Source organism: Leucoraja erinacea, chromosome 8 (assembly GCF_028641065.1).
Source record: "Leucoraja erinacea ecotype New England chromosome 8, Leri_hhj_1, whole genome shotgun sequence".
Classification (NCBI taxonomy): domain Eukaryota; kingdom Metazoa; phylum Chordata; class Chondrichthyes; order Rajiformes; family Rajidae; genus Leucoraja; species Leucoraja erinaceus.
In genome coordinates this window covers 49,071,670-49,143,758 of record NC_073384.1, presented here as the reverse complement: position 1 = coordinate 49,143,758, position 72,089 = coordinate 49,071,670, and the positions used below count along the sequence as shown (strand labels likewise).

The 72,089-nt window shown below is 43.7% G+C and overlaps 1 non-coding gene and 1 pseudogene across 1 annotated transcript; one reads left to right on the top strand and one right to left on the bottom strand.

The window, feature by feature from the left end:
• Nucleotides 1–34,195: 34,195 nt before the first annotated feature.
• LOC129699897 (U2 spliceosomal RNA) lies at nt 34,196–34,302 on the bottom strand (annotated as a pseudogene).
• A 4,584-nt stretch (nt 34,303–38,886) lies between these two features.
• On the top strand, nt 38,887–38,979 carry trnai-uau (transfer RNA isoleucine (anticodon UAU)). The gene is given in 2 exon segments: nt 38,887–38,924; nt 38,944–38,979. It is a non-coding gene; the product is annotated as a tRNA-Ile (tRNA).
• Nucleotides 38,980–72,089: the final 33,110 nt, after the last annotated feature.

Genomic DNA, 72,089 nt, shown 5'->3' with positions numbered 1-72,089 from the left:
TCTACTGCAGTTGTACAGGGTCTTGGTGAGACCACACTTGGAGTATTGTGTACAGTTTTCGTCTCCTAATCTGAGGAAAGTCATTCTTGCCATAGAGGGAGTACAGAGCAGGTTCACCAGGCTGATTCCTGGGATGTCAGGACTTTCATATGAAGAAAGACTGGGTAGACTCGGTTTGTACTCGTTAGAATTTAGAAGATTGAGGGCGGATCTTATAGAAACTTACAAAATTCTTAAGGGGTTGGACAGGCTAGATGCAGGAAGATTGTTCCCGATGTTGGGGAAGTCTAGAACAAGGTGTCACAGTTTAAGGATAAGGGGGAAATCTTTTAGGACCGAGATGAGGAAAAAAATTTTCAATCAGAGAGTGGTGAATCTCTGGAATTTTCTCCCGCAGAAGGTAGTTGAGGTCAGTTCATTGACTATATTTAAGGGAAGTTAGATGTGGCCCTTGTGGCTAAAGGGATCAGGGGGTATGGAGAGAAGGCAGGTACAGGATACTGAGTTGGATGATCAGCCATGATCATATTGAATGGCGGTGCAGGCTCGAAGGGCCGAATGGCCTACTCCTGCACCTATTTTCTATGTTTCTATGTTTCTATGTCTATTGCCTCACAGCGCCAGATATCCTGGTTTGATCCTAACCTTGGGTCTTGTTTGTCCATGTGGAGTTTGGCTGTTCTACAGTGACCGTGTGGGTTTCCTCGAGTTTCCTCCCACGTTCCAAAAACATGTGGGTTTACAGGTTAATTGGCCTCTGTAAATCCTCCTTGGCATGTCGGGGCTGGAAGAGAAAAAGAAAGAGACTGGAAGAGAAAGAAACATAGAACACGCTTGAACGGGTGATCGATGGCTGGCAAGGACACAGAATGGCAAAGGGTCTGTTTCTATGCTGCATCTTTCAATTTCCATCAATCACATAGTTGAATAGCAACAGCAGCAAACCCTGATAAAAAAAATAGCTGAACGGGTGAATTTCTCTGAGAATTGTACCAACCAAGAACTTAACCTGGAAGGGCATCAAAGCAGTCAGAGGGGGCTCGGTGTGGAGACAAAAATGAGAAAAAAAGTAAAATGTTCAGAATGTTGTAACAACTACTTTAAACATGCCAAGAAACTGATCTTCTCCCCACTGTGTTTTGTAAATTCATTCTGCCTCTTGCATACCTACCTTTCACCTTTAATTCATGAGGACTGAGCAAGGGGAATTTTGGATTGTTAGACTCGGATTCCCAATTCCATTGAACCATAAATTTCACCCCCACCCTGGGCTATTCTAAAGTGATTTACACTCAGCAAGATAGGTTGCCTCTTTTTGTTTTAATCTCTTAAATAGCATCTGGGAAATAGCTATAATGGGTTACAAAAATACACAATACTCAGAGGGAAATGAAACTTGACACTGGCTAGACAAGCAGACATCATGTGCAGTTGAGTCAGACCATGAGACCTGAACAAATAACCCATGTGGATGTCTGGCATTAGATATGATGTTTGTGAATATATACCTCATCGACTCGGCAATGAGTCATTGGTCACATGGGGCATTGCTATAAGGAGCATTTGTGGCCAACTCCAGCTAAGGATCACATGTACGGACAAGCACGCAGGAGGAAGCAGTTAAAAGTACAGGCGTTAGCCAGCCATCTGTGTTCATTTACATTTTTTCCTTTTCTATTCAAAATGGGCAGTGTTAAATAGACAGGTAGACTGTCCAAAAATGGGTTCCATCCTGAAATGTCACCTTTTCCTTTTCTCCAGAGATGCTGCATGACCCGTTGAGTTACTCCAGCACTTTGTGTCTATCTTCTGTATAAACTAGCATCCTCACTTCCTTCCTACATGTGCTAGGCAGTGTTAAGTGTTCCTCACTATTTATCCAGCCATATATATTGGTTGAAGTTGGAGCTTAATAAGTAATATATATGTTATGAATATATACAATGGCACCTTTATTGTCTGACTGTCTCTATAGCTGAGATATGAATGCCATTAAGGGAAAGTTTCCAAACTACAGAAGACACCTGGCTGAAAATGTGGAAGCAAATAGGTTGGGATTTATTCCAACAAACAGAAATCTATGTATCTAAAATTTCAGAGCTGGATCTGGATCCAAGCGTGTAAAAGGCAGCCGCAGGGGATGTGAATGTAACAAGGTATATTCAAAATCAATCAATTAAAGAAGATTTCTCCTCCTCATCTCCATCGCAGTCTTGGACTGTTTGTCTACCCCTTCTAGGGAGGTCCCTCGGGAGCGAGGATGACTTGCTTCCACTCAGTTTCTGTGGGTGAGGGTAGAGTGGGCACTGCAGAATCTTCCACATATGGGGCAGGAGGTTCCCAACAGGATGGGCCGTTGGTAGCATGGGAAGCAGTGTAGCGTTCCGCCACAAATGCTGATCATCAGTGTGTTCCAGACACATGGTCTTAAGCTTCTTAGTATCATCATCACCCCAAACACTCTTTCTCCACTTTGAAGGATCATGCTCCAGGGATTCTCCCGCAGTCATTGGGGATGATGTATCTTCTCAAGGATGCTTTGAACACATCGTAAATATTTTTCTTCAGTCTATTGTTAATCTCTTCCCATGACAAAGCTCAGAGCAGAGTACCTGGTAGTGACTTTCAGTTTGAAGAAGGGTTCCGACCTGAAACATCACCTGTTCCTTTTCTCCAGGGATGTTGCCTGACCCGCAGAGTTACTCAAGCACTTTGTGTCTATCTAATGTAGTCTACCTAATGTAACTGAGTGCATTTAAGGCCTAACTGCGGGGGATGTTGGAAGAAGATAGTCATGTTAATGAGGTTTTTAGATAGGCATATGAAACAATCCTAGTCTGTCCAACCTCCCCTCTAGCCCAGGCAGTATTTTGATAAAATCCAGGCAGCATTCTGGTAAACCTTGAATGGTAACAGAGATGACAAGTGATCCTCATTTTTGCAATCAGCTTCTAATTCTATCAAAGATAGACACAAAATGCAGTGTCTATCAGCTCAGTAACTCAGTGGGTCAGGCAGCATCTTTGGAGAAATGGAATGGTTTTAGGTTGGAACCGACCTGACCTGACCCGACTTGAAACGTCACCAATTCCTTTTCCCCAGGGATGCTGACAGACCAGCTGTGTTGCTCCAACATTTTGTGTCTATGTTCGGTATAAACCAGCATCTGCAGTTCCTTCCTATAGATTCTAATTTTATCATCACGAAGGGAAGGGTAGTGGGGAAGAACGCAGCAAATCAGCAGTCAGTGAGCAGTGAAGTCATGGTGACACCAAGAGCCTGCTCAAAAGCTGCCCATTGGTCACCCACGCGTGTTCAGACTCCTATTTCTTATAATTTGTCTTTTATTTAGCATAACCTGATTGATTTCCATGGACCTGCATATTCCATTGTCAAATGATTTAAGACAGTCAAATATCACTCAGATTACACTATGTGTCCATTGTGGTTTCAGGATTTTGTTTACTTGATAAGGTTGGAAGAAGCAGAGTCTCATTGTCCATAACTTGATTTCACCTAGTCCACAGATAACAATGGCCTGGTTCCTTTATCATCATTACTTTTTTGCATATCTTTCATTCATTTGTTCTATATCTCGCTACATCACTGTCTATATCTCTCATTTCTCTTTCCCCCTGACTCCCAGTCTGAGGAAGGTTCAAAGGTTCAAAGGTTATTTTATTGGTCACATATACCTAGGTGTAGTGAAATTCTTGTTGCCAATGCAGCACATAAAAAAAAAGAATACAAACATGACAATAATAAAGAACTTTAACGTAAAAAACATCCCCCCACAATGGTTTCCATTTGAGGGAAGGCACTAAGTCCAGTCCCATCCCCATGTTCACCCATAGTCCGGCCTATTGAGGCCTCCGCAGTCGCCTCTACGGAGGCCCGATGTTCCAGGCTGTTCTCGCCGCGTGATGGTGCTCCGGCGTCGGGAGAACCCTCTCAGCGGCCTGGGACACCTGGAACAGCCACCTCCTTACTCGAGACCGCGGCTTCCGAAGCCAACAAGACCGCGCCGGATGGAGCTCCACCACTAGCAATCTCGGCGAGAGATCCCAGACTCCCGGAGAAAAGTTCAGCACCGCCGCCCGCAGCTGGCCGCTCCGCAGTCCCGCAGCTCCGCGATGTTTTTCTCGGCGGTCTCAGCTCACCGGAGCTCCAGCGCGGCGACCCGGGCAAGGTATCGCCCGCTCTGTGATAGCGCTCCAGCGCTGTGACGCCACCGAAGCCATGGTTCTGGGCGGTCCCCTCAGGAAACGCCGCACCAGGCCCGCTGGTAGGCCGCGAGGACAGGTCGACGGTGCAGCCCAGAGAAAAGCTGCCTCTCCGACCAGGTAGGGACCCTGAAAGGTAGTTTCCCCCTTCCCCCCCCCCCCCCCCCACCCCCCACATAAAAAAGACTAGAACCCCAGGACAAAAACACTTTAACTAACTAAAAATAAAAAAAAGAGTGAAAAACGAACAGCCCGAAATGTCACCTATCCCTTTCCTCCAGAGAGTCTGGCAGACGTGCTGAGTTACACCAGCTTTTTGTGTCTATCTTCTCATGTGATATATGAGCATTGGACTTGATGAATATAGTACTTCTAATCTGTGAAACATCTTTTCCAATGGTCTTACCTTTTAATACATGTTCTGTTTAATTATTCAGGGAGATGAGGCAGCTCTTCTCTGTAAGAAAATAATGCACGTGATGAAAATAAGGAAAATATTTGGCCCATAGGGTGAACCAGCAGGTTTGGCGTCAGCCTTGTTTTGTAAAGCTGTATGAGCTCACAATACTTTTTAAAGGTTACAGCTGCCATTCTATATTGTTGATTAGGGTCTCCGCTGGGCAGAGGGACACAAATATCTCTCCGACTGCTGCAAATAACGGCCGCACGTAAGAGATGTACCAAAATAGCCAGGTGTTCACGATGGCATTTCCAGTTTCCAGTTTCAAACCACCAGGGTTTGTCTTTCAGCCAAGTGGCTTAACTCCGGATACATAATTGTTGCAAGTACAGGCTGGGAATAGGATGCTAATCCATTTTGCTGCTGCCCCGTATTTGTCTCACACAACATGTCATTTTCCGCATTTGCACTTGTGCAACTCGTACCTAATGAAAGCCTAATTAACCTAATGAAACCTCTCTTTTGGAAAGGAGGTGAGGAGGAACTTCTTTAGTCAGAGGATAGTTAATCTGTGGAACTCATTGCCACAGAGGGCTGTGGAGGCCAAGTCAGTGGATACTTTTAGGCCGAGATAGACAAATTCTTGATTAGAATGGGTGTCAAGGGTATGGGGAGAAGGCAGGAGATGGGATTAGGAGTCAGAGATCAGCCATGATTGAATGGCAGAGTAGACTTGATGGGCCGAATGGCCTAATTCTACCCCGACAACTTGTGAACTTGTGAACAATGTAAATCTGCTCTGGTGCAAGGTCTCCAGTTTGTAAATATTCAGCCAGATCACAGGAAAAAATATTTTTTCAATAAATAAAATTATATATATATATATATATAGCTGATTTTATATATATATACAAGCAGAAAATGTGAAATAGAAGATGCTAGGAACCTGAAATTAAACAAATCCTCAAATAGAAAGCAACACCTGTGGTGAGAGAAAATTTGATTTCATGTTTAATCATATCTGGAATAAGTTAGAAATATAGCAAACTTAAGCCAGCACAGTGGTTCAGCTGGTAGAGCTGTACCATCACAGTGTGAGAGACCTGGGTTCGATCCTGATCTCGGGAGCTTTTTGTGTCAAGTTTGCATGTTCTTCCCGTGGCCATGTGGGTTTTCCTTGAGCGCTACATCCCATGTCCCAAAGTGTGATGTTTGTTGGTTATAATTGCAGTGCGATGTTTGTTGGTTATAATTGCTCCTAGTGTGTGGGGTGTGGGTGCGAAGGTGGGGTAACAGAACTCGAGTGCACGGAAGGTCAATAGTCGGTGTGACTTGCTTGGCTGAAGGGTCTGTTTCCATGCTGTATCTCAAAAACGTTAGGTTGGTTGAGGGGAAAGAAACAGACATAGCAAACAAGAGTTCAGGAGGGATTGAGTGACACGGTGGCAGTGGGACTGAAGGTGAGAAGCAAAAACTATCAGGTAACAAGTCTGACCCTAGAGAGGGTGTAAACAGTGTAAATAGGAGGAGACAAATGGAGTCTGAAATCAGCCAGAAGAGAGATATAATAATGACTACTAGAAATGTGAGAGACAAGGCTGTAATGGCTGCCTATCTGAGATGGTTGCATTAATTGTTGAGTTGGAGGATGAGCTGTAGTTCCTCTAACTCATATCTAACTTTGTTAGAACAGCTTAGAAGGCCAAAGACACGACTCAGCATTGAGCTCATCACATAATCCACCATTCCAGCCCTGTACCTCAGATTTCCCTGGTTCAGGTTTCTTATCCTCTCCTCCACCTGGTCCCATCTACCTACTGTATCATCCCTTCTTTACCTAGTTCCATCTATCACCTCCCAGCCTCTCGCTTACCTCTTCCTGTCACTTCCAAGTACCAGCTAACTTATCTCTGAGTTCCTTACCTCTACAGATGCTGCTTTATTCAGCAGTTTAGTGTTTACTCCCTATTCCAGCATCTGATATATCTTGCTCTCTCAAGCATTCCTGCCTTGATCTCAGCACAGGTTAACATTTGTCAGAAACCAGTTTTGGGTTATGGTCTTTGAGAGTAACACAGAATGGTCTGAAGAAAGGTCTCGACCCGAAATGTAACATATTCCTTTTCACCAGAGATGCTGTCTGAACCATTGAGATGCTCCAGCTTTTTGTGTCTATCTTCGGTTTAAACCGGCATCTGCAGTTCATTCCTACACACGTGAACAATAGTCTTCATCTTCAGTTAGATCAATGAACTGTTCTGTAATGCTTCACGGTGAATCAGTCTCAGAATAGTCCCCTTATTTTCCACACCTGCATCTTAGTTGAGACATTCTAAGCCATTAGACTGGCAATTTGGATTAGCTTCAGATCAGTCTTGTGGTGTGAAATCTACTCTAAAGGGCCTGTCCCACTTACGTGTCTTTGTCATGCAAATTACGCGGCCTCGTGGTCACGTTGAGCCGCGATGGTCCTGCGAAGGTCGGGCTCGATTACATGCGTACGCACAACCGTCCAGAGCACGTGACGTCATTTGAAGATGGACACAAAGCTGGAGTAACTCAGCGGGACCAGCAGCATCTCTGCAGAGAAGCAATGGGTGACGTTTCGGGTCAAGACCCTTCTTCAGTCTGAAAAGAAGAGTCTTGACCCGAAACGTTACCCATTGCTTCTCTCCAGAGATGCTGCCGGTCCCACTGAGTTACTCCTGCATTTTGTGTCCATCTTCAATTTTCTTGGCCCTGCCCTGGGAGTAGTAGTGGGGGCAGATCCGGACCGCAATGGCCGTGAGCCGCAGACTGAGTTCGGCGATCGTTTGCCTGCTTCTGCTGCTGTTGAAGGTGAGACGTTGCGTCACGCCAGGGTCTTGGGCCTGTCCCACTTTGGCCATCAGTTCCACTACAGGCCGTTGGCGCGCAAAGATTTTGTTCACTACAAAAATTTTGGAGCCCCGCGCGATGTCACGCACAACTCCATACCCCTCAGTGCTTCTAAGTAGACCAGCCCCGCACGGCCATACGATGCCCGTGCGCCTCAACGCGACCACAAGGTCACATAATTTGCGTGCCAAGGACATGTAAGTGGGACAGGCCTTTAACTCTGATGCATGCCCAGCTGTCAGTCTTCCTTTCAGTGACATCTTTCTCACATATTCCAATAAAGATTTGATAAAATAATATGTTTCCTGTAAATTCTGTGTGTTCTTTGCACATATTCTCAGAATGTAGTCCAAATGTTGGAGGTTTGTAGCTTGTTATTCCCTTGATGGAAGTTATTAGATGCAATCATCTAGGATGCAATTATAAGGGGTATTAGGTTGTATTAAATCGCTGCAGCTAATTCTTTTAGGAATTGAAACATGTTTGGACCTTACAAGAGAAAAAGTAGGAAATTTCAAGTTTCAAATTTAATTGCCTCTTGTGATCTGTTCTCCCAAGTGGTGCATGTGTTATAATTGTTTCACAGTGTCTGTATGTTCCAGTAATGCAGGTGTGGTGAAGTGGCTGATGAAAAGTTTCCATTGTGAATTACATCAGGATGGGGAGGGAATAGAAAGGAAGATTTAGCCTCTGGCTGTTGTGACTCAAGTGGACTGCTGTTGCACAATCGTCATTGAAATACTGCAACAGAAGTCTGGGTTTCCATCGCTAAACCTATTAAACTATGCTGGTGACAGAGTAGAGCATTTCCTGTGGTTCAATAGTTATTATGTGGAGGAGGTTCTTTGGCTGAGAATAATTGAGAAACCGCAAGAGGACTATAACTATCCAAACAGCAAGCAGACTCAATATATTATTTCGGAAGACAACATCAGCTATATTAATGCCCCGTCAGCAGCTCCACATGTTGAGAATTGTGTAGTAGACTCCCATATTTTTATGAATATAATTTTTTGAATATAAAACCATAACATATATAACATCGTAATATATAATAATAATATCATTATATTTAATATATAATATAATATAATGTAATAATGCAATAATATACATCATAATATATACCATCATTTTATCAATATATTCGACTTGAAGGAATGTATATTTTTACCTTTAATGTAAAATACTAGACCACCACCCTGAATATCTTCTTGCTCAATATTGTCTCACTGTTCTCAGTTTTTTTTTACCCTGAGTAGGGGAATCAAGGTATCAGGGGGATTACAAGTACGTATTTTAATGAAAGTGGCATCGCATGTAGATAGGGTGGTCAAAAAAGCTTTCGGCACATTGGTCTTCATAAGACAGAGAATGCCCTGTCTTATGAAGGCCAATGTGCCAAAAGCTTTTTTGACCACCCTATCTACAGTACAGTAGTTGGGAGGTCATGTTGCAGTTGTATAATACATTGGTGAGACCACATTTAAAAGTATTGGGTTCAATTTTGAGCACCGTGTTATAGGAAAGATGTTGTCAAGCTGGGAAGGGTGCAGAGAAGATTTATGAGGATGTTGCTATGACTCAAGGGCCTGAACTATAGGGAGAGGTTGAGCAGGCTCGGACTCTATTCATTGGAGCACAGGAGGATAAGGGGTGATCTTATAGAGGTGTACAAAATCATGAGAAGAATAGATTGGATAGATGCTCAGAGTCTCTTGCCCAGAGAAGGGGAATCAAGAACCATACGACATAGGCTTAAGGTGAGGGAGGAAAGACTTGATAGGAACCTGAGGGGCAGATTTTTTACATATAAGGTGGTAGGTATATGGAGCAAGCTGCCAAAGGAAGCAGTTGTGGCAGGTTCTATCTTAGCATTTAAAACACATTTGAACTGGTACATGGATAGGATAGGTTTAGTGGGATATGGGCAGGCTGGTGGGATTAGTGTATATGCAGCATCTTGGTTGACGTGGGCATGTTGGGCCAAAGGGCCTGTTTACATGCTGTATGACTCGACTAAATCAAAGACAATAATAACTATTATAAAGAAGATTACTCCTTCCCAATTGAAAATGTAAGTAGATTATAAAGATTATGAGTGCTGTAGCAATGCACAAAGTCAACACTTGTACAATGTCCAAGCTTAGACTTTAACATCATTTATGTTAAAGTGGAACAAATGGCAATGTTATTAAACCATCACCTTGGTAATATATATTTCATTTTACTGTTGCCTGCACAGCACCTTGCTTGGCAGAACATATTTTAAATTAATGTTCACTCCCACGTCTCAGCACACAAGACATTTGAGAACTTCTTTTGCTTTCATCAATTTTTAATGTGAACAAAAATGCTTATACCTGGAGGACTGCATTTCTACTAACCTTGCATAGATTTCCTCTCTCTCCGTCCCTCCCCCACTCTAGTCATCCTGCTAGTTTCACAATTGGTATCATCTCCTCCACAGCCAACAATGAACCATTGTAGACTCCTTGTCCATTGGTGCCAGCTTTGATTTATACTGTACCTTTTCTTACCTCTAGTTTCCTTCTCCCCCGACTCTCTCAGTATGGAAGAGGTTCTCGACCCGAACTGTTACCTATTCCTTTTCTCCAGAGAAGCTGCCTGATCCACTGATATCTTTCTGCTTAGATCATGACCTGTATAATGTTTTATACATTATGTCTCAGACACAGCATATGCTGGTACCCTAAATCTGACGAAGGATCTCCACCAAAAATGTTATCTGTTCATTCCTCCACTGATGTTGCCTGACCCATTGAGTTCCTCCAGCAGTTTGCTTCTAGCATCTGTATAATTAATGTGTTAGGTCAATGACTAATATATTTGGTCACTGGGTGGTGAATCTGTGGAATTCTTTGGAGGCAAAGTCAGTGGATATATTTAAGGCAGAGATTGATAGATTCTTGATTAGTACGGGTGTCAGATGTTGTGAGGAGAATGCAGGAGAATGGGGTTAGGAGGGAGAGATTGATCAGCCATGATTAAATGGTGGATTAGACATCATGGGCCGAATGGCCTAGTTCTACTTCTATCACTTATGATCTTCTGACCCTTAACATGGGGAAGTGAGGAAACAAATAAGTTGCAGTGAAAAGAAAAGTTGGAGAGAACAAAGACAATGTCTGAGGTGGAGACTCTCTCAAACTATAGAGTCATAGAGTGATAGTGTAGAAACAGGCCCTTCGGCCCAACTTGCCCACACTGGCCAACAATGTCCCAGCTACACTACTCCCACTTGCCTGCCCTTTGTCCATATCCCTCCAAACCTGTCCTATCCATGTACCCGTCTAACTGTTTGTTAGACAATGAGATAGTCCCATCCTCAACTACCTCCTCTGGTAGCTTGTTCCATGTACCCACCACCCTTTGTGTGAAAAAGTTACCCCTCGGATTTCTATTAAATCTTTTCCCTTTCACCTTGAACCTATGTCCTCAGGTCCCCGATTCCCCTAATCTGTGCATCTACCCGAACTATTCCTCTCATGATTTTGTACACCTCTATAAGATCCCCCTCATCCTCCTGCACTCCATGGAATATAGACACAGCCTCAACCTCTCCCCATGATATTGTCTCATTAGTGGTGCAGTAATGCAGTTGACGCAATGTTTTTGGAATCGTCTCACTGACAGGTGAATTAAGGCAATTAGAGGTAGAAAACAAAAATACTTGCCGAGGTTGAGAGGCAGAGAACAGCAGTCCTCAGAAACCAGAAAAGAAAATTGAGATTGGTGGAAATGCCCAGCGGGTTAGGCAGCATCTGTGAAGAGAGAGAAAAACTAAGTTGTGTGATTTAGGATCAGAACTGGTGAGTTCTCACAAAACAGGAAAGTCCGGTTCTCTGATAATGTTGAATTTATTATTGAGTCACAAGTGCTGCAATGTGCATTGACGAAAGATGAGGAACTATTTTCCAAGCTTACATTGAGCTTTAGTGGAATTGTGTAAATGTTCCAAAAGTAAAAAGGTCACAGTGGAAATTGGATCTAGGATGTAAGTGCCGGACAATCGGAAGCTAAGGAGGACTGAGGCCACAATGGAGGTGTAGGCTCATTAGGAGACAGAGGGTGATGGGAGAGGGGTTGTTTTAGTCATTGAATCCCTGTGCCTCCTGGTGTTCCACAAGAATCCGTGCTGGAACCTTTGCTATTTCTAATATATGCACCTGACTTGGATGTAGATGTGCAAGATAGGTTCGCAGATGAAAATGTTTCTGGGAAACTGAAGGGAGCGACAATCAACTGCCACGGATACAAATAATGTCATACACAAGAAAGGGAAGGTGCTGGTTGACAAAAAGTGAACACACGGTGCTGGAGTAACACAAAGACGCAGCAGAATTTTGGAAAAGTTATCCCGTCACCCATTCCTTCTCTCCAGAGATGCTACCTGTCCCGCTGAGTTAAACAGTGCCCACGGTAGACTCACGAATCACTACGGTAAACTCACGGGCTAATACGTTCTTACAACGAGTTTAAAAGTTTAACATTTTTAATTCAAGAGTAAATTTGACTCGTGGAAATCTTTCATCATGTTGAAAGATTTTCACGAGTTAACAAGTTTCCCAAGTACCTGCTGTTAACGTTCCAAGTCGCTATGTTATGTCCACAAGTTCCCATGTTCCCGCTACGTTAATTCTACGTGATTACCACAAGTTTGATTTGTGTTCAACTCGTGGGTGGACTCGCACCGTGAGACAGGGGTTTAAGGCTGAAAACAAGAATTGAGCACGTGTACCGTTTTGCTGTTGACAGCTTTTCCCACAACTTACATTGAGGTGGCTTCAACACAATAGATGTCAGTACTTTCCCCAAAGGAAGTAATTTCAGACATCACTGAGCAGTGAACCATTGGTGCAAAATCACTGCAGGTTCATGTGACCAGACAGCCATGAAAAATCTCATCGTTGAGTGTCCAATGGCATATGTTGCATATCTACCACAGCTGTCAGTAGAAGTTCCAGTGACAATGATGGCTTGGACAGACATGACTTCCTATGTAACACCCTGATCTACCTCAGGCACGGTACATGAATAATAAAGGTTTAGAGGGGGAGGGGGGGGGGAGCAAATAACAACAACTGGGACTAGCTCAGGGTGGACATCTTGGTTAGCATGGATGAGTTAGGTTAGTAGGCCTGTTTACATCTGCATCTCAATACCTCTGCAACATTAGAGTTGGGGAATACACATTCAGACCTGTCCCAGTGGCACTGGCTATCTCCAGTTCATTGTTCTTCCAACAGGCCTCTGGCTACTCACTACACTTGACACTTTTGTACTGCAGATCTTTTGAGACTGACTCCAACCTTAGGTAACGACTCAAGCCAGGAATATCAACTAAATGTATCATCCTGATAGAAGTATGTAAAATTATGAGAGGCACAGATAATGTAATCCGTCAGAACCTATTTTCCGGAATGGAAATGTCAAGTACAAGAGGCATAGCTTTAAGATGGGAGGAGCAAAGTGTAAAGAAGATGTGCATGGCATGTGTTTTACACAGAGGTGGTGGGTGCAGAGGTGGTGGGTTAGTTAGATACAGCTCTATGGGCTAGCAGAATCAAGGGATTTGGGGAGAAGGCAGGCACATGTTACTGATTGTGGATGATCAGCCATGATCACAATGAATGGCAGTGCAGGCTCGAAAGGAGACATGGCCTCCTCCTGCACCTATCTTCTATGTTTCTATGTTTCTATGTACCTGGAATACATTGTTTAGTGTTTTTATCGAGTCCGCACCGACCAGCGATCCCCAAACATCAACACTATCCCACACACACTGGGGGCAATTTACATTTATGCCAATGAACCTACAAACCTGTACGTCTTTGGAGTCTGGGAGGAAACCGAAGACCTCAGAGAAAACCCATGCAAGTCTATGTTCCTCTAACCTTTCTGTGTTCTCTGTTACCAGCATCTGCAGTTCTTTCCAACACTTTCTGTGTTCTATCGTCTGTCAGGCTGAGATTTAGACATTCATATGCCTGCAGGTTAATTCCAATATACCAGGATTTGCGATGTATTGAAAACTTTTTAACAAAAGTAGATCCACGTATAGGAGTTCAGTGATTAAAATCTTTTCAACTACTTGGCGAAATTGTGGTAGATTCTGGAAAGGAATGGGCTTCTATAAACATTTTAAGTGATTCATTATTTCACGATTTCAACACTAATGCTGTATTGCAAAGAAACGAACATTTGTTGCCGCAACACAAAATTCAGTTCCATCATGTCAGGAAGCAGCTTGAGCAATCTTCAAGCATCGCTTCCAGCCTTTGCTGCAGTCTATCAGGAAGGATATTAACTTTGATGCCTGTGTGCCTGTTCATTTGAACCTTGCAGACCCCAATATACCACTCCCATTCGTCTGCTCATGTTTTGGCAATGCAGTATCATTGCCGGCCCTGGACATTTTTCTTATTGTTTCTGGAATTTAGTTACGAGCAAAATGACTAAATTAATTATGACTAAAATATTACTTTAGTTTAGTTTAGAGATACGGCATGGAAACACGCCTTTAGGCCAATCGAGTCCACGCCGACCATTGATCACCTGTTCATACTGATTCTATTTTCTACCATTTTCCCATCCACTCCTTACATGCTGGGGGCAATTTAACAGAGGCCGCTGAACCTACAACGGCATAGGAAGGATGCTAATTTATACCAAAGATAGACTCAATGTGCTGGAGTTACCCCGCGGGTCTGACAGCATCTCTGGAGAAAAAGAATGGGTGACATTTTGGGCGGAACGAAGAATTGAAGAAGGTTTCCAACCTGAAACGTCACCTGTCCTTTTTCTCCAGTGATGCTGCATGACCCGTTGAGTTACTTCAGCACTGTGTCTATCTTAACCTACAAATACACACGTCTTTGGGATGTGGGAGGAAACTGGAGCACCTGGTGAAAGTGCCAACTCCACACAGAGAGCATCGAACCAGGGTCTCTGACGCCCTACCAGCTGCGCCACTGCAATGTATTTTATTGGCTGTGTTCTTCTTCTTATGTTCTAGAAGCAGAACTAGGCCATTCGGCCCATCACGTCTACTCCGCTATTCAATTGTGGCTGATCTATCTTTCCCTCTCGACCCCATTGACCTCTTCAGCCAAGGATCAAAGAGGACCTGCTTTCACTTCATCTTGTCATGATTGGCGTCACCCATATTAGAAACATGGAACCTTCCAGAAATGGTGCAGGAGATGCTTATTGGGGCAAGTGATGGGTAGCTGGTGAGGCAACATGCTCTCTCTGCTGTTCCATGCATGGACTCCATACTATTCTGTATGTTCCTTCTCTATTTTGGGCCAGGAATTCCAAAGGGTCTGGGGATATTGCCCATTTTTCAAGAATTGAAGCACATCATTTCCTCCATCCATCTAGTCATATCTTCATGTGACAGAGCTTTCTGGAACCTCTGGAACATGCCGGACACGTGATGGATGATACTGTAAAATGGAGTCAACTGAATGTGATTGGAACCTCTGTGCTGTGGATGTTGAACCAGGAGACATTGGTCCACGCATTGTCTCAGTGAATTCAGAGGATTTATCATAAAACTATTTACCGCAGTTCGGAATCTTACATACGTGAAACATTGAGCTATTGTCTCAGCTATAGTTTATTGGCATTCCCCAACGTATGTGAGAGGCGACTTACAATAACTCGCACTTACGTAAACATTCTTCAAGGTCACTGACGCCCATGAGGTCTCCACATTGGAGCTCACACTTGATCTCTGAGTAGGAGCTCCCACACGATCTCTTGGTCAGAGCTCCCATGTGGTCACTGCATTGGAGCTGCCATGTGCTCTCTGCATCAGAGCTCCCACATGAATAGTAAATGTATGCATGCGCAGTAGCACCTCCATTTCTGACGTATGTAACATCCAACATATGCAAGGATTCATGGGACGTAACCCTTACATAAGTGGCGGGCATCTGTATAGGGCTGCATAATTGCCACCGAATTGCTTCACCTTTTGCAATGGTTTTGCTGTGCCTATTTCATTAGTATTGCTAATACTGACCACTCATAACATTATGGAAGTAACCAAATCATTTTTTTAAAACATTTTTATCTTCCTCTTCTCACACATTGATTCTTAATAAAACTAAACTGGCAATCATGGGTGCAATGTTGGATATCACCTGATTATTTCATCAGGCCAGAACTAGTTTGATCCTTGGTTTAGTTTAGTTTGGTCACTAGATACAGCATGGAAACAGGCCCCTCTGCCCCCACACTCCCCCCCATGTCCACGCCGACCAGCGATCACCTCGTACACTAGCACTATCTTACACACTATGGACAAGTCACAATTTTTACTGAAGCCAATTAACCCACAAACCTGCACATCTTTGGGGTGTGTGAGGACCGGAACACTTGGAGAAAACCCACGTTGGTCACAGGGAGAAGGTACAAACTCTGTACAGGCAGCACTCATAGTCAGGATCGAACCTGGTGACCGCATGGGTTTTCTCCAGGCACCCTGGTTTCCTCCCACACTCCAAAGATGTACAGATTTGTAAGTTAATTAGCTTTTGTAAATTGTACATTGTCCCCAGTATATAGGATAGTGCTAGTGTGCGGGTTGTTTGCAGGTCGGCGCAGACACAGTCGGCTGAAGGGCCTGTTTTCCCGCTGTATCTCTAATGTGTAAAGTCTAAAGACATTGAAGAATCTCATACCTGCATGTCAGTACTTTCAAGAAATCATATATGTGGCACTTAAGCTAAAATTACTCAACAAGAAAGCTAAGTCTGTTCTATGCAGGTAATAAATATACAGTTGGAAGGCTTTTGTTTTTGCTGCCTCGTATTACAATGTAATATGCTAGTTACCTCCTTATCGCAACTATGATACTATACCTTCAGATATGTAAGAAGCCTTGGAACAAAACCCCCTCTGTACCAGCATTGAATATTGTATTACACTATGTTGTGACCTGCACAATGCCAAGTGATCAAAGATGCTAAATTGCACTGCTGTAATAATGGCATGTTTTATATTCCCTGCTTCTTGAAAAAATGTGAATTTTAAAAACAGCAGGTAATATGCTGGTAAAGGAAAAAAAAATGTAAATGCAGCAACAATGCTTCAAGCTCTCTGGATACAGATTTGGCATGAGAACTGTGGGTTTAGAGTGCTCCATTTTCCAAAGCACCAACATAATGTCAGAAGTGGGAAACACGCAGGAAGTACTGGAACAATTACTGCTTATGCGAACATGCAAAGAGGTTTTGTTTTTAATTATGAAGCATTTTGACTATGGGAAAAGTGAAATATTATGGGAATGGAATCTCAGTAATAAAAAATTCTTAATTAAACATTGCTGCTATTGGTACAAGGAGAGACATTGGGTGACATTGGTTTACACAAAGGCCTGAACATAGAGATAAAGATATTTATATAATTTAAGAAGAAATCGACAGTGATGGAAATGGGGGGGGGGGGGGGGGGGGGGTACAAAGTGGATGGCAGTTTCCTACTTTTTTGCAGTTTCCACTTTCCATCCAAGGGCGAGCGAACGAATTCGCAGCTTTATCCTGCGGTGGGGGGAGCCAGTTAACCGCTGTCTCTAAGGGGGTTGCATCCAATCACCGACCAACTTTCCATAAAATTCCCATCCAATCAACTCCTCCCGTCCAATCAGTCGCTGTCTCCAAAGGCATTGTGTCAAATCACATAATGTGGTGGTCACTGGGCAGCCAATCAGACACAGTCTCCTAGGGGCCTTTTGACCAATCACCGACCTGCTTCCCTCACCGAAGCAGATGATGGCTGCAGCCAACACACATTGAGAGAGAGAGAGAGAGAGAGAGAGAGAGAGAGAGAGAGAGAGAGATGCAAGAAAGCGGCTATAACATGTAATACACAATATATTATATTACACAAACTATATTATAAATATCCAATAAACAGGTTATGCATTCTTGTACTCTTACATGGGTATGACCACACATAAAAAATTCCGCCACCCCCCTTCCTTCCCAACCTCCGCCTCACGGACCTTAGAGTACCCTAGTTCCTAAAATCTATTTCCTCACTGGAAATCGATTAAATGTTTAGAACAGAAAGGGGCAAAGTGATTAGATTTTAATTATTTTAGCAAAGAGCTGATGCATTTATAAAGGGTTGAATGGAATGCACTGTGATCTTCTTTGGTTCCACTTGTAAATGTTGGCTTTGAATGGTGATAGTTATTGTTGCAGTAAAAAGAGCCATGCTGGAAAGTCCAGTGCAATTGACCAATATTGCTCTGGGTGCCAATGATTTAATTGCATAATCTGGCTGAAACAATTCAAATAAAAAGCTGCATTTAATCTTTCCATCTGGTTGGAAGTGATACTGAGACTTGAGATCCACAAGAATGAATTGTTCCAGTCTAAAATGCCTCCCACACAAGCATCCCATCCAAACATTTTCCACGTACAGAAAGAATTCACTACACAACAGTATTATTTTTCTTGCTTTCCCCAGAAAGATACATTAGGAAAAATTGCAGCTTACTTTATGCATGCAAACTAAAGAAAAACGTTTTTTTTCCATGCTGTATCTATATAAATGGAAAGAAGCCTTTCAAATATGCGTTACAGAATTGTAATAAAACGCATTAGTTGAACAGTAAAAGTGGCAGCCGAGACACAAGAGACTGCAGGTGCTGGTATCTGGAACATGAGTCAATCAGCTGTTAAGACCTACCTGATTGAGGATGGAGGTGTATAAAGACAGGACTTCCAAGATGACGATTAGATGGTGGAGACAAAGGAATTGGAAATAGAAATTGGAAAATGGTGGAATGCTGTTCTCCGTGAAATTAAATTTGGAAGATAGAAAGTTGAAAATATACCAAAATCGGTGGGAAAAGACGGCAAAAGATGATTAATCAATATGATTTTATATACTAGATTGTTTCCTTGTTATCCAGAACAGATTCCGATTCAGATGGTTCGGCGGACGTGTTACCGGGAACCCGCCCGGAAAACCCAGAAGGCTTGACGGACCTGGGTGGAAGCAGCTGGAGAAGCTGGACGTGAGGAGCAAGGGCCAGTAGGAGGATGAACCGGAATAATGCCTTCAAGGTCGGCTGCAGGAGGCACACCCGGGACACAAAGATGGCCGGGCGAGGAGAGGGACATTGGTTCGTGGAACGATCTGGTCGAAGACGACGGAGGAAGGCCCTGCAGGAGCTTGGGGGTTTACCTGGATCAAGTACTGCTACAGAAGGCCGAGCACACGGACAGATTTGACTTGGACTTTGGAACTGGCGCCAGAACATGGCACCTGCATGTGTGCAGTAAGTATGCAAAAATAATCTCACTGTGCAGTTGCACATGAGACAAATGAAGCAGCATTAAATAAAGCACCAGTTATTGTCACACACACCCGGGTGCAATAAAATGTTCAATTTGCATCAAACTCACAGATTAAACAGTACACATTCAGTAATGATAAATACGATAAATATACGATGAGTGCAAAAGGGCTCATTTGACTTTAGTTTATTGTGATGTATATTGAGGTACAGTGAAATGGTTTTGTTGCGTGTTAGCCAGTCAGTGGAAATACAATACATGATTACAATCAAGCCATCCACAGTGTACAGAACATGGTAATGTGAATAACATTTAGTGCAAGATCCAGTAAAGTCTGAACAAAGATGTTCTGAAGGTTTCCAATGAGGTAGATAATAGCACAGGGCTGCTCTTTAGTGGTTTGTAAGATGGTTCAGTTGCTTGATAACAGCTGGGAAGAAACTGCTCCTGAATCTTGAGGTGTGCATTTTCACACTTCTGTACCTCCTGCCTGATGGGACAGAAGACGTGTATAATATCATAAGGGGAATATATAGGGTAATGCACGGAGTCTTTTATTCAGAGTAGGAGAATAAGTGAGATTCCGACAAATGCAAGGAATCCTGGGATCTGTCAAAGGTCACTCGTGATGAACACCCCCGGCAACCTTGCCGCCACATGCACACAGACCCGCGCCCCATCCGCACCCATGATCGAACCCGGGCCTCTGGCGCCGCAGAACCACCACAGGCCCGTCCCTGTCCCCCCCACGCGCCCGAGTGCCCCATCCCGTTCCATGGGCGTCCGGAGACGCCCGGGTTGACACCGGAACGATGGGACTCTGGCCCGGCCCGGCGCAGCGGCGGCCCAGGCCCACAACCAGCGCGGAGAAGAAGCGCCAACGCCACCCGACCCGCCGGGCCAACTGACAGCCCTGGATCGACCAACTGACAGCCCTGGATCGACGACAGCCCTGGATCGACGGGGCGGTGGCCCGGCCCACAACAAGTGCGGAGATGAAGCGCTAACTCCAGCTCAACTCTGCCTGCCCCACCAGGTTAACCGACTGCCCTGGACTGACGGGACACTGGCCCAGAGCAGTGGAGCTAGTGCTTCTTCTACCCGCTGGCTGCAAACACGGGCCACCACCGCAACGGGCCTGCGCCCCACCAGTCCAGTGCCGCCGGTCAACCCGGCTGGACAGGCAGAGCCAAGCCAAAGCCAACGTCTCCCCTCCACTCCGGCTGCAAGCCCGCAGTGCCACCACAATGGGCTGGCGCCCCGCCAGCCCAGGGCCACCCCGGACATCCCCGGTCACCCCCGGGCAGGGACGGGACACCCAGGAGGGGATGGGGACGGCCCAGCAGCAACTCAACAGTGCCTGCAGGAGACCCGGGCCCGATCCTGACCACGGACGAAACGCAGGTCTGCACCCACGCAGCAACACACCCGCCGAGAATGTGTATCGCGAGTGACCTATGACCTGGGCATGCACAGTCGGAATACCAAATTAATTTATTAAGAACCAGAGTATAACATGGGTTTAAGGTGAGGGGTGAAAGATGATATGAAACGAACTGCCAGAGGATATAGTTGGGGCAGGCAATATCACAACATTTAAAAGATACTTGGACAGGTACATGGATAGGAAAAGTTTAGAATACATATGTTTGTCTTGTCTCATGATAGGGTTTTATTTTTCTCAATTCTTCTCTACAGTGAAAAATGTTAAATCAATTTAGTTACAAATGAAAATCTCTCAGCAGAGGTTTGTAAAAATCACTTCCCTTCCAGCCTCTAAGGATTGAGCAATCTACCTATTTCCACACCCAGCTCTTAGAAAGGAGATCTTTCAGGCAGCCTGAGGGTTGAGCCACAGATAAAGTTACAAACTGCCTTGTGATTTATGAGGCTTCAAACCGCCACACCCAAACCAACCTGAGTCAGACAGACTTAATCGGTTGGAAATGAAGGCTTTTTGACAGGTTTATTTTGCAGCTGAGTAACACATAAATTGTGATAATCACACTGTGCATTGCTATTTTAAAGAAATAACTGTCTAGCGGAATACAAAGGTAAACTGAGAAATGATAGTGATAGCAATCTCTGCAACACCAATAGTCCAAACAAATTTTGAATCAGAACTGACTCACAAAGATGAAGCAAGAATTAATGGTCACTGCGAGCACATAATGTACCAGAATTTACTGCAAAACATCTTCAAGGTTCAACCAGAAACTTGTTGCCAAATAAACAAATAGACTATTTGTCTGCTGTTGAAAGCTCCCAGGCACACGAGTTCCAATATTTTGTTCTAGCAAAAATCAAGCAGTTGGAGGGACTCAATGGATTGAGCAACAACTGGGGTGGCACGGTGATGCAACACCGGAGTTGCTGCCATACAGTGCACACAGCGCCAGAGTCCCGGGTTCGATCCCAACTATGGGTGCTGTCTGTATGGAGTTTTTACGTTCTCCCCGTGACCGTGTGGGTTTTCACCGAGATCGTGAGTTTCCTCCCACACTCCAAAGATGTATAGGTTCGTAGGTTAATTGGCTTGGTGTAAAGGGGCTGTCCCACTGCGGCAACCTAATTGGCGAGTTTAGAAGAGTTTAGGAGAGTTTGAAAAAGTGTCATGTTGAAGACCTCCTTTGACTTATGTGGAAGACCTTCCTCGACTATGTTAAAGACTAGCTTCGACTCGCTTCGGGAAAATTGGACACCGAAAAGTGGAGAGTGAAGACGACCTCCTTCGATCTCCTTCGACCTCCCTTCGACTATGTTGAAGACTATCTACGACTACCTTTGACTACTTTCGACTACCTTCGACTACCCCCCGATTACCTACGAATAACATGCCGACCTACTACGACCTACCTCGACTAAACCTACGAGTAAAGAAAATATCTATTTTTTCCATGGCGACATTTTTTTACTCGCGGGCATTTTCCAGCATGTTGAAAAATACGCCGCAACCTAGCTGAGACCTCGAGTACGCGGGGATTACTCTCGAGCATGAAGGAGCGTTCGAAAGACCTCCTAGGACCTTGTGTCGACCATGCTGCGAGTATTAGTCGAGGGCAAACTCTTCTGAACTCGTGGATTAGGTCGCCGCTGTGAGACAGCCCCTTAAGTGTAAATTGTCCCTAGTGTGTGTAGGATAGTGTTAATGTGCGGGGATTGCTGGTTGCTGTCCACAGATCATGTTCAAACCATGACAGACATAGGTTGTATGATAGCAGCGCACAAAATCTGGGCCAGAAGTAAGAGTTTTCTTGGAATTGACTGAGATTCTAGTTACATGAAAATGTCACAATCCGTATTATGCAGAATTTCTCTGACAGATGTTTCAAAGCAGTTTAGTTTACTTTAGTTTAGTTTAGTTTAGTTTAGTTTAGTTTAGTTTAGTTTACTTTATTTTTGTTTCACAAATTCATAGGTTATAGGTGCAGAATTGGGCCATTTGGCCCATTGTCTACTCTGCCATTCAATCATGGCTGATCTACCTTTCCCTGATACCCCATTCTCCTGCCTTTTCCCTATAACTCCTAACACCCTTACTAATCAAGTTTTAGTTAGTTCAGCTTAGCTCAGAGATAGAGCCAGTCTAGGACAGGCCTTTCGGCTCACTTAGTCCACGCCGACCATCGATCACCTATTCACAGTAATTTTACGTTATCTTACTTTCTCATCCAGTCCCTACAAACTTGGGACAATATTGCAGAGGCCAGTTATTCTACAACCCTGCACCTCTTTTGGGGTGTGGGAGGAAACTGGAGCTCCCAGAATAAATCAACGTGGCCACAGGAAAAACATGCAAATTTCACACAGACAGCATCCAAGGTCAGGATTGAACCATGGTCTCTGTCGCTGTGAGCCAGTAGCTCTACCAGCTGTGCTATAATTTAGCTGAACCATACCACACACTGAAAAGAAAATCCCATGCAACCAAAAATTCCTATTAAAGTCTGATTTACAGTAACAAAATAATAGACATCAAAGAATTACTTGCATTTCCAGACAATGCAACCAAATGCTTACTCCGAGCAATAGTCCCATTTCAATAGCAGTAAATAAGTTATTAACTTAATTGCTCAACTATCTTAGCAAAGAATGATTAAAATACAATTTAGACTAATTAGCAGGGTGGACCAGAAAAACTCGTCAAATGTCATTTTATCTATTAAATACATTTTAACAAACCACAATTGAATAAATAATAATTGGTCTCTTTCACATTGTTTGGTAATATCTGAAGCAAGCAGACTTTTTGATAAACAAATTCCTTCCATCAGCAAATAAACCACAGAAGAAAGAGATGAAGCAAAATGAAGCAAAATAAAAGTGCAGTGGATAGACCAGTCACAACTGAAGGGATTTAAGTGAAGATGGATGGGAAAATGGACAGGAAAGTAGGAGACTTTATCAGGACTGCATTTTCAGGATGAAATTGATTGAATTCAGAAACCTATGATGCTGTGTAATGTGATAGAGCATAGAACATAGAACTATACAGGTCGAGGCCCTCCTTCAGACTGAGATTCTAAACCCTCAGTCTGAAGAAGGGTCTTGACCCTAAACGTTACCCATTCCTACTCTCCAGAGATGCTGCCTGTCCCACGGAGTTACTCTGGCATTTTGTGTCTATCTTTGGTGTAATCCAGCATCTGCAGTTCCTTCCTTCGTAGTACTATACAGAACAGAACATGCCTTTTAGCCCACACTGGCTGTTGCAAGCATGACACCAAACTGTTCCTGAATCGGGAGGTATACGTTTTCACACTTCTGTACCACTTGGCTGATGGGAGAAGGGAAATGTAGTGATGACCGGGATGAGAATCATTCTTCATTATGCCGGTGGCCATTCCGAGGCAGTGTAAAATGTAGATGGAGTTAATGGAAGGGAGGTTGGTTTGTGAGATGGTCTGGGTTGTGTCCACATTTCTTCACAATGTCTTGGATGGAGCTGTTCCCATTCCATGCTGTGATAAAGCTAGTAAGATATTTTAATCAAGGACTTTTAATATTCTAGAGTGATTGAGATGTATAAAAGCTGTGCATGTCCTTGCACTACTTGTTCATAGCATTACACTGCACCAGAGTCAATATCTGCTTTTTTCTTCCAGAGGAATTTTGCAATTTGTAACAAAATTACGGTATCTCAGCATATGCCAAAAGCCAATATTTGATTTATCATTACTCATAATGACAAGAGGTGTTACTGGGGCAGCTTTTACCTTGAGCCAACGTTTTACTGTCTTGATTATACAGTGATAGGCAATATTAAACTTCTTAACATTTTTTTACAAAGGAGTTGCAAGCCATGCTTTTGTGAGTGTTGGATTGCTTTCACAGTGCATAAATACAAAGTGGAGAACTTTAAAGCTAAATATTTGCCTAAGATTATCGGATACTGCTCCTTGTAAAATATTGCAAGCAGTGCACTGTGTCCACAAGTTTGAAGAACCAATGGTTTTTTGGCATTGATTTTTTGACAATGATTGGGTTTTGGTGCTGTCTACAAACATATTTGGGCATCAGTGCTCATTTCACATTTATTCTTTGTCCTTCTTCTTTTACAGCATGATACACACGTATACTTCTCCATCTGAAAGAGCGTTCTGACCCAAAACATCGTCTCTCCTTTTCCCTCCACAGATTGTGCCTTACCCGCTGAGTTTCTCAAGCACTTTATTTTTTGCTTATTATGTGAGGAACTGTGAAATGGAGCTTTAATGCACTTCTATATGCTGCAATACCATACCTGACATGATTTCTTACATTGTTCAAATAAAATGTATTTCTGAACAGAAAAAAAGTCTTGTTTTGCAATCCTTTTGCATGGAAGAAGACCATTTTAAAAATCTTCTTCATTCTTTAAAACCGAGCAAATGGTTCCTTTATCGTTTTTAAAAATCCAATTAACTTCAAAATTACTATTAAATTTGCTTTCACCATCCTTTTCAAGCATGCGTATTCTCGGTACTTAAAGAAAATATTTTCTTCATGAAGACAAGAGACTGCAGATGCTGTTACCTTGACAAAAAATTGACAGTCTGATGAATGGTCCCGATCCAAAACATCACCTATCTATGTTCTTCAGGGATGCTGCCTGACCTGCGGAGTTACTCCAGGATTGTGACTTTTTAAAAAACCCCAGCATCTGCTGTTCCTTGTTTCTAGAGCCTGAATAATGGTCTGCCTGTCGTTTTGTCCCCATATTTGCTGCCTGATCTGCAGAGTTCTTATGTGCACAGATGTACAGTAGAGAGCATGTGGCATCACAGCCTGGTTCGGCAATTCAAAGACCCAGGAATGAAGAAGATTGCAAAAAGTGATGAGCACTGCCCAGTCCATCACAGTTACTGACCTCTCCCACAATCGAAGGGATTCTACAAGATCAAAAAAATATCCAGCATCATCAGGAACCCATACTACCTGGCCATGCTCTAATTTCATTCCTGCCATTGGGAAGAAGGTACAGTAATCTGAAAACGGTAATGTCCAGGTTCAAGAACAGCTCCTTCCCAACAATCATCAAGCTATTAAACACAACCTCCAGCTAAACCCAGAGCCACATAGACTTCTACCCAGAGATGTTGTATTGTATTGTTGTATTGTATTGTATTGTATTGTAGAGAAGGTATTGCATTGTATTGTATTGTATTGTATTGTACTTGCAAGGCTTCGTTTTTTGCACTACTACTGTTTATTTTTATATATAATTAACTTATTTTTGTTGTTTATTATGATGTTTACTGTACTACATTTACATATCTGTTATGTGGCTGCAAGTAAGAATTTAATTGCGTAGGAAGGAACTGCAGTTGCTGGTTTACACCGGAGATAGTCACAAAATGCTGGAGTAACTCAGCTGGCCAGGCAACATCTCTGGGTAGAAGGAATGAGTGACCTTTCAGGTCGTGACCCTTCTTCAGACTGAGAGTCAGGGAGAGGGAGACACAGATATGGAAGGTATGAAAATGAGATAGCAAAGGAGACAAAGTTCAAAGAAAATGTAGAATAGATCATTGTTAGCTGGGGGAAGGTGACAATGAAGCATACAAAGATAAAATTTAATCAGGACAGTCAGACTGGTTGGAGAACTGGGATGGGGAAGGATGGAGAGAAGGAAAGCAAAGGATCAAGAAACTCGAGGTAGGTACTATTGCAATGTTTAAGAAGCAATTAGACAGGTCAGATTCAGATTCAGATTCAATTTTAATTGTCATTGTCAGTGTACAGTACAGAGACAACAAAATGCATTTAGCATCTCCCTGGAAGAGCGACATAGCAAATGATTTGAATAAATAATAATAAGTGTCCGGGGGGGGGGGGTGGTGATTGGCAGTCACCAAGGTGCGTTGCTGAGTAGAGTGACAGCCGCCGGGAAGAAGCTGTTCCTCGACCTGCTGGTTCGGCAACGGAGAGACCTGTAGCGCCTCCCGGATGGTAGGAGGGTAAACAGTCCATGGTTGGGGTGAGAGCAGTCCTTGGCGATGCTGAGCGCCCTCCGCAGACAACGCTTGCTTTGGACAGACTCAATGGAGGGGAGCGAGGAACCGGTGATGCGTTGGGCAATTTTCACCACCCTCTGCAATGCCTTCCGGTCGGAGACAGAGCAGTTGCCATACCATACTGTGATGCAGTTGGTAAGGATGCTCTCGATGGTGCAGCGGTAGAAGTTCACCAGGATCTGAGGAGACAGGTACATGGAAAGTACAGGTTTAGAGGGATATGGGCCCAACACAGGCGTGGGACAAGTGTAGATGGTACATGTTGCACGGTGTAGGCAAGTTGGGCCAAAGGGCCTATTTTCACACTCCATGATGCTATGACTGTGTACCCTATGCATCTTAATCTTCTGTACAAATGAAGCAGATTACATGCCAGTTTTTGCAATAAGAAATTCTGCTGTGATATTTCTTTGGAGAATTTATACTATATGTCACACCTGGTTTAGAAATTCAGCTGTGAAAAAACTGTTGCCAATTGTGTAGACTGATTATAGTTGTATGCTTTATTGATATATGAGGATAAGACAGTCACATGCTTACACAAGCAAATATGTACACTCATATGCACACCTACTCATAAGTTCAAAATGCTCATTAAAATGATGCATTCCTTGTCATTTACCCAAATCATTGAATTAGGATTAAATGTGGGAAGACTGGAAGGCACAGTGTGCTTAGTTGACCTGTGCTTTGGATCTCAAGGACTTGGAATAATATCCTGCTCAAGACAGATGGGATGAATGCTCCTTCTGTTTATTAGCAGTTAAATCTTTAAAAATAAAATTACTTCTGAGCAGAATGAATTGAGCCATTGGTGAGGCAAAAGCATCTTAATCTGGTCTGAAGTATGGTCCCAACCTGATATGCCATCTCTCCATGATCTCCAGAGATGCTGCCTGACTTGCTGAGTTACACCAGCACGTTGTGTTTTAAACAAAATCTGGTTTAATGTCTGTGAGAAAAAAAGAGAAAAAATAGAAAAGATAGGGTCACAGTAATGCAATAGAAGAAGCAATGGAATCTAATCTCTATGTTCTCCCTTTTTCCACCTCATCAGTCAGGTACTACGCAAAATACGGATGGACTCTGCTTCAGGTACTTTGATAGTACCCAACTAAACCCACAGTCGTGGTTCCCAGTGGTCCTCGACATGGTGAATAAAACCCTAATGATTTTCCCAGTAGCCCAGACTTATCAACTCACCCAGTTTCAGGCATACGACACCCATGCCACGATAAATTAAACTACTGGGTTGCAGATTTGAAAAGACCACTGCTGGGCCTGGATTGTCAGACAGCACTATCGACACAATGACAGCATCCCATCGCATATCCACTAGGGAACATACTTGGCGAACATCAAGAAGTGGGAAGAAACTGTTCAAATACAAGAACTACATATTCAACTACAACAAAACCTGTACTGGAGTTCCTGGAAGGTCTTCACCACAATGAAGGGCTCAGCTACTGCGCCATTAATACAGCCAGAAGTGCTCTGTCAGCCTACTCAGGCACCAGGACAACAGGCCATAGGGTACCACCCACTGGTGATCAAATTCAGGAGAGGCATATTCAACTCTAATCCCCAGACCTAGGTACGCCCAAATCTGGGATGTCAGTGTGGTCCTGACATACCTTAGGGGATGGTCACCAGCCAGGTCCCTCACCCTGGAACAGCCTACCCTGAAGACGGTCATGCTGATGGCCTTGTCTCAGCACAAAGAGTCCAGTTCCTCCATCTACTACGATTGGACAATATGGTTATAACACCAGACCATGTCACATTTACCATTCAGGGGCTGGTCAAACAGAGCAGACCAGGAACATCAGGTCCAGTCATGGAATTCTGGGCACACCCACCTGAACCACGGTTATGTGTCATGACCCACTTATTGAATTACATCGACACAATAAGAAATCCCCGAGGGAAAGAAAAAGCCTTATGGGTCAGCCACAAGAAACCTCATGGTCGGGTGACGAGCCAAACTATCTCAAGTGGCTCAAGCAGGTACTGGGAGTTGCTGGAGTAAATACTAACGTGTATAAATCTTACTCCACCAGGGCAGCATCCACATCGGTGACTAAGATGATGGACGAGCCTATGGACCACATCCTGGCTACAGCAGGGTGGTCTAGGGAGTATACGTTCCAAACTTTTATATCAAGCCGCTGGCAGAACCTGTATTGTTTGCAGAAAAAGTATTAGAATCTGCAAATATATAATTTAAGCCCGGGGGAGCATTTGGTCTTGTTGTCAATAACACCAATATTGTTTTACAAACAGATTCATGGTTGATTACGATAACATACTTGCTCCCTCGAATGACTTCGGCAGCGAGTGAAGTATGAACTGTTACACGGTTTGAAATCACAGAGCTTTAAAATCTTCATGTAGTCACTCACGTGACTCCGAAGTAAAATAGTAAGATTAAACGAGAATTTACCAGTTCGAAGTTTGATTTGTATTTTATGAGGAGTTACGATGAGGGATTACGTGCCCTCCGCTCCCACCCTCAATTATAGAGATCAACTGGTATTTAAGTTCTCCTTTTCTTTACTATGTTCATTTCAATTATTGTGTCTTCTGTGATTCCACACCGCTGCTTTGAAGTATGCCGCGCATGCGCACTGGACGGGTTCTTCACGTAATCCCTCATTGTAACTCCTCATAAAATACAGATCAAACTTCGAACTGGTAAGTTCTTATTTAATCTTATTATTAAACAGTACAACCTCCTAATAATCTGCTGTTTATTATGGGTGGTAACAGAGTACTATGTTCACATATCTGTTGGGAGGCTGCAAGTAAGAATTTCATTGTTCCATTTCAGGACATATGACAATAAAATACTCATGAGCCTTGACTCTTGACTTTTGATTCTTGAAGGGTAAAGTGAAGAATCATGTTGGAATGATGCTGGGCACAGCCTGGTCTTTGAACTCCTGGATAGTTGCATAATGTTATGAATATGAGCAAGGTGAACTGAACTGCCCTTCACTTTTGACTGATAAAATTTGAACAGGATTACAAGCTACCCGAACTTCTAAGCAGTGATGTTCCCTGAAAGCATGTGGATGTTGGATAATAGGCATGTGGATGTTGGATAATAGGCTGGATTAAACTGTAGAATCAATTGCTTTCTCCAGCAGTCTTTGCTTCCAAATGAACACACAGAAAAAATTCAGAGATATCCTCATTGTTCTCAAACCTAACGCATTCAAAAACGGGATAAACATCCAAGCCCTGACCATCACACCTTTTAACTTGTTGAAACATTCCAGGTGCCCTGTCAACTTTGCCCTAATTTATGTTAACTGTGCAGAAAATCGGTGAAGTGATAGTGAGACTCATGGTCCACCATCAATATCGAGATCCACAACTGTCTGTGTGAGCTTCCACAGCCTCCTCAGCGGAGGCACGGTGGCTCAGAGGTAGAGTTGTTGCCTCACAGTACCTGAAACCTGGGTTCAATCATGACTATGGGTGCTGTCTGTGTGGAGTGTGTACGTTCTCCCCGTGACCGCGTGGGTTTTCTCCGGGTACTCTGGTTTCCCCCCTCCCTCCAAAGATATATGGGTTTGTAGGATAATTGTACTTTGTCCCTTGTGTGTAGGATAGTGCTAATGTACGGGATTACAGATCGGAGCAGACTTGGTGGACCAAAGGGCTTGTTTCCATTCTGTATCTCTAAACTAAAATAAGCTAAACTCCCGATGACAGCATGATTGGATACTCCAGTTTCCTCCCACATCCCAACCCAACTCGGGTTGGTGGGTTCATTAGCCTCTTTAAAATGCACCCTGTATGTGTAGGTGAGTGAGTGGTAGAGTTGCTGTCATGCAGCGCCAGAGATCCCAGTTCGATCCTGACTACGGGTGCTGTCTGTATGGAGTTTGTATGTTCTCCCTGTCACTGCATGAGTTTTCTTCGAGTTTCTTCCACATTCCAAAGATGTGCAGGTTTGTAGGTTAATTGCCTTCTGTAAATTATCACAAATTTGTCGGATAGAATTAGTGTACGGGTGATCAATGGATAGCATGGACTTGGTGGGCTGAAGGGCCTGTTCCCACGCTGTGTCTCTAAACTAAACTAAGAAAAGAAAATGGAATGAGCACAGGATTAGAATAAATGAGTGCTAACTGGTCTGGGGGTAGTGGATCAAAGGGCCTGTTTCCCATGCTACATAATTCTCTGACTCCATAAACTGAAATAGTAAGATTAAACGAGAACTTACCAGTTTGAAGTTTGATCTGTATTTTATGAGGAGTTACGATGAGGGATTTCGTGAAGAACCCCGCTTCCACGCATGCGTGTCATACTTCAAAGCAGCGGTGTGAGGTCACAGGAACCTATAATGATCTAACATAGTAAGATTATCAAAGAGATACCAGTTTTTGATATGATCATACGAGGGTGGGAGCGGAGGGCACGAAATCCCTCATCGTAACTCCTCATAAAATACAGATCAAACTTCAAACTGGTAAGTTCTCGTTTAATCTTACTATTTTACTTCGGAGTCACGTGAGTGACTTCGTGAAGATTTCAAAGCTCTGTGACCTCATGCCGTGGAACGAGTCCATGCTTCACAACTGCCTTGGGTATTGGGAGAGAGCATCATTAGTAGTTTTAAAACACAATTATACAAAGAGTTGTGTGGTATAACGAAAAAATATAACACTTTTTAAAAATTTGAGAATCATAACCCTGTAACCTATCGGGCAAATTATTTTGTTGAACCTAAAATGTTTTCTTAATACAATGATGGCTCCAAATAAACTGGTTTATTATACAACCTGTGGAAAAACCTTTTTTTTTTTTTTTTTTTTTTTCAAATGACCCTCCTGCCATTCTGAGGATTTGGTCTGTGGGTACCTGTACAATATTGCTGCAGATGTTGCTGCAGTCCTGGTGGAATGAGAGTTGGAACATCAGTGTCTATTCCTGCCATTTTGAGCCACCTTGATATAGTTTGAGTCGTGACCCTATCATGCAGTTTCTTGTAAGAGATAAACAACTCCATACTCTGACCTCGAATGTTCCGAGTATATGCTATGTATTGTTAGATGTGTCTTGTTATACACAGTCGTTTGCCATATGGGTGTACCATAAAATCAAACCCTAGACCCGAGGAACCCGATCTGTTTTCTTTTATTAAATCCTGTATGACAACACCAGTTTCTCGGTGAGATGATCAGGGAGTCCAGGCTCTGTTTGCTTAATGGCTGGACTTGTTGTGCGGTAAATAACACCATGAGCATAACCATCTTCCTGGTCTGTTACTGAGGTGACAACGCTGTTATGAGCTACAAGCTCCTCAGCATGTTGAGAAAACGACACCCACGTCCCAGATTTCGGAGTACCTGGTTAGCTTACCAGGGGTGCGCTCCCACCGCGTGCCGTTCCGATCCTTGTGATAGGTAATTGGAGAGTGCACTTGTGGCACTATTAATGGCACTGTAGCTCCATCGATTATCCTAATGGAGGCTTGTTAAAAATCCCAATACGGCCAGAATGTTTTTGGCCTTTTGGTCGAGATTGTTGTCCAAGCAGTATATGCCCCATTTCTTGATGTGTCCAAGGTACTGCTTCCGTGTTGACAGTCTTAGTGCAGATGAGATGAGATTCATCGTCCTGTCTGACAGTGTAGTGGGTCTGTTAGACTCTACAAATCAATAAATCCATAGTGTTATGGCATGGAGTCTCCAGTCACTGGATAAATCAACAATTTTTTGGCAATGTTCATAGGGAACATGGTTCTAACACCATCCCCTGTAAGACTGAAAACCATGATTGAGAAGGTCAGTCGGGTACTCTGAAAATTCCAGATGCCGAGTGTGGTTGAATTTACCCTAGTACCCCATTGATGGGTCCGAACGGGGGAAAACCTCACCCTATGGCTTATTTACATAACAATGCCAAGCTGGTTTACGAATTTTAGTACATAATATTGGGGCTAATGATTGCCCCTTTTGTAAGCTCTATATTGCCAAAGTTCCTCTATTGAGTCAATGCCTGCCATATAGAAACCCGCAACTGACACCAAGTCTTTATCAATAATAAGAGCATCCATCCTAAAATGAATATCTAGAACAAATGTGTTTAGGGTTAAAATCAATGATAATCCTGCAACCCTACTCTATTTTATTTTAATAAATATGTTCAATCCAATCTTTCGTGTACAAATCTTGTAGCACCATGTGGGTTTTAGATTGTTTGGTTTATGTAAGGACAAAATGCCCTTCTGGTGTATGATGTACTGTGGTTATTGGGATGAGAAAAAACCCTATCAGATAACCCTGAATACTGCTGAGATTATATGAATCTGTAGTGATTATATACCATACATAACTGTAGTGTTGCAACCTCCCCTACCCTCGTAGGTCCCTATTTTAACAGAAGAAAATAAGGTTCTGGTTTAATATTTCTTGTTCGGGGTTGTGTGGGAGGTTTAGGCTTCCGCATCTTCCAGGGTGGCCGCCCTGGCCATACCCTAAAACGGATCCTGCAGGTTATATTGATTTCTGACACTGCTACTGGTATGAGCCACATTTTTTATGGCCTTGCCTGTGGCTGGTATCATGCTCCAAAATAGGCCCTTGCGCTGGCCTTAATGAGCCCCAGTGTCTTGGCTTAGTCCACACACGGTTCTTTGTTTGCAAATGGTAGCATTTTTGGGGTCCTAGTGCTGGCTGAATGGCCGCCTTCCACTTGTAGTTCAGGTCATATTGCATATTATTAAACAGATCTAGTGCGTCTTGATGGTCTTTGGTTAGCTACGTTTAGTCCAGGGTGCGGGTGTATGCTATGATGACTTCCGTCAATCCCTTGGAGGTTCTCTGGATCTTGAGGTCCTGGTTCCTGATGTTCGTCCATATGCTGCCAAATGCATTGGTTTACACTGGGCACCTGTGATGCCTCACCGTTGCCAGGTGGCAGATGTCTGGCCAGTGTTGTAAATTTTTTCCCTGTTGGCGTATGTGGCCAGACATATAGTAATACTATTGCCATCCTGGATCCAAGTCTACCCATGTTTGACTTGGCTAAAGTAATCAGCCACCATGTCCAGCAGAGTCCCTGCTGTGTTAGGATCATGGGACGCTGTATTACCAGGCTCTGGCCCATCAGGGTCCTGCCTACTCTTTTTTATAGAGTTAGAGATCTCTAGGGTCCCGCACGGGGTACCCCTGTGGGGCTTAACTGCTGCCCACTTGTCTTTTGTTCTGCGGACCCCTCTTGCAAGTCAACCCAGAACTGACCCACAGTGCTCCCCTCTGATGGGGTAGAAGCATTGTGCAGCCCTCAAAGAGGTACTGCTGTGGGTTTATCACGTTGGAGCAAGGCTCCATACACCGCTTCTTCCCGCTCCAGCCCTCTCGGGCGCTGGTTGCCGGCGGTTTTATGCAAAGTCGGACCCTTCTGAGTCCACTACCTTGTTTAATTTGTGTCTAGCCTACCGCTCGGTCACATGGATCTGGCCGGTGCGGGGCCGACATCGGGCACAGCTGATCCCACTACGGTTGATCCAAGTGCCGCTGGCTGCTGCTGGCTGCCCGCTGTTCCATGGTCCTCCTTCTCCAGTTTTGTCCTTCCTTCCGTGGAGTGGATATGGCCGGTGTGGAGGATAACTGGCACAGCTGCTTCCATCTATTCCTTTAACCTGGCTCCAACGCTCTCAGCACTCCTGGCTGCTCCTTTATCTTAGACCCCTGGGACCCACCCCCGTACTGACGGTACTGGTCCCTAGTGGTCGTTGCAGCCGGCCAACCCCACTCTAATGCCCTCAATTCTGGGCACTCCTACTTATATGGTCCTTAGCTAAGGGACATATAAGACATTAAAACTGATGATAACAGCTACTTTAGTTTTTATTTAATATATATGGTCCGTAGATAAGGGGTGTATCAGATATTAAACTGATAAGAACAGATACTACACTTGATCTTAGCCAAAAGCCGAGAAGCGATTATTGTAACTAAAACCCCGATGGGACTGACCCTGGTACTCACATACTGGTCCCTTGTAGTAGATTGCAGCCAGTCAACTGCAAAGTCCTTTGCTGTCGAGAAATGAACTTTCTCACCATGCTGGAGCGAAGTTGGGCACAGGTGTTTTTCCCTCTCCGGGAATCGATGTGCCCATGCTGCTCCTGCCGTTGCCAGCTCCTCACGAAGTGCCAGCTGCCACTGCTGCTGCCTGTGCTGCTGCCGCTGTCTGTGCTCCTGCAGCTGTTAGTGCTCCTGCAGCTGCCGGTGCTCCTGCAGCTGCTGCCGCTGCCGCTCCTCCGTGGTTCTCCCGCCGGCCTTACATGGACCTGGTCCATGTCTGCACCTAGAAGGTAAGTTGAAGGAAACGCAGGGTCTCTTACCTGCTGTTCCCGACTTTCCTTCTCCCGCCGGTGACCGTCGTTCCCTGTGTCGGGTTCGAGCCGCTTGGACCGACCCCGGTGTTCACAGGCCTGGTCCTTCGCGGCAGTTCCGCAGCCGGTAAACCCGGCTGTACCTATGGATCCCCTGGACCCTGGGCCTTACCTTTTCAGCCCGAACGTCCCGTTCCGACTCCATAAGTGCCGCTGCACTCGCTGAGTGTTCCGAGCCCCTCGCTGGTCCGAGCTGTCTGTCCCGCTGCCTCTGCGCTGGCTGCTACCGACTGCTCCCAAGCCAGTCTCGTTTGAGACTGGCATAGGGACCTTTTTTACTTTGCTTCCCGCCCGGCCGAGAGGTGAATTTTGCCGGTGTGGGAGCAAAGTCGGGCTCAGGTTGTTCCCCACCCAGGGAAACTCGTGCTGTTGCTGCTGCTGGCTGCTCGCCCTCCACGGGTCTCCCCGCCAGCTTTCCGCAGCCACCTAAAAGTAAGTAGTAAAAAAGGAACGCAGAGTCTCTTACCTGCTGTTCCCGACTTTCAAATTCTCCCGCTTGGGGAACGCCGTTCCCCCCTGTGTGACTCGTTGCAATGCGTGTAGCGATATGACACGCATGCGTGGAAGCGGGGTTCTTCACGAAGTCACTCACGTGACTCCAAAGTAAAATCACCATATCAGTTCCAGCTAACTCCTCACAAAACACATATGATGCGCCACTTTAAATTTCATAAACAATACAAATCTTATTATTATACAGAGGATGTGAGTGCCTGGAACGCACTGCCTAGGTGTGGTGGTAGTGGTGGTGGCAAATATGATAGCAACATTTAAGAGGCTTTTAGCTAGTCACAGGTATATGCAGGGAATGGAGGGATATGGATCACATGCAGGCAGAGGAGATTAGTTTAGCTTGGCAACATGTTATAGGCCTGTCCCACATAGGCGATTTTTTAGGCGACTACAGGCGACTTGGCTGTCACCACATGTTCGCCGGTGGTCGCCAGGGTGTCGCCTGTATGGTCGTGAGTAGTCTCCTCAGTCGCACAAAGAGTCGTAGCGTTTTTCTGGTCACCTCAAAGTTTTCAACATGTTTAAACATTTTTGGTGACATTGGGTTTGATGCAAATAAGCGTCTCTTGACTTTTCCTGACGTAGGTGCTATGGTAGGTTGTCGCCAGTTTAACGTAGGTTGTCGCCAGGATGACGTATGTTGGGGCCGGTGCTGACTTTGGTCAATTCCATTGGCGACTACCTACGTCAACCGGCTACACGTACAGGCGACTGAATTGTCTCATCATGTCGTAGCTTGTGGCCATAGGTGTGGTCGTAGGTGTGGTCGTTGGTGGACGTCCTAATGGCCGCCGGTTGTCGGTAGTTTGCCGTAGCTTGACGTCGACTAGGAGGTAGGTTGTTGTGAACATTGTCATAGACATTGTCGTAGGGGGGGTCCAGTCACCGTTTTTGCGGTCACCTGCTACGACTATGACAGTCGCCAGCAGTCGCCGAAAAAATCACCTAAGTGGGACAGGCCCATGAGGCATTGACATTGCGGGCTGAAGGGCCTGTTCCTGTGCTGTACTTTTCTATGTTCTAAGTGAGTGAAAATAAAGGATGGGTGTCTAAAGCTTACAAGTCTATGATGTGAAGGCTAGTCCTTGCTGGGAGTATCCTAAGCCATTTTTTGCAGATAACTCTTGATATCCCCATTTGGTTTCCCTGTCATCTAACGCCAAGATCTGTAACCTTGCCCCTGAACTCTCCGGTAATTATTCACAGCTGTATTGTTGTCTAAAAGTGCCAGCAACGTTAAATCTAATAACAAATAACTCAATATCATATAAAGCCTCTTTGAAGACAAGTCTGTTGCATGAAAACCGGATAAGGCTGCGTTCCTCCCCAACCAAGTTCGACAAGAACAACGTTAACAGGTCAACAGGCAGATGAACGACTGTTTATGGGTCCGCTAGCTTACATGACATGTATGGCATAAATTTAATAGAATTCCCAAGGAAACAGTGCAGCTGGCTAGGAAGAGCAGATCAGACGGATGTGAATGGGCATCTTAGAGGGAAAGTATTAAATGTTGGAGAGAAAGATGTGTATGTTATCTGTCAAATGCTGGAATTAGCCTCGGAAACTATTGGTCCCTCCTGGATTTGTATATTTGTAAATTATTATATTTATTTGTAAAAGGCTTAGGTCAAGAGGAGCCTTGCACCAATCTGTTCTCAATCAGCATTGGTATGACAGCTATCGTAAAATCGTTTTTTATAAAGAAAATTACATCTCTTACTTTTTTAATTTAATCCCAAATACTCTGTCATGGTTAAGTCACAATTATGGATCTTGAGTTTGATCATCAAGAATTAGGGGTGACTCTGACTGGGGTTTTATCCTCCATATATTATAAAATATTATTTTGTGGAAATATTTCACTGTCATCTCAAGTTGTCCTGGTGCCAATGCTCCTTCTCTATCTAAGTTTAGTTTAGAGATACAGCATGGAAACAGGCCATTTGGCCCACCATATCCACGCTGACCAGTGATCACCCATGCACTAGTTCTATCCTACACACTAGGGACAATTTACAGAAGCTAGTTCAGCTACAAGCCTGCACGTCTTTGGACTGTGGGAGGGAACCGGAGCACCCGGAGAAACCCATGTGGCCACAGGGAGAACTTACAAACTCCATACAGACAGCACCCGTAGTCAGGATCAAACCCTGGACTCTGGTGCTGTAATGCAGCAACTCTACTGCTGCGCCACTGTGCCACTCCATCTCTAGAGTACTTGAGATGAGTTGTAATGCAACAGTTGCCGTCACCTCAGTGCATCCTGTGGTCCCAATAAATGATCTGTCTGGTTTCTGCTGCTCACTTGGAAAAACTTACTGAATTATGGAGCCTTTCTATCATCATGTTTTCAATATTTTATTTCTTCTTCTCCCTCTTCCCACAATGTCATTTACCCCTCTCATCACAGATTGCCTGATCCTGATCAAACAAACCTTTAATTTAAAACAATTTCTGTCCCGAGCCTTCTCTAATTGGGTTTTGAACAGGTAAGACTATCCAACTAAGTCATGATCGTGCCTCCCAACAATCCATGAATTTATTGCCCAGAGTAGGGGAACTGAGAACCAGAGGACATAGGCTTATGGTGAGGGGGGGGAAGATTTAATAGGAACTAAGGGGTAACTTTTTCACACAAAGGGTGGTGGGTGTAAGGAACAAGCTGCTACAGGAGGTAGTTGAGGCAGATACTATTGCAACGTTTAAGAAACATTTAGACGTACATGGATAGGACAGGTTTAGAGAGATATGGGCCAAATGCAGGCAGGTGGAACTAGTGTAGATGGGACATCAGAATCAGAATCAGAATCGATCTAAGTTTAGTTTAGAGATTCTGATTCTGATTCAAATATGGGCCAAATGCAGGCAGGTGGAACTAGTGTAGATGGGAGATTGTGGCCGATGTGAGCAAGTTGGGCCAAAGGGCCTGTTTCCATGCTGTAAGATGCTATGACTATTGCGAGACAACTATAATGCACTTTGGGAAGTCATATTCTGGTAGGATGGCAGGTACATTGCAGGGACCTTCGGAGTGTTTAGGAAGGAACTGCAGATCACTCTATGACTCTATGACTCTATGAGATGCTGGATGCTCGACCCGAAACGGAGTCTAAAGAAGAGTCTCGACCCGAAACGTCACCCATTCTTTCTCTCCAGAGATGCTCCCTGTCCCACTGAGTTACTCCAGCATTTTGTGTCTTCCTTAGGAATGTTGATGTAGATGGACCTTAAGTTGAAAGTCCATAGCTGCCTGAAAGTGATGATATAGGTAGATAGGGGAGTGAAACGGCATTTGGTGAGCTACACTTGATTGGCAGAGACATCAAGTTTAAAGGTTGTGCTGTCACGAAACAGCTGTTCCAAAGATTGAATGGACTGTACTTGCAGTTGTGTACAGTCCTGATTACAACACTACAGGAAAAATCTAGCAGCAAAAGTACAGAAGAGATTGACCGGGATGTTGCCAGAAACAGTGGGCTGCAATTATAAAGAGAGATATCGTAGAAAGGGTTTATTCTCTGTGGAATGGTGAATGTTTGAACGGATACAGTCAGACCATGTTTTGCTAAGGCAGACAAATCTACAACTTGATTTTAGATGGGAGAAATTTACAAGAGCTCCAGTGGCGCAATCGGTTAGCGCACGGTACTTATACAGCAGTACACAGTGAGCAATGCCGAGGTTGTGAGTTCGAGCCTCACCTGGAGCACATGTTTTAGGGCAGATTGTGGTGCAGCTGCTAGAGCTGCTGCTCTGATAGTGCCAGAGACCCAGGTCTGATGCTGACTATGGGTGCTGTCTGTACAGAGTTTGCACATTCTCCCTGTGACCGAGTTTTTTCCAGATGTGCCGGTTTCCTCCCAACCTCCTTTCCTTCCAAAGTTGTGGAGGTTTGTAGGTTTATTGGCATCTGTTCATTTCCCTTAGTGTGTAGGATAGAATTCCCCTTAGTGTGTAGGATAGAATTAGCGTATGGGTTATCGTTGGTTGGTGTGGACTCGGTGGGCCGAAGGGCCTCTTTCCACGCTGTATCTCTAAACTAAAACTAAAATATCTTAAGGTACGTGTTTCACACAGGCTGGTGTAGGAATGAGCTGCTAAAGAAGTGATGGAGGCTGATATAATTATATCTTTTAAATGGCATTTTGACTGGTACTGGATAGGAATGGAGTAAAGAGATGTTGTAGGTATGTTACAAAACTTACCTTCAGCGGCGCTTCAGATCTGTCACTGCCCGTGTGCACGACTTTGAAGCCTTTGAGAGGGGGGCGGGTTTAAAATGCCTTGTTTCTCCAGCCTGATCAAATCGATTTCTGTCAGGCTGTTTAGCTGCTAAAGAATAATCGCTTCAACTGCCGTTTTAATAAGTTTCTTTTAAACTGCACTGAATATTTTACTAACAGGAGTAAATTAAAAATAATCTTCTAAAGCCCTCAACGCCGACAACGGGGACAGGTTTCATGTACGGGACAGGTAAAGGAAAGCCGTTTATTTTATATATAAACCTGTTTCTAAGGATGCCTTTAATCAAAATTTCACGTTGCGAAAATGTCATTATGTAAATATATGAACCTGCAGTATTTTTCCTGCCGATATGAGGTTTAAATTCACCACAAATGCAACGTTCCAAACCAGCGCGTTCCACAAAAACCCACTCGCAAGATGATTAAAATGTCCATAAATTTACGGGAATTAAACACTAAATTCCTTCCATTTGGCCTATAAATTCATGACCATGAGATTTTAAAATCATGTTATATTGTGTATTATTGTGTGAATGTTATTTGAACACTTAAGCTATTTAAAAATGTTAACTTTTTCTTAAGAAATGGATAGATGTTTAGATCTAATTTTGTAATTAGCTACAAGTGGGTAACTAACTAATTATATGCTTAAATTTCAGGTCATCCAAGTAAGATTGTTCCATATTTGTTTCAGAATGCTTCAATCTATAATAACTGAAAATTTCATTCAGTTCTCTTATTTTTTAAGAAAGTTATGGGCTTTTGACTGTCCTTGATCACAGCTTTTGAGTTACGTCAATGGAAAAGCAATAGGGAACAAGATGCTAATTTCAGTATGAAAATGGCCATAACCTTTTTAATACTGAAGATATGAAAGTGAATTAGGTGTCAAATTAAACTTATTTTTATGCTTTATCTGATGGAATAAATTGCAGACTTGATTTTCAAAATCTCAAAATGTTGTAACATTGCTAGATGTTGGTTTTTAGCAGACAAATAGATTTAGCATAGTTTGGCATTATGGCCTGCAAGGATGTGATGGTCCAAAAATACCTGTTTCTGTGCTGTACATTGCTAACATTGATGATTCTTTCTTTCCCTCTGACTAACCTACTGACGCAAATCTCCATTACTATCTTGGCTAATATTTAGGTCAATTTAAATCAAGCAATGAGAATTTTCTATATAAACAACACCCCACAAGGCCTATATTTCCTGCCCCTGACAATTGGAGGAACACCAGGAGACCCACAGTAGAGTACTCCAGAACTGGCCTGGTGATCTGAGCCTTGATCTCAATCCTTTCATTCAGTTCAAGACAAAATCCAGCATTAAAAAATCCTTAGATAGACACAAAATGCCGGAGTAACTCGGTGGGTCAGGCAGCATCCCTAGAGAATAGAATAGTTGACATTTTGAGTTGGAATCTTTCTTTAGACTTCCTGGAAACCAAGAACAGGCAACATTTTGGGTTGGAACCCTCTTTTACATTTAATAAGGGTTCCGACAACCATCACCTAGCCATGTTCTCCAGGGATGCTGCCTGACCCGTTGAGTTACTCCAGCATTTTTTGTGTCTATCTTTGGTATGGACCAGCATCTGCTTTCCTTGTTATTGCATTCAAAATTCCTTTCTGCATTTAAACATTTGAACACTTGCTTTCATTATTTGTGGATCAATTTACAAAGTTAAGGTAAGCTGCTGCCTGGTCCTTTTTTATTGAAATAGTTTAAAATCATTTTCTGCTGTGAGAATTTGGAAGTGCGGTAAAGTGGAGAAGAATGTGAGCCTCTCAGCCTCTGAGCAATTAGTGAGTGAGTTTAAAGTCAGGGCTCTCTCTGTTATAATTTGTATTGCTCCAAGACTCAAGAGGTCATTCCTTGGTAGTAACCTCTTGGGAACAGAGGCAAGCTCAATCTTGTCTACACTGTATCTCAACCAGCAAGAACATTTAAGTTTCAGGAATGTCTCACCACATTTTGATAAGTCTGCCTTAATGCACTTTGATGCATAATATGGGAAGCACATTGTATTACAAAGTATTGGGCTTGCTATTCGCATTACTGCCCAGAAATCAGGCACTCAGTATCAATAGAAATCTTAATTCCTGTGGCCATAACTTTATGTTCAAAGTAAACTTTCAACAGAATAATTGGTTGCTAATTGGGGGAATTTTTTCTTCTGGTCACCATGTGATATCCTAAAAGCAGCAGGCAATTTCCTATGTTCTACTAAGATGTTGTTCTTTTTGAAAGTACTTGTAATTCTCTCTTGGAATATGAAGCCAAAACACTATTAAAAGAGCAAATGAGAACAGCAGCTGAGTGAATTGTTGGTAAAGCTTCTATAGTTCTTCCAGTTGTACCCACTCTGTGGTCATCATGAAAAAGACTGGTCTGCCCCAACAGCTGCTGACAACGTTCTACCGCTGCACCACAGAGAGCATATTAACGTATGGCATCTCTGTGTGATATCTCAGCTGCACGGAGGCGGAGAGGAGAGGTCTTCAGCGCGTCGTCCACAGAGCGCAGAAGATTATTGGGACACAGCTACCAGCCTTGGAGGGCATCTACTACACACGGTGCCTCAGGAAGGCCGTCAGCATCCATAAAGACCCCGCACACCCTTGTAATGGACTGTTCGAACTCCTACCTTCCGGCAGACGTTACAAGGCCTTTTACGCCCGCACCTCCAGACTCTGGAACAGCTTCATCCCCAGAGCTATAGCTGCTCTGAACCGGCCCTGCTGAGTGCCCCCCACACCCATGAACTGTCTCCCTCGGATGGTCACGTTGCACAGACACATTTGCACTTTAGACTGTTTTACTGTTTTACTGTTCTTTTTATAAACCATGTTCTCAGGGTATCTAAATCTAAATTGTATTAGTTATTTAAGTTATGACATCGGATGGAAGCTGCATACCAAATCTTGTTGCACATATGTGCAATGACAATAACATATATTATTATTATTATTATTATTATTATTATTATTATTATTATTATTATTATTATTGTCCCATATAAAGTCTGAAAAAGGGTCCTGATATGAAAAGTCCCTTGTACGTTGTTTCCACATATGCTGCCTGGTCCACTGAATTTTTCCAGCAATGTGTGTTTTGCTCAGGATTCAGCATTTGCAGTTCCTTGCATCACGATTTAAAGTCATGTACAAATTCGACCACTTATCTTCTTATTCACTACAATTAACAGGGCTGGAGCATGAACAAGGTGGCTGTCTAATCACAATGTCACTAGTTAACAAACCTCACTATCTGACTATATGTTTCTCTGGCTTGGACCTGCGATGTGACATTTTCTACCAGTACGGCCGTTTAGAGCGGCACAGTTACAGCACCAGAGATCTGTGTTCGATCCTGACAGCAAATGCTGTCTGTATGGAGTTTGTACATTCTCAGCGTGGATTTTCTCAGGGTTTTCCACTTTCCACACACATTGCAAAGACATCCAGGTTTGTATGTCAATTGGCCTCTGTAAATTACCCCTAATGTGTAGGGATTGGATGAGAATGTGGGATAACATAGAATTAGTATGTATAAGTGTGTGTAACATAGAAGTTGTGTGTGGGTTAATTGGCCTCTGAAAATTGTCCCGTGAGTAGGATAGAACTAGTGCATGCGTGATTGCTGGTTGGCATGGTCTTTGTGGGCCAAAGGGCCTGTTTCCATGCTGTATCTCTAAACTAAACTAACCTAAACTAAACTAAGGTTATTCACAGATGGCTTCTAGCATCAGAACTGCACTGAGCGCCTTTCTCAAAAACTGTGAAATGACTGTAATTGAGGGGATAGTTTTTTTTTTAAAGCTCAAGTGTATGTCCTGGGGTGTTTCACTTGGATGGCTACTTGAAGTTTTTATAAAGCTGCAATCTAGAAAGGCGCAGATGAAAGACATCCCCAAGGCCGCAACTGAAATCTTGCATTGTACCCTCGATACCTCAGCCACTGACAGATCCCAAGGACATTGCGTCAATCTAAATTCATTTGTGATTGCAAGGCAAAGCACCTAACTGCAGCAAGTCTGGCAAGCACAGTAACTCAACTCTCCACCTCCTCTGGCATCATTGTGATGCATTGCGCTATTTATATTATTCCAGGGTCAGGGGTTCCTCCCATCAATCTGCCCACCCCTCGGCTGAAACTCTTCTGACAGTTTGACAAAAGTCTTCCATCAATTGTATCAGGAATAGCAAGCAGGTGAAATGTCCCTAATCTTGCTGAGAGAGATAATAGATCCCTTGGCATCTGAACTTCTCCCATCAACAACTTGCAGCCTGATGGAACACAAGGCAATTGCTGTTCCCAGACTTCATTTAAAGGAGGCATGAGCCCTATTGTGCTGCACCCGAGCTACATCCAGACATTCAACATCCTCCCATCTATCACATGTCTATCAGTTTCCCCTTCGAAAAGTAAATCTTGGGACCCTGACCCTAGCCGATGACTAATAGGGAATTTTGTGTGCCGTACAATTAACATCATTTTTAGCAAGGAAATCTTTTAAGGGAAGTTCATAAGTTCATAGTTCCTAAGTTCATAAGTAATAGGAGTAGAATTAAGGGCCTGTCCCACTTGGGCGTCATTTGCGCGTAATTTACGCAACATCACTTACCTGTCATGACGCGCACGCGATGTGCGCATAGTGGGCATTACACGTGCATGGTGACGTAGGCAGTGACGCGCGGTTGTACATGGCGCCCCAGGATTTTGGGATGTTCAAAATCTTTGCGCGCCATCTGCGTGACGCGTAAATGACGCCCAAGTGGAACAGGCCCTTTAGGTCGTGCGGCCCATGAATTCTAATTTGCCATTCAATCATGGCTGATCTATCTTTCCCTTTCAACCCCATTCTCCTGCCTTCTCCCCACAACCCTTACTAATCAAGAATCTTTCAATCTCCACCTTACAAAATATCCCTTGACTCCACAGCCTTCTGTGGCAATGAACTCCACAGATTCACCACCCCCTGACTAAATAAATTCCTCTTCACTCCTTTCTAAAGTAACATTCTTTTATTCTGAGGTTATGGTTTCTAGTCATAGGAAGCATCAAGAGTTCAATAGCTTCTGATGTTTACAATATGGAGTCCGGGACTTACTTTGGGCAAAGTTTTTCAATGTCACGAAGGAATGCAACAAACAAAACGTGCCTAATCAATGTTCAAGCTTTTGAGCCCAATCCTGTTTGCTATTCATAGTACTCAAGGACTAAAAGTAAACAAACTGACTTGATCTGACATTATTGGGTTGGCCACACCTGTTGTTATGTGGGTGCACATAATGCCATCGGAATTGTGGACTTTGTCCCATAAGAGAAAAAAGTTTCATACAAGTTTCCTTGTCCCATGTTTTTGATTAATCCCCATCACTTAAAGAAAACAGACTGGGGCATTGATTGCTACTGGTCTCACTGACCAGTCAACTTAGATCATGATCTGAGGGGCAACGTTGTCATTCATGAAATGGTGGGCATATGTAACGAGCTGCCGGAAGAGATTGTTGAGGTAGGTACTAAAACAGCATTTAAAATGCACTTGGACAGGCACTTCGATAGGAAAGTTTGGAGGGTTATGTTTCCACTAGTGGGGGAGTCGAGGACCCAAGAGCACAGCCTCAGAATAAAAGGGCATACCTTAAGAATGGAGATGAGGAGCAATTTCCTTCACCAGAGTAGTGCATCTGTGATTTTCATTGCCACAGATGGTGGTAGAGGTCAACCCTTAACAAGGGTGTCAATGGTTATGGGGAGAAAACAGGAGATTGAGGTTGAGAAGGAAAAATATATCAGCCACAATTGAATGGTGGAGCAGATACAATGGGTTGAATGGCCTTATTCTGCTCCTATGTCTTCTGGTCTTATGGTCTTATAGGCCAAACACAGGCAAATGTGATTACGTTAGATGGGGCTGCTTGGCCACATTGATTTGTTGGACCGAAGGGCCTGTTTTCATGCTGTAATGCTCTATGACACTGCTTGGTTGAAGGTATGTTTGCAGTCTGATAACATCTTCTTTAAAATGAGTTTGTATATGGAAATTGTGAAGCAGTCCTCCAACAGTTAATCTTCATTGGAAACTTGCTCTAAAATGCTATATTATTTTTAAAAAATATGAAGGTGCCCAACAGTCTGAGAAATGTATAACAATGTTAGGATCCCTAGTCTATAAGTATATTCAGTCCAGATGGTTCATAAAATCTGCTTGAAGGGGAATTATTTCTGGTTTGGATAACTTACAATGTCATATACAGACTTTAAACTACAGACTGTGATTTCCCTTTTTGTAGCATATCTGACATCAACCTTTGCCCTGATGTCTCATTCTTCATCCAAAAAAAATGTTATTTCCTGTTTAAAGATATACAGCTCACTTTGGTTCTGTCATGAACATCTTAACCATACTCAAAAGAAGCAGAAATGGCTTTCTGACTGACTGGAGTTCACCAGATTCAGAATGTTTATCCTGCTCCCTTCAACCTTTGCTATCCCGTTGTTTACATTAAAGGCTTTTCATGAAATTTGTAGGATCCCATTGTTGTTTAAAGATAAATTGATTGGGTGCCAGGATACTGTCAAGTTGCATCATAGCTTGGTTAGGGAACAGCTCTGACTAAGAGCGCAATAAATTGCAGAGTTGTAGATGCAGCCCAAACCGTCACACAGACCAAACGTCCCACCCTTGACTCTATCAATACTTCAAGCTGCCTCGGAAAAGCAACCTCGGAATAATCAAACATTTGTCACACCGTGGTGATTCCTTCTTTTACCTGCTCCCATCTGGCACAAGATACAGAAGCTTGCAAGCACGCACCACCAGACTTAGGAACAGTTTCTTCCCCTCTGTTATCGGGCTTCTGAACAGTCCCTCCATAAGTTAGAGTATTGTCCGATGCCCCTCGACCCCAATGCAGGCATTGGACTTTGTCTATGGAATTGATGTGCTACAAAGCTGAGAATTATATTCTGCACGATATCTTCCCCCCTTGCTCTGCCATTTGCACTTGAGTTTGACGATTGGATTTATGTTTGGCATATCTCATCTGTTTGGTTAGCATGCAAAACAAAGCTTTCACTGTACTTTGATACATGTGACAATAATAATCTAGACAACCTAAAACCAAGGATGGTTCCAAGTTTTCCTTCACCTCTGTGCCATTTGTCAATTTTACTTCAAATGACGAGACAAGTGTGAAAGCTCATGGTGTGGGACACCCCCCCCCCCCCCCCAAGGAGAATAAGAGTACACACAATTTAGAATAAAATACACTAAACCTGAGCTTAACACCAGGTAGGTTGCAGTAAGGGAGAAAGGCTATATATGTAGGAAGGAACTGCAGATGCTGGTTTATACTGAAGATAGATACAACTTGCTGGAGTCAGGCAGCATCTCTGGAGAAAAGGAATAGGTCATTTTTTTACGTCGAGATGCTTCTTCAGACTATGCGTGATAGATTTTCAGCATTTGGGGTTTGGAAATGGTTATGTGTAAATCTACATGTTCAGTTGCCACTTCTAACGTGTAAAGTCGACATCTTATGGGTTTACGAGTACACTTATGGGTTCCACTCCAGAAATAAAACAAAACAACTTGCCATTTCAGTTCCATATTGTGGGAATGACACGTTTGAATATATTGCCCCTCAGCTGAAAATGGAACTGTGATTCCATCTGCTCTATCCTTTAAGGAATCCTGTTTAAGAAGGTTTGAGGTTGGCTCATGGAGATGCACGGAATGGAAGGACATGGATCATGTTCAGGCAGAGGAGATTAGTTTATCATGGTATTATGTTCAGACGCGTGGACCAAAGGGCCTCTTTCCTTGCTGAATTTTCTGTGACCTATCTTCTATCCCATGGCACCATTCTAGGAAGGGAATACTATCAGCTTACATTTATTGCAAAGTTTAAGAAACATTTAAACAGGTAAATGGATAGGATAGGTTTAGATGGATATGGGTCAAAAGTAGACGGGTGGGACTAGTGTAGATGGGGCATGTTGGTTGGTGTGGGCAAGTTGGGCGAAGGGCCTGTTTACACACTGTTTGACTATGACTATGAAAAGATTAATTTTCTAATTAATACTCTAATTTATACATACACCTTGGCTACCATCACTAAAATATGTATTATTGATCACCATTTTGCTATGTGCTTGATTTTGGTGCACCAAATTCATTTGCTAGTATTTTATATTACAAAAGTGACTGGCTTTCCAAAATATATTATTGGCTGTAAATCCCTTGGTGCCATCATAATGTTTTCATAGGCACAATATTGCTACTACATTGCTGCCACAACCCCATTATCATTGCCACCACTGATCTCTGTAACAAAACCAAAAACAGAAAATGTTGAAATCACAGGCAGCATATGTGGAACGAAAAACAGAGTTAATGTTTCAATGTTAAACACCTACTCCAACCGAGGTGTCATGATCCCTTTATTCTTTTTCCACTGATGCTATCTGATCTGCTGAGTGCTTCCAGCATTTTCTATTTTCACTTCAGACTGCCAGCTTTCACAGATTATTTTTATTTTCATTTCTGCAATGTAATTTTCCTGTAGTGGGGCTAACATTCGTCAAAACACTCCCCCAGATAACCAATGCTGGAGATAATATTCCACCCTCCTGTATCAGTGACTTTTTAATATCTACAGGTCTGATATTGGTGAATATCCCACTAGAGCTTGAGGAAGCTCTGTCTATGAGTTGCAAATTAATTGTGTTTTTTCTCCCTGAGCCTCATTTTGCAAAAGAGAAAAAAAATGTTTACTTAACTGTGCACTGAAATTAATGATAACTCGATCTAGAGATACTTCCCATGAATAAGACTTGGTTTTTCTGATTTACTCTATTCCTCAGAAACACTGATACTTATTGAGTCTTTCATTAGCACTTAGTCAAATCTCAGACTAGAATAAATTTCACAAGTCATTTGAAATGAAGTCATGAACACATTTTATCACTTATTAGTTAAATATTCAATTTGACCTATGGGATATGGTTACAGCATTACAGCTGAGGCTTTCTCTCAACACTGTCAATTAGCAGTCACAGCAACAATTGTCAGATGTCTCTGTCAGAGCTCAGCCTCAAATGTGCATGACTGGATTAAAATGCGATAGATTAACATTAAAAGTGTGCGGCACGGTGGCGCTGCGGTAGAGTTGCTGCCCTACAGCACCGGAGACTCGGGTTCAATCCTGACTACGGGTGCTGTCTGTATGGACTTTGTATGTTCTCCCCGTGATCTCCCGGTTTCTTCCCATACTCCAAAGACGGACAGGGTTTGTAGGCTCATTGACGGTATAATTGCACAAGTGTGTGTAGGATAGCGATAGTGTGCGGGGATCGCTGGTCGGCGTGCTCGCGGTGAGCTGAAGGGCCTGTTTCCACGCTGCATCTCTAAACTAAACTAAACTAGTCTATTGATGATTGTTACAGTAGTTTTTGAGGCAACCTTTTTGATAATCTTTTTTCAGCTTCAGGAGAGAATGGAAAAATTAAGGGGTTAGAAATTCACTGTTTTTGCTTTTAATCCATCAAGCACATACTTAAAAATGATTAGTAAATGATTCAGATAAATTTTGTTGGACCAACTAGGGCATCATATAATAGGGTACCTGTACCTCATTCAAGCAGTCATTCTTCATACTGCACACAGAAAAGCATTACAGGTCATGAGCTGCCTCACAGCTCCAGTGGCCTGGGTTTGATCCTGACCTCCGGTGCTATCAGTGTGGAGTTGGCACATTTGCCCTGTGACCACATTAGCTTGCCCTGGGTACTCTGGTTTCCTCCCACATCACAGACATGTACAGGCTGTTCAATTGATAGGTTACTGTGTAGGTACTGGTCGGAGAATAGGACGGTGGGAGATTGGGATGGTGAGAAATTGGGATAGTGGGACATTAGACTTTAGACTTTATAGATACAATGCGGAAACAAGCCCTTCGGTCCACCGAGTCTGTGCTGACCAGCGATCACTCCATACACTAACATACTAGGGACAATTTAGAATTTTACCAAAGCCATTTACCTACAAACATGCACATCTTGGAATGTGGGAGGAAACTGGACACCAGAAGGAAACCCATGTAGTCACGGGGAGAATGTATAAACTCCGCACAGCCAGCACCCATAGTCAGGATCGAACCTGGAATTAGGATGGTTAGAGATTGGGATGGTTACAGAATGGGATATATAGAGAATGGGATGGTGGGAGATACAGTAGAGATGGTGGGGCGAGGATAATAAAAGCTCGTGAGAGAGGAAAGAATGCCTGAAAAAATAATGGGGAGATGGGATTGCCAGTGTAAACTTGATGGTCTAAATGTAGGGTTCATTGCCAGTAAAGTAAATAGACTTGATGGTCTGAATGTAGGGACTGATGAGTTCCAAAAGGTTCATAAAATATAGAAACATGAAATAGACTAGGCCACCAGGGTGCACCGCATTTGGTCATGGCTGAGCGCCTGCCTTCTCTCCAACCCTCTGATCCCCTTGGCCAGGGCCACATCTAACTCCCTCTTAAATATAGCCAATGAGACTGATGGAAGAGATTCAACACTCTCTGATTGAAAAAGCCCTCATCTCGGTTTTAAAGGTCTCCCCCTTCCTAAGCTGTCACTAACATCGGAAATGTTCCTGCATCTAGCCTGTCCAACCCCTTGAGAATTTTGTAAGTTTCTATAAGATCCCCTCTCGATCTCCTAAATTCTAGAGAGTATAAACCAAGTCTATCCAGTCTTTCTTCATAAGACAGTCCTGACATCCCAGGAATCAGTCTGGTGAACCTTCTCTGCACTCCCTCTATGGCAATAATGTCCTTCCTCTGATTTGGAGACCAAAACTGCACGCAATACTCCAGGTGTGGTCTCACCAAGACCCTGTACAACTGCAGTAGAACCTCCCTGCTCCTATACTCAAATCCTCTTGCTATGAAAGCCAACATACCATTCACTTTCTTCACTGCTTTCTTTACCTGCATGCCTACTTTCAATGACTGGTGTACCATGACCCCAGGTCAAATCTCCCCCCTTTCCCAATCGAGTTAGTAATAGCCAATTTCCCCGTTTTTGCCACCAAAATGATAACCTAACACTTATCCGCATTATACTGCATCTGCCAACATTTGCCCACTCACCCAGCCTATCCAAGTAGCAGTCTCCTACAGCCTCCTCACAAACACTGGAATCTCTTGTGAATTAGATCAATCTTGGGATTAGGAGGAATGAAGATTGAGGATTGAAATGCAAGCTTAAGCCAATTGGTAGAATGCAAGTTATTTCCCCAACCTAGTTACAGTGTAAACTTACAAGTTGAAATGCAAGCTTATTTTTTATTACTTCTTTTTTTACTTACCTTAGTGACACTTTATTGACCAGTCTTGTTTTTTAACTTCAAATATCTCAATCACTGGTGACCCAGCCAGAAATATTTCATGGTGATGGAACAATTTGTCCCATTTATTGAGTAAATGGAGGCTGTGTTTTTTTAAATGGAGAACTATTGATGAACTATTTATTGTGCCTGACCTTGCATTGTGACAAGAGAAACATATATAGGCAGTGATGATGCAACAAATGGCCAGACTGCTTGACATAGCATTGAAACAAGGTAATTTATCAGTTACCCTTGACATTGAAAGAAATGTGCTGTTAATATATCTTAGGATTTGGAATACCGCTAGCTGGAGAAATTACTTACAAATAGCTAACACTCATTAATCTCACTAGATAGAAACACAGAGTCATAGTCACAGAGCCACGAAACAGGCCCTTCAGCCTGACTTGTCCAAACCAACCAACATACCCCAACTACACTAGTTTCATCTGTTACATTGGCCCATATCCCTCTAAACACATCCTATCCATGTAAGCTCATAGTTCATAAATACATAAGAGGAAAAGATCAGGTGGATGCACAGTCTCTTGCCCAGAGTGGGGGAATCAAGAATCAGAGGGCATAGGTTAAAGGTGAAAGGGGAAAGATTTTATAGGAATCTGAAGGGTAACTTTTTCTGCAAAGGGTGGTGGGTGTATGGAACAAGTTGAGGTAGTTGAGGTAGTTTAGTTGAGGTAGTTGAGGCAGGAACTATCGCAATGTTTAAGAAGAAATTAGACAGGTACATGGATAGGACAGGTTGAGAGGAATATGGGCCAAATGCAGGCAAGTGGGACTAGTGTTGATGGGACATGTTGATAAGTGTGGGCAAGTTGGGCTGAAGGGCCTGTTTCCACAGTGTATGACTATGACTATGACTTTGGCTATTTGGCCTATCAAGTCTACTCCACCATTCTATCATGGCTGATTTATCTTTCCCTCTCAACCCCATTCTCCTGCCTTCTCCCCATAACCTCTGTCACCAGGTACCTTTCCAAATGTTTCTTAAACGAGATGCCTCAATCTAAAGCCATAACTAAAAAATAAAAATGTTGCAGGTTTTCTTCTTCAAATGCTTCTCTTTTAAATTTATTCCCAAAACATATTTCTCGGCAGTCTGAAAGCCCGACTGTCTCCACAAGTTTGGACAAGCGCTTGCACTTTGCAGTGAGCCTTTCATTCTGCACAAATTCTTGCAAGTCCCTCCTCACTTTAGCAAACCAGCACCAACTCTTCACAGGAACACAGGACCAGTGTGGGAGAAAGGGAGCTACTGTCAAGCAATGAGACCTGACACTAAGCTAAGCAAACACACAGGGAGTGGGTCTGCCAAGTCAGCTCAGTTCCCAATGCTGCCACATATCACATACCAGTGATGCCGATGCTGGCTCTATGGATGTTCTCTTGCCGAACGTACTTAGCGTATCCATTTCAGGTTATGGAATCGCTATTTTTCAGATGTGGGAGCCCGAGGAACCCATTCCATTGAATGATGGTTTTTTGCTTGTAGTCCCTAATCTGTCAATTCTATCTTCCATTGATCAGCGGTCTTGACCAGATTAAATTTTCCCAATCAGCAAAAATTAATATGTTGACTTTTATTAATACCTAGTTGCTGTGGTCTGAATAACTCATTTGCATTTAGAGTTTAGATATTAGACTTTGGAGATACAGATTATCTCAACCCGAAACGTCACCCATTCCTTCTCTCCAGAAATGCTGCCTGTTCCGCTGAGTTACTCCACCTTTTTGTGTCTATCTACAGGTTGGAAACAGACCATTTGGCCCACCTAGTCCACCCCGACCAGCATTCACCCTGTACACTAGCACTATCCTACACTCCTGGGACAATTTACAATTTTACCAAAACCTTTGGAGTGTGGAAGGAAACCGGAGCACCTGGAGAAAACACACCCAGTCGCAGGGAAAACGTGCAAACTCCCTACAGACAGAGAGAGGTTCCATATACCCTACAACTTGCCCCGCACATCTCCTTTAAACTTTTCCTCTCTCACCTTAAAGCCATGTTAGAAGTCAAAATTGCTGTAAGTCATTGACCTAAAACACAAGCCATGTGTCTTGCTCCATAAAATGTCATTTGAACCACTATTTCCATCATTTTCTACTGCAATGTTAGTGCATACATTCAAAGGCCTTAAAATTGAAACTCCCTCTCAGAACAAATTCCATTTCAAACATACTTCACAAAGTTATTCTTGAATACTTGTATGAGTGATAGTTTTAGACCGAGTAAGGAATTGATATTCATTGAAACCCGGAAAGAAACAAGCCGAGAAAGGTCTTATCAGTAACATTAATAGATTCCATCCTCACCATTGTCAAGAAGTTGTAATTCATCTTATTTTTGGCACTTAAATCTGCACTTGATCTTCCCCCCCAAAAAACATGAAGTTGGCCAAAGAGTTATTTAAAACATCATTTCGTCCAGAAACATGAATTGAAATAATGCCTGTATTATTCCTGACTGGATGAGGCTTAATTGAAAGCAGCTTCCAATACTTTACCATGCAGGATTCCGGTATAAGCCATTAGTCTTGAAAGGCACATTCTCCATCAGCGGAACAAATTACGCTTGGTATCACCAGCCTTAGGAGGTAGCTCACCACTCAAGTATCTTCACTTACATCAGCTCTAACCTTTTAGAATGGTGGGGCATTGTTATACAAACATTTTCGTGAACAGGCTGTGACCCACAGCGCTGTGGCCATAGTGCTATGTTTAAAGCCCAGAGCGCTGTGGCCAGTAGCACTATATTCAAAAACCATAGTGCTGCAGCCAACAGCTCTTTATTTAAATTCCCACGCATTAAGCCGACAGCTCTTTTGTTTAAACCTTTGCGTGCCAAACCAGCAGCGCTGTGTGTATTATCTTTACACGCCAAGTCTGTAACGCCGTGTGTATTGCTTTACGCGCCAGTCTGCGGCAGATAGCACTTTGTTCACAAAGGGGGGGGGGGGCTGGTTGGCATGATGTGCCCCTGGATATGCCATGATGGTTCCGTAATCGTCACAGATACTATTCAAACACTGCAGTTTTTGTCAGTTAGTGTGCAGATGGGCAATATACATACAGGCGTGTCACGCCATGCACATCAGGTACACTTATCTGAACAATGTCAATTTCCTGAAGATTTTATTTTACACAGAAAGTATTGCCACAATAATATAAACCAGGTTAAAGCTCTTTGATTGAAAGCATGGAAACAGGCGTTTTGGCCCACCGAGGCCATCGATCACCCGTTCACCCTTGTTATAGATGAGCCAAGGTGGCGCTCCAGCCAGGCGACTCTTTGTGTGTTTGTCACAAAGTGAATCTACAATCACACATTACAATCACTCCACGATTTTAAATATCTACTCCAACAGATGTGAACATTGTGGATGACTTGATTGTAATCATGAATTGTCTTTCTACTGACTGGTTAACACACAGCTAAAGCTTTTCATTGTACCTTGGTACACGTGACAATAAACCAAATTAAATTAAACTAAATACTAATTCTATGTCATCCCATTTTTGCATCCACTCCCTCTACACATTAGGGGCAGTTTATGGAGGCCAATTAACCTACAAATCAGCACATCTTTGGAATGTGGAAGGAAACCAGAGCAACCAAAAGAAACCCATGCGGTCACAGGAAGAAGGTGCAAACTCCACACAGACAGCACCTGAGGTCGGGATCAAAGCCAGCTCTCCAGCGTGGTGAGGCAGCAGCTCTACCAGCTGTGTCACTATGGCATGCACTTCTCGCACTTCAAAAAAAATGCTGCCAACAAATTTAATATGTAGATATATTTTTCTCGTGGTGCATTTTCTTCTTCTTTACTTGCTAATTTTACTTCGGAGTCACGTGAGTGACGACGTGAAGAGCCCGCTCAGCACGCATGCGCGGCATTGTGTTCAGCAGTGCAACAGCGGCCGCATCGGGAGTCAGGCGCTCCCGCTACAGGGTGAAAGAACGGACCGTCAGGTAAGCTCTGAGGTCGGGTTTTCTTTCACAGGGAGCCTTCTGCTTTATTTCAGGCAGAGAAGAAAGGCTCTTGGACAAACCTGTCCCCCGCTCGACTCCAACGGAGGGGCGTTCCATCTGGTGGAGGGCAGCAACAAGGTGGTAGGACCGCTTACCGGGCGCTCCGCCATCCCCGACACCGTGCCGAGCCCAGCCCGCTAGCGCCTGAGCAGCGGACTGGAAGTAAAGCTACCGAAGAAGCGTCCGGCCGGTGGCTTCTGACTTGTCGGACAGGGACATCTCTCCACCCGCACGGGGAGGGAGAGACAGCCGCCTGAGCCGCATGGAGCAGCTCCTGGAGCAGGAGCTCCAGCGAGACGCGCTTCATGAGGGGCGCTCTCGTAGAGGGAGTTCAGGCACTCCCTCCACAGTGTATTGTGCACTGTCCATTGCTTCCTCCTTACCCGAGGGTAGCTTTGGTGACCAGGACTGGGCTGGTCAAGAAGAGGGGACGATGGCTGAAGATGTCGGGAGTATGCAAGGGGTGCAGGAACAGGAAGACCTGCTGGGTGTGGTGGACCGCTACGTGGCAGCCCCACGTGCAGGAAGGCTGTTAGAGGCCAAACCAGCGGCCAGCATTAACCACCTCTCCAACAGGCCCCTACAGGAGAGGTGGTCAATAAGGCCTTAGAAACATATACAGCTCCAGATATCTGTGAGTCCCTTAAAGTGCCGGCTGGAAACAGCCAAAATGGGGTCACGTTTGGGGCAAATATTCGGAACCAGGAGCTAAAACTGCAGCGGATCCTCAGGCTCCTGACGTCAGCCATCACATCGTTTGCTCGTTCCGTGGACAAATACAGAGATGACCACAACCTTCGTAAACAAATCATAAGACCTGCCATAAAATCCTAAATTTGCGGGGTTGTGCAAAACCCCAGCCACTGAGCCAGACCCACTGCTCTTTGGCAAAAACCTCACAAAGCATATGAAGGATATGGAAGAGGCCTTAAAAAACTTTCGGTCTCATGAGGGCAGGCCCCGGGACGAGCAAACCAAAAACAATAATTCCCAAGCAGCAGCACCCCATCGCGTCCATCAGTCAACGTCTACCATATGGGACTGGTGAAAGCTCGGGGTCCGCATTCTATCACCGGAAGTCTTCTTTAGACCAGGGCCCAGAGCGGACCCCATGGAAAATGCGCCACCCCCCAACGTCACCGCCACATCAGACAACGTGCAAGACTCGTTGGACTGGCAGGAACAGAAGAATACCCATAACCATGGAGGTAGGCGGGTCTGGTTCCTACCAGCGTATAGAAAATAGGGGCTTAATACTATCAGGGGGGTTTAGATTACACCTGTTTAAAGAAGCAAATACAGTTCATACTAGATGAGTTGTATCAGTATATACTCAATGACATTAGTGGATACAAAATACAATTCATACTAGAAAATTTGCCACTAGTTCAAACATTCACCCCAGAGGATGTTTACTATTTTTAAGGATCCCTCTCCTGTTAAGAAATGATAGGGACAAGCTGAAGCTACAAAAACGATGGTGGAAAGGGTATCAAACTAATTTCCAAAGGATGTTCGCATCTTCATGGCAAGTATATACATTTCAAAATGGAAACGTTTGTTACTGCAAAACAACTAATTTCCAAAGATGGCAAGCATTGATCTTAAAGATGTTTACTATTCAGGACCATTCATACTAATCAGCAAAGGGTATCATGGTCTACAACCTTGGACTACTTGGCTTCACTAACATTGCCAAGAGACAAAATAGTTGAATTGGCACAATCATGCAACAATTTAATGGTCAACAAATGACCACTAAAGTAATTGGGAAAATGGTAGCCTTTCCGACACCCTTGGCAAAGGTAATTCGTATCAAAGGTCATTATCACTAAACCCAAAAAACTACAGTGGTGGTTTGGATGTTTTCGCCCTATTATCATCATCATTGAATTAACTTCACTAAATATGTTTGTTAAGTATATACATTTCAAAATGGAAACGGTTGTTACTGCCAAACAACTCGGCAGTGAGTGAAGTAATAACTGTTACACGGTTTGAAATCACAGAGCTTTGAAGTCTTCACGTAGTCACTCACGTGACTCCGAAGTAAAATAGTAAGATTAAACGAGAACTTACCAGTTTGAAGTTTGATCTGTATTTTATGTGGAGTTACGATGAGGGATTACGTGCCCTTCGCTCCCACCCTCAATAATATGGGTCAAACTGATAACTGATGTCTCCTTTTCTTTACTATGTTTATTCCAATAACTGTGTCTATCTGTGATTCCACACCGCTGCTTTGAAGTATGCCGCGCATGCGTGCTGAGCGGGCTCTTCACATAACCCCTTATCGTAACTCCTCATAAAATACAGATCAAACTTCAAACTGGTAAGTTCTCGTTTAATCTTACTATTTCTCTTTACTCCCTGCCCATCATCCTAGTTTACTTCCTCTTCAATGTTCTCATCTTCCTGGGCTAAAACACCAGCTGGACTTTGTCCACAAATCCAAAGAGAAACTGCCACAATGTATTTGGAGATCAGAATGCATCACCACCTTTTGGTATAGAAGGGAAGACACTCATTAAATAAAACAAAGCTGAGATTTTTATTTATTTTTTTGCAACCTGTAGCATTTTTCACATCACTCACTGACTTTGGACAAAATGCTGCAAAATTTGGATTGATTTCAAGCAAAATATTTTTGGGCAGATATTCTGAGCAAATTTCTGTTCTTTTTGAATCAGTAATTTATGAGCAGAGTTGTTCACCACCAAAATGTTAGAGACTATAGGATTACAGCTGCATAAAGAAAGTCACCCAGAGAGCAAATATTTGGAGCTAGAGAAGGCTTTTTTTTGGCACGTGCTGGCATTACAGACTTGGCAAGCTTCAAGATGCAGCGTCTAGAGTAACTGCAGTGAAGGATGTAAAAGTTCAGTGAGATGTGCCTGTAAGTTTGCCTGCACCTGTGGTATTTCTCAAAGATCTGCAGCTCCATTCATCTCCTGAAAGTTCAACCACTGAACGATGGGAAAGGAAAATACTCATCTAGCAGCAATTTTTCACACTGCTGTTTGCTTTCCCCTTTTTACATCCCAGTCTTTGGAGACCTATTCTGAACTTTCACGTATGATACTCAGAACTGCTAAAATATCCAGCTATAGCACCCAGTGTGTCTTTATTTCAAACCCTCAAACATTCCATTGAAGACATTTAAGATTTTCCATATTAGTGTCTGTAACTTCAATTTTGTGTTGTGAAATTTCTCTATTGTTTTTTGAACTCGAGCACTGTTTGTGCAAGCTACAAGGGGAACAAAGGTTTTTCAGCAAACCTTCAGAAAGCACTGGAGGCTAAAAAAATACATTCAGTAAAGAACAGTCATCGCTCTTGAGCACATACAGTAACTCTAATGTCATGGAGAGGAGTCTGAAGATAGGCATCAACCCAAAACGTCACCTATCCATGTGCTCCCAAGATGCTGCCCGACCTGCTGAGTTACTCCAGCACTTTGAGTCCTTTTTTAGTAAATCAGCATCTGCAGTTCCTTGTTTCTACATCATTACTCGAATAGATTTTGAAATCAACTCAATGCTTTAAAATGTTTAAACATCTTTTCTCTAATATCATACAGTATCTGCTGTTAACTATCAAAAACCTTGAGGAGTTGTACTTGCACTACCTGGTAAATCGTCAATCCTCTGATAAACGTATTTGCATTTATTTTGTTTTCTCCAAAGTTAATTTTCGGTATGCAATTCAGTATTTTGTACACTTGTGTTTTGCTTACTAGTTGGAATTGATATTTTAATTTCTTCCTTATAAACTCTTTGTAACTTTTGGTAACTTTGTCAGCGCCAGAAACGTGGCGACTCTTTGCGTTCTGTCCAGGTGAAGTCTGCTGCATGATATTGCCGGCGTATGCAAAAACAACGAATTTCACTGTACCTCAGTACATGTAACAATAAAGTATCATTGAATCATTAAATCTTCTCCTTTGCATGTAGGATTTATCGTTGCTCATGTTGCAATGTCTTTGCAATGTAGAATACAATAGAATATCTGAGAAATAGTCAGCAGGTCAGGCAGCATCAGTGTCGAGAGAAAGAGAGAAATATTTTCATTGTGCCTCGGTGCATGTGACAATAATGAACTAAACTAAACTAAACTAAAATAAAATAAACTAATCTTTTCAGGTCAGTGCCTTTTCACCAGCACTATCAACACAGTTAGACTGCAATGTATTCTGCTCCTTCATTCTAGCTTCTTCTGCTTTGGTTACCAAACTCCAACATACTAACCAGTTTGTTCAAGCATGAAGCATCAAGTTTCTCCTGCAGCTTATTTTTCCTCAAGATTCCAGCACCAGCAGTTCTTGTGTCTCCATGCCACCATTTATGGTAAACCCCTTCTGCACCCTCTCCACATCCTCCCTGATATATGAAGAGAACTCAATGCATCATGGCTCAGATGAAAACAAATCCTCAATACCAACATAAATAAGTACACCAAAGACTTTTCCCAAGGGTGACTGATTTCCATACAATTAAAACTACAATCATTGACATCTTGAGCTAGTATTGGAGAATCAAGCACAGATTACTAACAACAAAACTGATTTGTGCTGAGACACTGCCAGAGCACATATTTTGGATTCTAATAGAGGGGTTCTGCAAGTTGCTCGAAATAAGCAAAAAATAATGCATGTGTAGGAATGAACTGCAGTTGCTGGTTTACACCGAAGATAGACGCAAAATGCTAGAGTAACTCAACGGGAAAGGCAGCATCTCTGGATAGAAGGAACGGGAGACGTTTTGGGCCAAGACCCTTCTTCAGGCTGGGAGTCAAACAAAATGCATGCTGTGTATCTCCCATTTACTATTACAGTCCAAAGAGGAACTTGTTTCCATCTTCAGCAAAACCATCAGCACACACCCTTATGTAGATTGTTGCAGGATCTTGATTAGTAAGGGTGTCAAGGGTTATAGGCAGAAGGCAAGAGAATGAGATTGAGAGGGAAAGATAGATCAGCCATGATTGAATGGCGGAGTAGAATTGATGGGCCGAATGGCCTAATTCTGCTCCTAGAACTTATAAACGTATCTTGGGATACCACTAGGGGAATCAAGAACCATAGTTTTAGAGTATGAGGGAAAAGGTTTAATTGGTACCTGAGGGGTAACACTTTCACAGAAAGGATGATGGGTATATGGAACAAGCTGCCTGAGTAGGTAGTTGAGGCAGGTGCTGTAACAACATTTAAAAGACATTCGGACTGGTACATGGATAGGAAAGGTTTAGAGGGATATGGGCTAAACAAGGGCGGGTGGGACTGGTGTAGATGGGGCATCTTGATCGGGATGGATGTTGGGTCGAAGGGCCTGTTACTATGCAGTAGGACTTTATGACTCTATAACCTGATCACCACTTGTCTCTGACAATCAACAACAGCCAGCCTGAAACAGAAGGCAACAGTGGACACCATTTCTCAGCAATAGAGACAAATTGACAGCAACAGGAACTGATCACAACTGTTTCCTTCTGATATTGTTAAAGGTGGAAACTCAAATAAGGGGATAACTATGAAGAACATAATGTGAGGTTAAGTTTTTATTTTGCCACTTGCAGCAGGATGTACTTCTCCATCATGTTTTGCTGAGATGTGCCCCTTACCATTTCCACCATCTGACGCAAATGGAAAACCTAATATTATAACTCAAATCCTTTGTTTGTATTAGGGTCACTTTCAAATTCTAAAAAACACAGCAGGGTTTCATCATCTATGAATAACTGCTCACCCTTCATTCCTTGTGTATTTTTGTTTGTGGTCCAAGGGGAAATGTGAATTTCTGCAGACGGCAGCCTGCTCTGACAGTGCATGCACCCTCTAATACATCTTTCAAATGGAGCTCGCCAAAGGCCAGTAGTGTAGAATGTTGCAGGCTCTTGGGGTAACAATAGGTTTAGTTTCAAAGATACAAAGTGACAACAGGCCCTTTGGCCCATTGAGTCCGGGCTGATCAACGATTGTTCATATCTTAGTTCTACTCTACACACGAGGGATAATTTACAGAAACCAATTAACCTACAAACCTGCATGTCGTTGCAATGCGGGAGGAAAACGGAGCACCGGGAGAAAAACCACATGGTCGCAGGGAGACCTGGGTTCAATCCTGACTACGGGTGCTGTCTGTATGGAGTTTGTGTGTTCTCCCTGTGACCATGTGAGTTTTCTTCAGGTGCTCCGATTTCCCCCCACATTCCAAAGACGTGCAGGCTTCTAGGTTAATTGACTTCGGTAAAACAATTGTAAATTGTCCCTAGTGTGTAGGATAGTGCCAGTGTACGGGGTGATCGCTGGTCAGTGAGGACTCGGTGGGCCAAAGGACCTGTTTCTGCACTGTATATCTACAGTCTAAAGTCTAAAGATGGCACCAGAAATGTGGCGACTCTTGTGTACTGCCTGAGTGTGATCTACTAATCTTACACACATGTGCATAAGTGTGATTGTGCCTATGTATCGTAAGATTTTTACTGAATTGTATGCAAGAAAGGAATTTCACATTGTTAATGAAGTCCCATTAAATGATTAGTGAGCACAGGAGGTGTGATGGCCTGTTTTGATGCAGGGTCATTCAAACAGTGGGGTATGTCTCTGGTATTTTTTCCTAAACATTATCCCTGTTGGTGTCAGAGTTTAGGAGAAGTTATTCCCCCAGGCTCCAATCACTTAAGCCACCATCATCCTACCCGGATAATCCAATGTCACTGCACCTGGAAAACATCAGTGTTATGTGAAATAACAACCCATAGAAATACCGCACATTGGACAAATAACCTAAAAATGTCCAGGACTGAAATATCTGATTATTTAAAATACCCTTTGCAGCTGTAATCCTATAGTCCATACACTTTGGTAGATTATTGTTTAGATTATAATGATGTTTTGTTTTGAAACTATAGAATTACCAATCCCATTCCTGATAGTTAATCACCTATAAGCTTTTTGCTAATGCAAATATTTGCTAATGCAAGCTAAAACGAGGACCTGGAAGCAGAAAATAAGAGGCACACAATTCCATAAGTTGAAAGAAGAAATCTGTATTTCTTAATGCAAGCTGGGAGAGAATTGTATTTGTACACTAAAACCTCCTTGACTTTGAAAAAAATCAATGACTGAGGGAACTGTTTTAAGTTACAGAGAGTTAGTCAAAAAAAATAGCAGCCAATGTGTTTCTCTGATACTGAAATGAGTTATGGGTAGAGCCAGGATTTTGCCGTGCCTTTTCATAGCTTTTTTGACGATTTCACCAAGATATTGCGTTTTTCACGATCGAGTGCCTAAATCAGCCTTTTTTTGGCCGTTTTACCCAGAGGTGACGCCGAAGTACGAGAAGCCGAAGCCAAGAAGTCGAAGCCAAGATGCCGAACGGACATCACGTCGAAAAGCCAAGAAGCCGAAACGGACATGAGGCCGAAAAGCCGAGAATCCGAACGGACTCAATGCCAAACAGACACGACGCCGAAAGGACACGAAGCCGAATGGACACGAAGCTGAATGGACACGAAGCCGAACGGACACGAAACTGAACGGACACGATGCCGAACGGACACGACGCCAATAGGACACAAAACTGAACGGACACGACGTCAATAGGACACGAAACTGAACGGACACGACGCCGAATGGACACGAAGCTGAACGGACACAAAGCCGAATGGACACGAAGCCGAATGGACACGACGTCAATAGGACACGAAACTGAACGGACACGACGCCGAATGGACACGAAACTGAACGGACACGATGCCGAACGGACACGATGCCGAATGGACACGATGCCGAACGGACACGATGCCGAACGGACACGATGCCGAACGGACACGACGCCGAACGGACACGATGCCGAATGGACACAAAACTGAACGGACACGATGCCGAATGGACACGATGCCGAACGGACACGATGCCGAACGGACACGACGCAGAATGGACACGAAACTGAACGGACACGACGCCGAATGGACACGAAACTGAACGGACACGATGCCGAACGGACACGACGCCAATAGGACACGAAGCCGAATGGACACGAAGCCGAACGGACACGACGCCAATAGGACACGAAGCCGAATGGACACGAAGCCAAACGGACACGACGCCGAACGGACACGATGCCGATAGGATACGAAACTGAATGGACACGACGCCGAATGGACACGATGTCGAACAGACACGATGTCGAACGGACACGACGCCGAATGGACACGATGTCGAACGGACACGACGCCAAATGGACACGATGTCGAACGGACACAACGCCAAATGGACACGATGTCGAACGGACACGACGCTGAATGGACACAACGCCGAAAGGTCACAAAACTGAACGGACACGATGCCGGACAGACATGACATCGAAAAGCCGCTGAACGGACACGACGTCTCCACGGACGGGATTGCTCCAACACCTAGTCGGTCAGCAACAAAGGTCAGCGATTGGTCCAAACCCCCGTGTCCATTTGGCGTTGTGTCCGTTTGGCTTCGTATCCTTTCGGCGTCATGTCCGTTCGACTTCGTGTCCTTTTGGCCTCGTGTCCATTTGGTATCTTGGCTTTTATGGCATGATGTCCGTTCGGCATCTTGGCTTTGGCTTCTCGTCCTTCGACATCCTTCAACGTCCTGTCCGCACACGTTAATATTAATAAGATAATACCAGATAATTTGATAAAAATGCAAGTAATTATGTGCAACCAGGCAACTGGTCATTTAATGTAGCATACCTTTATATTATCATTTTTAACCATATTTTGGTGATGGAAATAAATGCCTTTTTTGTCAACAATTGCCTTTTTTGTGCCTTTTTATGTGCCTTTTTTGTAATTTTATTATGCCTATTTGCCTGCCTATTTCAGAGTTTTTCAGTGCCTAAACGTCCTGGCTCTAGTTATGGGTCAAAAATACAGTAAACCTTCAACAGATTTATTTTCATTCTTGCCTCCTGTGGTAACCTGACTGCCCATCTGGTCTTTGCTTCATTAAGAGTCAAGAGAGTAAAGAGTGTTCAATTGTCATATGTATCAACAATGGAACAATGAAATTCTTCTTTACAGTAGCATAACCAGCCTGTAAACACAGTACTTGAGACCTACTGCGCCAAAACAGGCCATTCGGCCCACTGAGACCGCACCAACCAGCGATCACCCCTTACACTAACACTATCCTGCACAATAGGGACAACTTTACCTAAGCCACTTAACCTACCAACTGTACATCTTTGGATTGTGGGAGGAAAATAGAGCACCTGGAGAAAACCCATGCAGTTACAGGGCAAATGTACAAACTCCATGTAGGCAGCACCGTAGTCAGGATTGAACCCAGGTCTCTGGCGCTGTAATACTCATACTGTAATGCTCGCAATGCTCATACATAATATAATAAACCAAAAAAATGTTAAAAACCTTTTGTGCAAAAAGAGTTCATACTGCAACCAAGGCAGATACTAGTTCTTAGTTAAGTTAGTATTTTGTAGTGTTCAAGGTTGTTGACTAGAAGCTGTTCCTGAACCTGGAGGTCACAATTTTCAGACTCCTATACCATCCTCCTGATGGTAGGAGTGAAATGAGAGCTCCTGGTTGTGTGGGTCCTTGATGATGCTGGCTGCCTTTTTGAGCTAGCACCTGATAGAGCCCTTCGATGGTGGGGAGGTCAGAAACCATGATGGTCCTGTGATCTCCCCCCCCTCCCCCTCCCATCTCTCCAGACAAATACATCTCAACCTATGGCAGTACGTTTGAAGGATTGGAAAGCCTTCCATTACAAATAGTCAGATTGTTCTATTTTTCTTGTTTCTGTAGCAATCTAACAGCAAAATCAAGATCTTCTAAAGTAAAACGTGCTTCCCGTTAAATTAGAAACCTACTGAGCACGGTCCAATCTGAAGTGGAATTAGCTCCACTCCAAACAGGTGTTGGACATTAAAACTGGGTCGCTGGCATTCCTGGTGGTGTTTTCTTTTTATTTTACATTTGGGAGTGTTCTGAATTACTTAACCTCCTTGTTGGAAATCACTTCATAGGCTGCAATTCATCTGGATGACTGGTGCTTTTATGCTACAGTAGATTGCTTTTGTGCTGAATCACTGTCCTGAAACCTTAAGCTGAAACTGCCTTTGTATTTACAATGGATTTTGGTTGACCAAATGTCTGGTAGGTTTTACTGCTTTGTTTTATATTCAAGAGTCAAGATTGTTTTATTGTCAAATATCCCAGATAGAACAATGAAATTCTTATTTGCAGCACAGAACAGAATAGGTAAACATAGTACACTGTAAACAATATAATAAATGAGAGAGAAAATAAAAGTTCAGTGTGTATGTATATGCCTACATACAAATACACGTATATGTAGATCATATATCATGTACATATATGTGTATGTGTGCGTGTGCATGTATATATGTGTGTATATCTATATTACTAAAAGTCTGATCTTGACCACTTCCTGTTGTTCTGTATATTGCTTTTAGAAAAAACGCTGCCACTTACGGCTGTGATTTTTGGCCATCTTGCTCAGAGTGCCCCTCCGCTGTGCAGAGGATTTTTCCAATCGATGAAAAATAAAAGAGTTATTAGTGTTTAAAAAATGTTGAGATTCTCTCTCCTGAAGGCCATGCCCCTTCTGGAGGGACTATCAAACATGGATGTGTTGAGTACCTCAGTCAGTCTCTACACGATGGGGGAGCGAGAGGGTCACGTCTCACAGTCTGAGCTGTGAATAACACTGAACACATGTCTACTAAACTGTGAGTGGTTTTACTGACCTGTCAGTGCTCTTAATATGGTTTGAAAATATAGTTTGGAAATGCTAAAGATGTGTTGGCTTTGGTTTAGAAATGCCAAAGCTGTGTTGCCTAATTAAAGTTGCCTTACCTAATTAAAGTTACCTTGCCTAATTAAAGTTGCCTTATCTAATTAAAGTTGCCTTCCCTAATTAAAGTTGCCTTGCCTAATTAAAGTTGCCTTGCCTATATAATTAAAAGTCTAATCTTGACCACTTCCTGTTTGCACTTTATACTGATTTAAAAAAAAAATACTACCACGTACGGCTGTGATGTTTGGCCATTTTACTCAGATTCCCCCTCCGCTCATCAGATTCCGAGGATTTTTCCCATCGATGAAAAATGAAAGAGTTATTAGTGTTTAAAAAATGTTGAGATTGTCTTGTGTGGGGGCTGGTATGTGGGGGGGGGGGTAAGCTGGAAACCGCTTTAGTCGCCTCCTCCATGGAGAGGCGACTTTTTCCATGTTGCCTCCCCCATGGCTTAACAGCGAGGATCGGTGCGGCCTTTCCTGGAAAAGTGCCTGGGGCTTCAGCCGCGGGCGCAGCGTGGCGTCTCGGCATGGAGCGGGCGAGCCCTCACCGGGGCTCACCGGAGGGGAGCACTCCATTTTCTGGCCTGCAACAGCCTGAAGCTCCGGCCTGCGTGGCATCCACAGCCTGGGATCCCAGGACTGCCAGCCCGCAGCCAACTTCTACTGCGGGCACGGCATGAACTTACCATCAGGAGTGGGGTCCCTCGCTGGGGATTCCTGGAGGGGAGCTTCGAGTTCCGGCCCTGCAGTCTGCGGTGCTTCTGGGTGCGGCGCGGCAGGAACATTAAATCTCCGACCGCCGGCCTGCGGCCTACACCTACCTGAAGCCACGGTCTCCGGTGGGGAGGCATCGATTCAGGACTTACCTGGACTTTTTACCTTCTCTGCACATCAGGACGCCCGCAGCGACGGCTGCAGAGGGTTGAGGTCTCGACCACGGGGGAAAATGGAGGAGGACTGGCCATATTTTGTGCCTTCCACCACAGTGATGAATGCTGTGGTGGATGGTTGTGTTACATTTTTAGTGTGTTTCTGTGTGTTCATTTTCATTGTACCACTGCTGGCAAATTCAATTCACTTGCACTTTATGTGCACGTGACGAATAAAACTGATTGTATTGTATTGTGTGCGTGTGTATATATACACAAGCACACATATGTACACACAAAAAATAAATATATTAGATTATTAAATACATAGAAACATAGAAAATAGGTGTGGGAGTAGGCCACTCGGCCCTTCGAGCCATTCAATATGATCATGACTGATCAACCAAAATCAGTTCCCCGTTCCTGCTTTTTCCCCAATATCCCTTGATTCCATTAGCCCTAAGAGCTAAATCGAACTCTCTCTTGAAATCAAATTGTAGAAACTATTGTAGGAATAAAGAGGGCAACAATTGCCATCTGTAAACCAACAATGATTGAGGTAATTTCCAATGGTCACCATCTTCCTTGACCCAAGCAATTGCTGTCCCTTATGTGAGATTTTATTGTTTGGCTATTTTAGATCTTTATTAAGAAATATTGCTCTCTTTATGAAAATTGGTCTACAGCTCCTAAAAATCACAACTAGAAACATTAACTCTGCCGGAGAATATGGCAGTGTCTTCAAATACCCATTGGTGTTTCAGTAGTTCAATTTCACTGTTAGAAAGGTAAGTGGTAAGAATTGGTAGGTATTTATAAAGCTGGAAGTCATAGAGTCATAAATTGAATGAATGAATGAATAAGTTTATTGGCCAAGTATGTACACATACAAGGAATTTTCCTTGGTGCTCCACTCGCAAATAACAACACAACATACAGTAACAATTAAGAATGACACATAAAACATTAAACATTAATAATAAAACATTATAGTTTAAACGTGTGAATGAAATAAAATACCAGAGCAAAATCAGCCTACAGACGTTTGGTTATTGAGTAGAGCTCGTGGAAAAAAAGCTGTTTTTTAATGTCTGGCTGTGACGGCTTTGATAATTTGGAGTCGCCTTCCAGAGTGAAGTGCTTCAAAGAGTTTGTGGACAGGGTAAGTGGGGTCAGAGATGATCTTACACACTCGCTTCCTGGCCCTTGCAGTATACAGTTCATCAATGGGGGGAAGGTTGCAGCCAACAGAGACATACAGCACGGAAATAGGCCCTTCAGCCCAACTTGCCCATGCCGACCATGATGCCCCATCTACACTAGTCCCATCTGCCTGTGTTCTACCCATATCCCTCAACGCCTTTCCTATTCAAATGGAATTGGAGAAGATAATGTAATTTCACATGTTAATTTACCCAGCACATTGATGCAATCACAAAGAAAGCCCATCAACGCCTCTAATTCCTTAGAAGATTGCGGAGTTTCGGTATGCCAGCGAATACACTCTTGAACTTCTTCTGGTGCACAGTAGAGAGCATATTGACTGGTTGCAACACGTTCTGGTTCTGCAACTCAAATTCCCAGCAAAAAGTGGTGAACACTGCCCAGTCCATCATGGATACCGACTCCCCACCATCCAAGGGATCTCCAAGAATCGCTGCGTCAAAAGGCAGCCAGCATCATTAGAGACACGCACCACCCTGGCCATGCTCTCATTTCACTGCCATTGGGAAGAAGATATAGGAGCCTGAAAACTGTAACATCCAGGTTCATGGGCAGCTTCTTCCCTACAGCCATGAGGCGATGAAACACAACAACCTCCAAATAAGTGCCAAACTGCATAGTCTTTTGGACATTAATTTTGATTTTGCACTATTATTTATTCGTCTGTTTGTTTGTTTTATATATACAGTACAGTGTGGGTGTGGGGTGTGTGTGTGTGAGTGTATGTGTGTGTGAGTGTGTGGAAGTGTGGGAGTGTATGTGTGTGTGTGTCTGTGTGAGCGAGAGTGTATGTGTGTAAGTGTGTTTGTGAGTGTGTATGTGTGTCTGTGTGTGTGAGTGTGTGTGAGTGTGTTTATGTGTGTGTGTGAGAGAGAGTGTGTGTGAGTGTGTGTGTGTGCATATTCAGTACATATGACAATTAAACACTCTTGACATTTTGTGATGCAGTTGCTTTCTGATAGAGCTATTTGAACTTTCTTAATAGTGCACCCCATTTATCAAGTGCTGTATTAACTGATGGAGCTGCATTTCAGCCCTGCCTTTGTAATATCTATGGGCATCCTGAAGCCTAACTCCCTCTATCAGCTGAGCAGAGAAGGGAACGTACAATGTGACCAATGTGTCCAATTTTTTGTACTTCCTGAACCTTACTGTGTTATCAAGAGAGTCAAGAGAGTCAATTTAATTGTCATTTGGACCCCTAGAGGTCCAAACGAAATGCCGTTTCTGCAGCCATACATTACACACAAATAGACCCAGACACAACAAAATTACAATTTTACATAAACATCCATCACATAGCTGTGATGGAAGGCCAAAAAAAACTTATCTCTCCACTGCACTCTCCCCCCCCCCCCCCCCCCATGTCAGAGTCAAAGTCAAAGCCCCCGGCTGGCGATGGCGATTGTCCCGCGGCCATTGAAGCCACGCCGGGTGGTGCGAGGTCGCACACCGGGTCTTGATGTTGGAGCCCCCGGTGTGCGCTCGCAAGTACCCGCGGCCATTCCAGCCGCGCGGGGCGGTGTAGTGAGGCCCCGCTCCAGTAGCTCCCCAACCCCGCAACACGGGCGGGAGAATTCTCCGTTGCAGGAGCCCCGAAAAGCGGTCTCTCTCCAGGGAGCCGCGGGCTCCCGGCGCCGCTGTCCGCAGACCCGCAGCAGCAGCCCCCAACTCAGCAGCGGCATCGGCAGCAGCAGCAGCAGCAGCAGCAGCAGCAGCATTCCTCCACCGCTCCGGTCTCGGCCAGCTCCGCGACGGCAACGGTGAGTCGGCACCTGAGTCCCCGGCTTCTTCCTGTTGGAGGCCGCTCCTCGTTGCGGCCTCAACGACAACGGAACCCGACGAGAGAAAGGTCGGGTCTCCAGTGCAGGGAGAGATTTAAAAAGTTTCCCACCCCACCCCCTCACACACACACCCCAACAAAAAATAACAAAAACTACATTAAAACACAGACAGAAAATAATAAAAACGCGGACAGACTGCAGAGGCCGCTGCTGGCCAGAGCCGCGCCGCTTTCTTATTCTTTCCACGTTATTGTTAAGCATTGAACAGACAGAGGAAAAGCAGGAATGGCTGAAGGAACTCCAGCTGTGATATAATGTACATTGATGCAACATGGTGGCATAGCTGGTTGAGCTGCTGCCTCACAACACCAGAGATCTGAGGTTGCATGTTCTCCCTGAACTCTGTGGTCTTCCTCTGGGTGCTCCAGTTTCCTCCCACATCCCAATGGTGTGAGTGTTTGTAGGTTAATTGGCCTCTGTAAATTGTCCCTCGTTGGTAGGGAGCGAATGAGAAAGTGGGATAACAGAGAATTAATGTGAACATATGACCAATGATCGAATGGACTCAATGGGCCAAAATTCCCTGCTGTATCTTTAAACAAAACTAAAAAGACATTTGTGACACTCATATACTGTAGCAGATTGGAATAGACAATATATGTTATCAAAGATGGAGACAAAATGCTGGAGTAACCCAGCCATTTGGGCAGCATCTCTGGAAAAAATGTTCAGGTGACATTTCGGGTTGGGTCCCTTCTTCATACTGATTGTAGTGGGGGGTGGGGGGGAACTGGGAGTGAGAAAAAAAACCCAGGAGAAATCAGTCACTTGAAACATCCAAGCCACTAACTGTATTTACAGTATCTGTGCATTAGTTTGATGCTCTTGCCAAATAAAATAGATCTTGCAACAATTGGCCAAAAATCAAAAGCCTTAAGTAAAACTGATCTTTATCCATGATTAATTGAACCTGATTCATGCTTGGGGTTCTTTGTAGAACGCCTTCAAAAGTTTTCCTCTTGCATTATGTAAAGGAATTGGCAACGTGCTTTGACCTGCTGCTTGGCCGGCTCATACAAAATACTTTGTGCCTTCTGTTGCTGTTAACATGCTCCTTCCATGCATAATGATGGGAGAGGAGGAGGTGAGATGGGTGGCTGATGGTGCAACCTTTCTGCTGGGATATTGGAACTCCTTGCTCATGCAGTCAGCAGGTTCTCAGTGGGCAGACTTCTGAAGCCGTGGGCTTTATGCTGGGAAGCATTTACAACATTTAGCAGTGACGCACCTGGTAGCGCTGCTACCTCACCATGCTGGAGACCCGGGTTCAGACTTGACCTCGGGTGCAGTCTGTGTGGAGTTTGCTCGTTGTCCCTGTGACTATGTGGGTTTCTTCCGGGTGCTCCGATTTTCTCCCACAACCCGAAGGCATGAATGTTTGTAGTTTAATCAGCCTCTGTAAATTATCCCTGGTATTAAGGGAGTGGGTGGAATAACATAGAACTAGTGTGATGGATGAACAATGATCGGGACGGACTCAGTGGGACGATGGGCCTGTTTCCATGCTGTATCTTAAATACAGTCATAACACTCATATAGCAGGTTGAAATAGACAAGACATTTAGTCAAAGATACACAAAATACTAGAGTAATCCAACTGTTCGGGGCAGCATCTCTGGAGAAAATGGACAGGTGACCCTTCTTCGGACTGATTGTAGTGGGGGGGGGGGGGGGATGAGAGGAGAGGGGGGGGACTGGAAGGAAGAAAATATGCAGGACTCATGAGTCACTTGCTTGAAACATCCAAATCACTTTATTTACTGTATCTGCACATTAGTTTGATACTCTTGCCAAATAGAACTGCCATGATCAGCCATAAATCAAATGCCTCAACAAAACCAGATGATTAATTGAACCTGATTCATCCTTGGGGTTCTTTTAGAACTCCTTCAAAAGTTTTCCCCTTGCATTATGTAAAGGAATGGGCGACGTGTTTTGACCTGCTGCTTGGCTGGCTCATGCAAAGTGCTTTGTACCTTCCATTGCCGTTAACATGCTCCTTCATTGCATTATAACGTGAGAGGGGGAGGTGAGATGGGTGGCTGATGGTACATCTTTCCTGCTGGGATATTGGAACTCCTTGCTCATGCAGTCACCAGGTTCTCAGTGAGCAGATTCCTGAAGCCAATTGGGGGTTATCCTTGGGAGCATTTACAAAATTTAGCAGCCAGCACAGTGACGCACCTGGTTGAGCTGCTGCCTCACCGTGCTGAAGACCCGGGTTCAATCCCGACCTCGGGTGCAGTCTGTGTGGCGTTTGCACGTTGTCCCTGTGACTATGTGGGTTTCCTCCAGGTGCTCCGGTTTCTCCCAACATCTGAAAGATGTGCGTATTTGTAGGTAAATTGCCGAACTACGTAGAT